The sequence below is a fragment of the Eschrichtius robustus genome, chromosome 1 (genome assembly GCF_028021215.1).
Source record: "Eschrichtius robustus isolate mEscRob2 chromosome 1, mEscRob2.pri, whole genome shotgun sequence".
NCBI lineage: Eukaryota > Metazoa > Chordata > Mammalia > Artiodactyla > Eschrichtiidae > Eschrichtius > Eschrichtius robustus.
The window spans coordinates 9,024,244-9,095,863 of record NC_090824.1 but is presented as its reverse complement, the minus strand read 5'-3'; the positions used below and the strand labels follow the sequence as shown (position 1 = coordinate 9,095,863).

Genomic DNA, 71,620 nt, shown 5'->3' with positions numbered 1-71,620 from the left:
GGACTCTGAATAGCCCAGCTTGCATCAGGTTTCCACCCTACTAATTACCAGAGAGGTTGGAATCAGTAAGAAGATAGCAGTCCCATTCCTACTAACTGAATTAGATAAAATATTTTCCAGAATAAGAGCAAGTGTAGACAGGCAGAACAGTAGCTGTCCACTGCAAAGGCAGAATAATATAAACATGTTATTTTCCCATAACCTAAAGGTAAATGTAGATGAGTTAATAGCCTATGAAAATGCAATAGTTTATGTGCTGCAGCTGAGGAAGTACAGGTCAAAGAGGGACCTTTCACACAGACTTGAGAGTCAGGAAAGAATTTCCAGGGAAAGTGATACCCACGTAGAACCTGAAAACTGAATAGGAGTAATCCAGGTAAGTAAGGGTCAGGTAAGAATGTCTCAGACACAGGGACTATCATGTGAAAAAGCCCAGGAACCAGAGAAGGAATGAAGTGTTTGGTGACTCCAAATATTTTTAATGCAGTCAGATCATAGCACGAAGGTTGTGGGAAAAGGGCCAAGAGGGAGGCTGAAAAAATCTGTCAGGGCTGGAAAATAAAGGCCGTGTATTGGTCAGGGTTCTTATCAGCAAGTCATAGACTCCACTCCCTTCATCATCTCACAGGGTTAAGACACCATGCAGTCAGAAACCAAGTAGCCATGACTACTACCGAGCACACCAGCCAACGCCATGAGTGCAAATACACACCACTCAGCACCAGTCATCCCAGGCTGGATACCAGAAGCTGCCCCAGAGGAATCAGGTTCTGCTCTGTCGTGCCCGATAGACACCATCTCCTGGGTTATGATGGAGCCTGATGCCTTATGTAATACTTCCACATCCAGTTCTCATGGGCAGATGTGATTGGAAGAACCCAGGTCGCATGCCTGCATCCTAGCTGCTGTTGATGTTGTTTTTCATTCATCCATGGGAATGTGGGCCTCATGTGTGGGAACTGTTAAAGTGTAGACAGGTTTTCCAAGAGATATTAGACATCCATGAATGATAGCTGTTCACAGTGGACCTTGTGACCAAACAAAGAGTTTTGCCATTGTCCTGGGGGATGTCACTGAAGGGGTTTAAGCAGGGGAGTGACATGGTTACTATTCTAGTTTAGGAGGTTCCCTCGGCCTACAGCATGGAGGATGAGTTGGAAGCAAAAAGGCCAGGTGGGAACCTGTTGCAGTCATTCAGGTGAGGAAGTCTGAGTGCCTGAAATAATGTTGGTATGACAGTAATGGAGAGAAGGACATTGCTGGGTGGATCCTAGAAGGTATATTAAAAAGTGCTTTCTCTTACATAGATTAAAATAATAAATTACCCTGCCCTTCCTTCCTCCACCTTAGCAACTCTTGAGGATCCTCTACTGTACATAGGATCAAATTTGGATTTTTAAATGTGTTTTCCCAAAGAAACAATATTATAAGTGGTGGTCTATCTGGGAACTTATCATTTGTAACATTACTTCTTTGACAAATGGCTTCCAGATATCTATTTAGCATGGAATCTTTCTTCAAATGAAGTCTAATACAAAATATGGGAAGTGGATTTTTAGTTATACATAGGGCTTTTGGGTCAGAATTTTGCCTTCCATGTATCCCCAAAACATCAGCCCTGAGGAAGTTCTGCAGAATCCTGGGGTTACAAGGTGCATGGTTTAAGGGCATGTTCCCCTTGAAAGTGCGCCTTAGGAGTCCACCAAACAGCTTACATGAAAACTGGTCTGCAACAGAACTAGTTAAAAGTCACTACGTCTGTTGCTATCAATGCTAGAGGAATTCACCAGGAACAAAGAGGAAAAGGAAGGCTGAAGTTTCCAGAGATGGTTTCTTGGAGGAAGGTGTGACTGGAGCAGAGCCTCCAAGGATAAGAAAGATCTGGTGAGGAGAAAGAAACAGCAGGAGAAGAAGCCTGGAGACTAGATGCCAGCAAGGCAACTGGAACTACATGGGTAGGCATAGTGAGCAAACTCAAGGATGTCTCCAACAACCCCACCTCCTGCTATTCACACCCTTGAATAATCCCTCTTCTTGAGTGAGGGCAGGGCTTGTGACTTGCTTTTAACCAACAGAGTACAGCAAAGGGAGTAGGATGTCACCTCTGTGATTAGGTTACAGAAGATCGTGGTTTCCATCTCCCTAGCATACTCTTTCTATTGCCTTCTCCACCTGCAAGTGTTGATGAAGCCAGTTGAAATGTTGGAGGGGCCCATGTGGCAAGGAATGAGGGTGGCCTTTGGCCAACAGGTGGCTAGGAGGTGAGGCCCTCAGTCCAGCTTCCCTCAGGGGCCTAAATTCTGCCAACAACAGAACGTTTTTCACATAAATTGCAGCAATATTTGTTTGGATCCATCTCCTAAAGTAAAGGAAATAAAAGCAAAAATAAACAAATGAGACCTAATTAAATTTAAAAGCTTCTTCACAGCAAAGGAAACCATCAACAAAACAAATGGGAGAAAATATATGCAAATGATATGACCAGTAAAAGGGATTAATATCCAACACATATAAACAGCTCTTACAATTCAACATCAAAAAAACAAACAACCTGGACTTCCCTGGTGGCGTAGTGGTTAAGAATCCGCCTGCCAGTGCAGGGGACACGGGTTCAATCCCTGGTCTGGGAAGGTCCCACAAAAAAAACAATACAAAACAAAACAAACAACCTGTTTAAAAATGGGCAGAAGAACTGAATAGACATTTTTCGAAAAAGAAAATGCAGATGGCTAACAGGCTCAACATCACTAATCGTCAGGGAAATGCAAATCAAAACCACAATGAGATATCACGTATACCAGTCAGAATGGCTATCATCAAAAAGAACACAAATAACAAATGTTGGTGAGGATGTGGAGAAAAGGGAACCCTCCTACATTGTTGGTGGGAATGTAAATTAGTGCAGCCACTGTGAAAAGCAGCATGGAGGTTTCTCAAAAAACTAAGAATAGAACTACCCTTTGACCCAGGGATTCCATTCCTGAGTATTTATCTGAGAAAGCCCAAAACACTAATTCTAAAAGATACGTGGACCACAATGTTTATAGCAGTGTTATTTACAATTGCCAAGATACGGAAGTAACCTGAGTGTCCATCAACAGATGAATGGAGAAAGAAGATGTGGTATATGTATACAATGGAACACTACTCAGCCATAAAAAAGAACAAAATTTTGCCATTTGCAACAACATGGACGGATTTGGAGGGCATTATGCTAAGTGAAATAAGACAGAGAAAGACAAATACTGTATTATATCACTTATATGTGGAATCTAAAAAATACAGCAAACTAGTGAATATAACAAAGAAGCAGACTCATGGAAATAGAGAACAAACTAGTGGTTACCAGTAGGAGTGGGGAGGGGGGTGGAGGAGTGGGAGGCACAAGCTACTGGGTGGAAGACAGGCTCAAGGTTGTACTGTACAACATGGGGAATATAGCCAATATTTTGTAATAACTGTAAATGGAAAGTAACCATAAATAAATAAATAAATAAATAAATAAATAAATAAATAAATAAATAAATAAATAAATAAATAAATAAATTCTGCCACAAACAATATGGAAAAAAGCCTGGAGTGGATATTTCCCCAGTTGAGCCTTCAGATGAGACCCCAGACCTGGCGGATACATTGTTGCAGTTTTGTGAGACACCATGAAGCAGGGGACCCATGTAAGCCATGCCCCTATTTCTGACCTACCATAACTGTTAAATAATAAATGTGTGTTTTAAGTCATGGAGTGCTGTGGTCACTTTTCACACAGCAATGGATAACTAATGCAGTGGCTTTAGGTATGTTCTTCACACCTCCGATCTTTGGCTTTCTTCTCTACGATGGAAGGTAATACATGAACCACCTCTCAGATTTGGTAGAAGGAGTAAATAAAACAAGTGGAGTGTCAGCATCCTGCAAGTCTAGAGGTAGGTGTTCCATCAGTGGTAGTCACGGCTGCCACCTCAACCACCACCAACCACACAAGAAGGAAAATAACCCTCGAGAAATGTTTACAAGCTGTTCATGTTTGTCACTTAGTGAAAGAATCAATGTGGCCCCATGAACGGCTCCCAGAAATTCATCTCCTGAATAAGGGCAAAAAAAAAAAACCCCTCTAGATGCCTTAAGCCTCTCAGTTCCTCGGGTTGGCCCTGACTATGCATGTTTCTCGACAATGCTGCACCAAAGAAATTCCTGGGTCCAGTCCTGTGGTTGGATTTGTGATACATATTAATTAGTTTATCTTATGTCAGGGGGAGGAAGGGCAATATTGTGCTAGTTTTTCAAAGCAGTGTTTTCCCAGGTTACTGTGGAAAAAGAATTTGCATTTTCTTTATCACTCTTCCATCATACTTAACCCCCAGTGCAGATTATAACCTTTGGATATGAGTCACCGTCCCGTCGTAATACTTAAAATTAACAGGGTAAACATATATTCTGTACTGCTTTGCCAGAAAAACTTGGCTGATCCAACAGATTTAAACTCTGTAGGACAGAGTTTGCTGTATTTGTGCTTTCTTTATCTTTTTTCTTTTTTTGTTCCGTCTTCCCCAGAGGAGTATTAACTCAAAGTCATCATGAGAGACCCATCGCTGCCTGCTGCTTTCTGTACCATCATTTGCATCTCTCCTCCTTTATAACTTCTCCAGCCATTTGATGAAGCACATACACACTCGCACACACACACACACACACACAAATAGAGGATGCCATTCACCTCTAAAATGACAGCAATTTGATTGTTGGAGAAATCATACACGCATTCTCATTTTTAGCAATTACACTTTCATCTACCTTTTCCATCCTACTCAAGCCAACCGCAGGACTTGCTTTTTAATGTAAAAGCTGCTATGAAACACAGTTAGTGAGTGATCTTTGAAAGGACCTCAGAAGACTGGAGTGGGTTGGGATCGAACAGAGAGGTACCCTCTGGACTTGTATATTCAATGATTTCTAAAAATGTAATGGATTACAATGATGTTTTAACAAGGTTATTGATACTTAAACCTTAACAGTTTAGAAAACAACAGATAAGAGATGAAAGGACATCTTTTCTTGGTTCAAAAGTAGGTACAGGGATTAAGTGTTTGGAGTGGGTAAGCTCTGAACATAACGGTAGTTTAAAATACTAGCCATTTAGAAGGCAGAGAGGTAAGTCTTTCAGCCACTGCTTGTTTTGTTACTCGGAAAAGGGAGAAATTATTACCTGAAAGTTCTGCATTTATGTTCATTGCTGTGACAGAACACATTGCATTTTATTAGCTATAGGCTTTGGCTGGTCAGATAGAAATATACTTTACTGTTACCATTAAATTAAAGACTTCTAACAATTTGAAATATTCATCAGCTAAGTTTACATTTGTAAAGATTAAAAATCTTGGGACCATTGTTTCTTCATCTGTTAAATGGGGATAATGAGATGTAGTTGCAGCATTTCTGTGAATTTTAGGTTGAAATAATGCATGTGAAGGTGCCTGGCACAGTACAGAGGTTTGGTAAATACTCGCAATGCTGCTGCTGATGGTGGTGGTGGTGGTGGTGGTGGTGGTAGCAGTGATAGTAAACATGATGAAGAAACTTCAGCAGAGATTTGTGTCTCCTGATTATTCCTTTTGAAAGTTTCCTTAAATCAATGAAACATCTTTGGACACTTTCCTAAACGGGTTATTCATGTAATCACCCTAGCAATTCAGCAGGCGTGTGTTTTATGAGATACCTTTTCATAAGCAATCGAAAGCCCCTCCCTCTTTATTCATTTAGAGGTACCCTGTTGCAAGGAAACCAGCTTCCTTGAACAAGACTTGGTTTTATGCAGAGTCTGAAAGAGGCCAAGTCAGCCTCTGGCCGATTTGTTGGAACAAATAAAAAGTCTGAGCAAGGATATTGATAGGAAAGACAAGGTGGGAAACCCTCTGCCTTCTTTGTAGGCAAGAGATTCCTCCCTTGCACATGACTGAGGTGACCTTGTGATGATGTGTTTAACGTTAGCAGATGACATGGTTAACCGGGTGTGTGTGGTGGAGCGGGGCAGGTTCAAGGTCTCTGATCATGGATCAGCTCTGTGGCATGTTACCCCTTAATGACCATGGCTTCCCATGGTCCATCGGAGGATATTTGTAAGCTTTCAGAGCAATTAACATTACGGATAGCTGAGACTAGGGAAGAATGAATGACTTAAACAACCTTCACATTTTTAGTAATTTTATGGAAATGTCTCTTTTATGGGAATATCTGCCCAGCAGAACTAAATTACTACATTAATAGTAATCCTTGGAATAAGGTAATGTGTGCTTGAATGTACACAGAGAGATTAATTTAACAATACTTTCCAATTTTACCTTGGGAGCTGCAACCAAGAATGCTGACACCAGGTAACTATCAGTAAAATATCTAGGAATCATTTTACTTGTAATTAACTGGGGACCAGGCAATTATTACCTCGTCCCCTGCATTGTAAGTTGTCGTAAACACACACACACAGACACACACACACACACACACACCAATCAACCCTCACTCAGGAATTCAATGCCATTCAAACTATGGCTAAGGGAGATGGTAAAAACAGGGTAAAGTTGAGGTTCATGGGCTCTGGGGCCGGGAACAGAGGTGAGGTTGGACATGAGGCCTCAGCATTGAGATTAGACAATCCATGTCGCAGACAACAGATGGGGAAGACAAGGCAAAGGAGTAGCCAGCTTAGGGATGCCCGTGAAGGCATGGAACACTGAGAGCCTTTTCCGTGGCACTTCTTTTGCTTATCGACAGGTGGAAGGCCTCAGCATTCTCTGTGGTCTTTTAAAATTCTCCGTAAACACTAAGATTCCCCCTAGGGGCTTCCCTGGTGGCGCAGTGGTTGAGAGTCTGCCTGCCAATGCAGGAGACATGGGTTCGAGCCCTGGTCTGGGAGGATCCCACATGCCGCGGAGCAACTGGGCCCGTGAGCCACAACTACTGAGCCTGCGCGTCTGGAGCCCGTGAGAGGCCACGATAGTGAGAGGCCTGCGCATCGCGATGAAGAGTAGCCCCCGTCTGCCGCAACTAGAGAAAGCCCTCGCACAGAAATGAAGACCCAACACAGGCAAAAATAAATAAATAAATAAATAAATAAATTAAATTAAAAAAAAACAAAACTAAAAAACCAGGATGCTGGTGTTAGAAGACACATTTAAAAAAAAAAAAAAAAAAAAGATTCCCCCTAGCTGGAGAGCTAGATTCCCCCTAGCTGGAGAGCTAGGAAAACTTCGGTTCAAATGGGTTTTGAGTATGATTAAGTGTCTGAGAATGGATGCGTCAGAGCTTGAATAACATCTGAATTCTTCTCAGGAGAAAGCTCTTAGGGGTGTCTGTCTCTCAGCTGGGAATCCTGCCAAAGGCAACCTACAACTAGGTATCTTGATTATCTAACTGTCACCGGAAAACAAAAGCAGCAGTAAGAAAAATGCGAAATGTAAAAACGTGAAATGAGCTTGTTGCTGCTGCTGTTTTACCTTGAGACTCAGAGGAAGGAAGGCTTTAGGAAAATCAGTGCCTGGAATTCACCGCGGTGTAAACTGGACCTGGCCAGTAAGGATCAGGGAAGCAGTCCTTCATGTGGACACTAGGAACAGTATTTAATCAATTTCGCCTTTGCCAATGCGCTTCATAAGGGGATTGTAATAAAGCGCATTTCTCCTTTTCTGGTTGGAAAATCTTTGCTTCTGCACACAGGCTGTGGATTACTGAATGAGAAAATGTTTTCTTGTGTCCATCACGGTTTTGCAAGACAGCTGAGGTGGGGAAATTGACTCTGTTTATATCCGACCTAGCTGAGGACAAGATAGTGAAATGGCCACAGACGTTTTTTCCCTCTAAAGAGAACATTTTGCTTTTCTTTGCAATTCCACTTGGAAAGAAAACAAATTTCTGTTAATAGTGCTGTGCAGCAATGTTGCTTTGCTGGATAAATGCACCTGGCCGAGTAAGTCTCTCCCTGCCTTTGAGATCTATCAGATACTCATCACATTCTGGCCGAGCTAGCTGGGGCCCAGGCCACCAGCTCTTCAAGGGCAGGTGCTCTGCCCAGTTCAAGGTCTGGCACCAAGTTTGCTGAATGACGTCCCCAGGGACCCCAACAGAAGCCTAACAAAGCTAAATTAGCTTATTCCATAGCGAATCCCTTTGAAACACAGAGGAACGTCTGAGCCTCGTGGGTACATTGGTGGCCCAGAAACGATCCACGCCGTCATTCATCCATGAGTTTACATGTGACCGCGTCTTCCTTGTAAGAGAGGCTTGGGTGTAAAAAGATTTCCTCCAGCTGTTCACCCTTGAGATTGCCTGAATCTGTCCATCATCTACCTTATATTAAACAGGCAGAGGAAGCCATTGCTCTTTTTGATGGACTTCAGGTCCAGTGATGAAACACTGTAGACCTGACCGAGGCTGCTCTGAAGATAGATTTATTTTTCAATAGTTGTGACTATGTGACCAGCAGGCACTGAAGAAATTTGAATAATTGTCATTAACTGCTGGATCCTTATGATCTCAAAGGTCACTCAAACTCTTAGCCACATCACTGCTTAATAGGACTTTAGCTTTTGCTGAATACCCCCAGTGATGGGGAACTCACTCCCTCCCAAAGCACCTCACTTGATATCTGGGTTGCTCTGATTCAGGGGGTTGGCAAACTGTTCTGCAAAGAGCCAGATACTAAATTATTTAGGCTTAGTGGGCCATACAATCTCTGTAGCAAATACTCAAGTCTGCTCTTGTAGCGTGAAAGCACCATAGATGATACATGAATGAATGGGCAGGATATGTTCCAATAAAACTTTATTTACAAAAGTAGTCAGAGGGCCAGGTATTGATCTAAGTGTTATCCTTCCTTGTCCTGAAAACGCCGTCTCCCCGGTGGCCTAGTTCAACGTTTTGGGGCCACACGTAGGAGCTAACGCAACCCTCTCCTATAAGAAAGCCCTTCAGCTCTTTAAGGTGATGATACCCTCTTGCCAAGTTATCTGTTTCCTTTTCTCCCATGATCCCATCTCTCCTCAGTTGTCCTAATTCCAAGTCTCTCACCTCTTCTTAACTGTGGTTGGCTGAGTTATTTTATTTTGATAACCACGTTAATATGGGTGTTGGAAAGGAAAGATTGAGACCTAAAGCCTCTTTTTCTAGGCAAAAACAGTGTTTCATTTTACCTGTCCTTTAAGACACCCTCTCCCCACTCCACAGGCCCTATCCTTTACCTCAGCCGCCCCGTTAGCACCAACGCTGCTTATCCCAGAGGCCGCAATCATCAGGACCAGACCACCCAGGCAGAAGCCCCAGGTTCCAGTCATGAGGTCTGCCAGGTATCAGCTTTGGCAGACCTCAGGTATCAGGTCTCAGGCTGCCAGCTTTGAGGCTGAGGGATCATCCCACCAAGGAAACCTTCCTCAATCCCCTGAATCCAGGGAAGAGCCCCTCTTCTGTGCGACCACATGGCCTGCAGGCACCACAGCACTGAGCCCCCGTCTTGCCACCCCACCCTGCTGACTGGTCTCTCTCCCCACTAGACTGTGAGTAAAATGAGAGCAGGGACCACGGTGTGTTCACTGCTGAATGCCTAGAGCCAACAGAGTGCTGGGCACAGAGTAAATGCTCAATAAACATAATATTAAATGTAATGTCATAATATTCAATGAATGAATGCACAAATGAATGAATGAGTTGTAAAAAAATCCTGAGAATGAGTGAACGGGTTATGCCTCCTGTGCATACAATGTACCCACTACACGTTGCCAAGCCCACTCTCGCACTTAGGGACCCATGCAGTGGGCTCTGACCCTCGCAGTGGCCCTGCAAAGCACTGAGATTGGCAGGGATCATGACCCCATTGCCCCTATGAGTGATGGGAGGTGCCCCCATCAAGTACGGCCAGTAAACCTTTGCCTGGTGGCTGCCTGGAGGCTGGGTCCTCTCTCTGGCTCTCTGCCACATTGTCCCTCCCCACTCACCACCCCATAGCCCTGGCTCAAAAGATGTCCTTGCTTGTGCCTTCAGGGAGGGGACCGGCACTCAGAAACGGTGGTCTCCACAGCTGCTGTCCGTCCTCTTGCTTTCCTGTCTTGGGTCTTAACTCCTGCCCACATGAGCTGCTTATTCATAGCTCTGTGAATTTCCCCTATACATTCCTCTTGATCAGTCCATTCCTGCTCATGTCCTCTCCACATACCCAACATTACTCATGCCTGGAGACCCAACTCAAATGCCACCTCCTCTGTGCAGCCAGCTGCAGTCCTGCAGACAGATGTCTGCACTTTTATCACTTCTGTCTATGCCTCCAAGAATAGTACTTGGTAATCCTGATAAGACAGAGCTTATGAATTCAAAATAAAATTGAGGGTCTAATGATGGTAACAATAGGTAGCTTTTATTGACAGTTGACTCTTCCAGGAACAAATCCTGGTGACTTTATACACACATCTCACTTGTAATCCTAAATGTCAGGTGGGCATTTTCTATATTATTGTTGTCTCCATTTTTCTTTAGCCTGGCAGACAAAATAGGGAAATGGTTAGGAACGTGGCCTTTGGGGTTAGGGAGACCAGGTTGCAACTCCCAAGTCCATTCATTTGCCAGCTATGTGACTTTAGGGAACCTATATAACGTTTCAGAGCATCCCGCAGAGAAGGGCAGTTAAAATTAGCACTTGTAGATAAAGCCCTCAGTACCTAGAGTACCCGGCATGAGTTAAGCCCTCTATAAATGTCTCAAGGAGGATTCAGAGGACAGAGGGTTTATCTAATTCATCTTTGCACCCCTAGTGGCTAGTATTGTGCCTAACTTCCAGTGAACTCTCCTTACAAATTTGGGGGGATGTTCCTCCACTGCCATGCAGATGGACATCCTGGAAAGATGTGGCCCTGGGGATTCACGGGTTTCCTTAATCTCAACGTGCTCACACATTCCCCACCTCTATTAAGAAAAGCATGAGGAATAACAATACGATGCAGAGGAAGTCCCACCTGTTGCCCTCTTGCCCCGCCCCCATACACACACTGTAAAGGATGAACATGCCGGCTTTGGCTTTGACGCAAGCCAATATTTTTCAAATCTTTGTGCACAGTGAATGAAATGTTTGTACTGTCAAATCACATTTCCCCACAGGCTGCCTTGTTTGCTGAAATAGTGGGGCCCAGATACTGGTTGTGCGTGGAATACAAGCTCTGAGATTTTATTTATTGTGAGTACTGGGTTCCCTGACCAAATCACATGTCCACTTATATCTGCATATTGGGAAATCTGGGCTGAAGAAAGAGCCGGCTGCCAACATGGCACCAGGAAACAGTCCTTCTGCAGTTTCTGTGGACCAGCTGCCTGGCTGCCACCACCCGTAAAAACTGGTTGGGCAAAAGTGTTGCTCCCAATTTCACCAGAAAATGTTGGATCTCAACCGGCACATGGCCTGGGATGCAGAGTGGTTTTCTCAGAAAAGTGCTGCCTTTGGGCATCTGTTTCTCAAGATACAGGTTTCTGTTTGGATGGGTTTGCAGGGTTTTTCAACAAGAGCTACTGACATCTGAATAATAATTATGGTAATAATCATCACCATCATCATTATCATCATCATCGGAGGAAGAGTCCTGTCAATGGGCTGACAAAACCCACTCGGGTCTTGGTATTTCCCAAAGCCCCTCAGGGATGGGATCTGCCCTGGTGAGACCCACTGCTAGGATGTGGGCAAAGAGGTTCCCCTTCTCCTTTTTGGGGTCATCTTCTGCCTCTTTCTCCCCATATCCACACCAGAGAGGAAGAGAGGACAGTAGGGTGAGGAAGGGGTGTGGGCTTGGTCCAGGGGGTGAGGTGGCAGGAATGAGCGGTCTTCCCAGGAGTGGGGAAGTGAGGCTCTCTGCACTCAGCTGCTGAAGAGGGTCAGTGGTGGTGTGTGGGAGCTTGGAAATAAGGAGGCCTGGGCTCTGCTTGCTTTGAGGCTCCCAGTGGACCTGGGCAAGTCATCTCCCTCATCCAGACAAGTGGTCCCTGCCTGCAATGAGGACTTCCACAGACCCTTGCCCCACTTTCCTGGGCTTTGGGGTGTATTTTGGGGGAGGTCCTAGAGGATTAGGAGACAGGCTGTAGCTTTACAGCTAATACATGTTCACATTTGTGGGGCACCTTAGGTGCTAGCATTTAGCTACCAGCTTTGGGGATGAACACTCTATTTTACAGAAGATGTGAAGTAACTTAGGGCACATTCTATATACATATTGCGGGAAATTGGAGGGGCCCCAAATCCCAAAATAGAAAGGCATCCCGAGCCAGATTAAAGGGTCCACCCCCAATGTGAGCAACTGGATACGGGGTGGGGTAGGCTGGGGAGGTGCCACACTGGGGTTGGTTTGATCACAACGAAACTGCCCCCGACATCCTGGGCCATCCTTCTGGTTTGGGGAAGGAAGGAGGAGCTCAGAAAAGCGAGCTGAGCGACCTGGGCTTCCATGATGAAGAGACAGCGCAGGAGCAAAATGTCCAGGAAGGAGTGAGAGAGACCAGAGGAAGGAGGCGCCTCTTCCACCCGCGTCCTCGGGTCCCCAACTACGCCACGTGGGTGGGAGCGTGTCACACACACTCACGCGCCCACTGCCACATTCCTCGCGCTCTCGCCCCGGCCGGGCCCATATCCGCGCGCCTGTAGGCTCCCGGCCTCCACGGGCCACGTCGCCGCCACCTGCTGCTGCATCCCTAGTTAAGGGGAAGGCGCATCTCCGCGCCTCCCCCATCAGCCCCCACCCCCAGCTCGGTGCGGGCCTTCCCCCCACCCCCATACTCCAGGGCCGTGCTGTAGGACGTCTTCCCCGGGCCCCCTCCCCAACGCAGAGGCGGAGGCGGAAGGAGGAGCTCCGGCTGCAGCCACCCGCCCTCCCCCCACCTCCGGAGCTCGCCCTCCCCTCCCCTCCCTTCCCCTCGGCTGCCGCAGCCCCGCTGGTCGCGCGCGTCAGCGTGGGCTCCCCAGAGCGAGTCGCTAGGTAACAGGGCGGGCTCCGCAGACCCGGGGCAGGGGAAGCCCAGGCGCGTCGTCAGCAGCGGCGGTGCGGGGCGGGGCGGGGCGGGGCGGGGCGGGGGCGGGGGCGGGGGCGGGGGGCGCACGGACCCTCCTCCGTCCGGGCCTGCGGACCCAGGCTGGCCCGCCGCCTCCTCCCAGGACGCCTTAACCCGCGCGGTTCGCCGCCGCCGAGGTGCCCCTCCCTTGCAGGGACCCCGACGCAGCCAGCCCCTTCCTCCTTCCCAGCCGGTGCGCACAGCTTTGCGCGGGGCAGGGTGGGCGCCCCGCTGTCGCGGCCGCCGTCGCCGCCGGTAAGCTGCTCTCGGGGGCCGGGGCTGGGGCGGGGAGGAGGGAGAGCGGGAAGAGCGGGGCAGCTCCCGCCACCACGGCCGCCGGACCGGCCATGTGCTAAAGTTTCTGGGGCTCTGCGCCCCACCGGGCGGGCGCGCGGCGCGGGGCTCAGCGGCGCGGTGGGTGGGGCGGCGCGGTCCTGCCGGGTGCCTGCCACCCCCGGACCCGCGGGGCGCAGCTCTGCGCGCTCTCACGCTCTCTCTTCCTCTCTTCTCCTCCGCGCTGCCTCCCCGAGGTCCTCCTGCCGAGCCCCGGCGCGGGGCATGAGGAGCCCCGGGGCGCCGCCCGGAGACTACCCGGCTGCGCGCACACCTCGAGAGCGGCGGACCGGGACATGAGCCGCGCGCGCGGGGTCCGGCGCCCGGCGGCCAGCCCCAGCTGGCGGCGGCCAGCGGATCGGCGCTGCCCGGGAGAATGAGGCAGGAGCCGGCGGCAGCCTTCTCTTTCTCCTCTTCCTCCTCTTCGCCTTCCTCCGGCTCAGGCACCGCGGGCCCGGGCCAGGCTGTGGCTCTGCTGCGTGCCCCGCGCGCCCCCCGCCCGCCTCCGGATGCACTGCTCGGTAAGCCAGGCCCTCCGCCGCGGAAACAAAGCCCCTTCGCCCGGCCCCGGAGGCTGCCTCTGAGCCCCCTGCTCGGCCCCCACCCAGAGCCTGCGGCGTTTCTTACTGAACCCCTGGATTCCCCCGTTCCCCAAACCCTGCCTAGAGGCCGAACTGCCCGGGCGCCTTCGAGACCTGGTGCTTTCCTGGGCCATCAGGGAGGCAGATGCGGGCTTGACACGCAGGCAGGAGGAGACCTGTTTGGTCTCCATAATGCTATATGCCACCTGGGTTCAGACTCTTCATTTGTGGAGGGAGTCGACTCATATATAGTGACCTCGAAACTGGTGTCCAGGCTGTGCTGGGTAGTATGTCTCCAAACCACCGGAGGAAGTGCGTTTCCCTTCTTCTCTGGCTCAGATGAGGAAACTGAGGCCCAGGGCGGTTGAATGACTTAATGAAGGTCACAGGGCCAGGAAGCGCAAGCCAGGGAGACCAGGATTGGAAACCAGGGTGCTCATTCCACCTCTCCCTCGAGCTGATCCTTTTGTAACAAACACACCTGTCCCATTTCTTCTACTAACTGCTTCCGTCTGGAGTTACTGCGTGTGTGTGAAAATACTTGTGCTGATGAGTATCTGCTTGGATGAAATAAATTGCTGGTAGCACGTATTTTTTTTTTTTTTTGTCCATCCCTCCATCACATAGTTGCTCACCCTTATGTGATCTGTAAGTGCACGGCCGCTTCTGTTCAGGTAGGAAGAGGATATGTTCCCCTGGGTGCTCTCTTTCCTGGGATTCTGTTTCTCCCAGGCCTCTGAAAGGTGGGAAAGGGCAGAGTTCAGATCCTCCTGTGTGCCTCTTCTATGCTGTGTGTGCCCGGCACATGCTCGGCCTCAGAACCATGTGGTAAACCTTTCTGTAGGGTGAGGACTAATCAAAGCTCCTGCCCCTGGTTGTGTAAGTCTTAGAGATGGTTACTTAACAGGCTGATCCCAGATGGCCACTGTGTAGGAACCAACCCTGCCCGAAATTTTATCTTGGCTCACATTTGCCAACCCTCCATGTCAGCAGAACTTCCCACATCTCAATCCAGAAGAAAAGGAGAGGGGGGTTTATTGTAGACAGGAGGCCTTAGCTTGCCCCCAACTCTCTGGTTTTGTAGCTCTTAACTGTTTGCTTAAGTGCGTTTAGGTCGACCCTGAAAGGGGAAGCCACGCGGAATCATTTGGTCCTGGTCTGAGTGGCTTGTTTACTCGGTTGAGTCACCAAGTGTTGAGCTTGGTGGTCTGCAGGACTCGGATGGTGTTGGTGTCAGCGCAGGGAAAGGCCATCGGTTTCTCTGTCAGTGAAATGACGGGTCACAGTGGATGAACTCTCAGATCCCTTCCAGTGAAATGATTCTTCGAGTGGCAGAAGAGGGGGTTACAGGCCGGAGCTAGGGGGTGCGAGCTGATCAGACCCACACATGCGGACAGATAACTTGGTGGTCGAATAGGTTGTTGATTTCCAAGAGGAGGATATGGTGCCCGAGGGAGCAGCAAAATTCAGGTTCCACCCAAAGGAGGTGAAGCCTGGGCAGTGCTTTAGTGGATTATTTATTAGGCTAAAGCATGGTGGCTATAAAATGTCCCAACGTGCCAGATTGGGTTCATAGGACAGGTTAGGCATTTCATTTGGAGAGATGACATTGACCCCTAAGAACTGATGAAATACAACGCATCAACTAGATGTCCAGCCGGCTCGAAAGTGACCAGCTGGTGAGCCTGCCTGTTCCTTTCAGAAGGAATCTGTCATAGCTGCATAGGTAAAACCTTCTCAGCCTAAACAATTAAAGCAAGTAAATAAAGTGATTTTTAGACTCTCCTCTCTCCATTGTTTGCTGATTATATTAGGGAAGGGTGGAGCCTCTCTCAGCAGTAATAGAGGAACTGTCACAAGGAAGGGGGACCACTAGGATGTTTAGACCCTGACTTAGTCTTTGCCTGTTGATTACAGCTAAATTCGTCCACTTGACCTATGGGCCCTTAAGGGGGTTGTTATAGGTCTTTTAAAGATGTGGATCAATGAACCTTTTAAAGCGTTACTGAATCTCAAATGAAATGGGCATGTCCCACCTTTTTTTCCCAGAAACTAAGCTCCCAGCGGGTTTTATGACTGTTTGATATTTACAGAACCAGAGCAAAGCTTTCATTTTTGACAAGCTCATGGGGTCTGTGAATGGCAAGTAATGCATCTTGTGTGGACATATTAATCTACCAGCATTGTGTGTTTTAGCTCCCCATGACTAACGGGTGAGGTTTTGAATAAAAATGAATGCAGAGAAACAATCTTCATGAAGTTACTTTTGAAAATGATAATGTAATTATGAGAGAACAGTTTTTCTGTCACATATCATACTATTGCTACCCAGAGCCTGATTACACAGAAAAATATTACTCTTGTTCCTCATAGTCAGTGTTTAATTCATCAGTTCTCTCTTATTTTTTGCTCTTTTTTACCCTCCTGGCGTGAAAGTGTGCAATTGAGAAAAAGAGTCTCCCTTTTCTATTCTGTTTTGTCTTAAACCCACTTCTGTTCTGGAAGATCGCTAAAGCTGACCTCTTCCACACCATATATAATGGCGTCATGTTCAGGTATATTCTAGGTGCCTCATGTTTCTCTTGGGAGAGCAGGAGGGGTATGTATCACAAATGAATGACAACAGTGAGACATTTCCCTGGTGGACATCCCATTTCTAACTCAGGAGTCTAGACCAGGAACTCTTTTGATCAGAGCTGACGAGCCCCGCATTGTGAGAACCCACCTCGGATACTGCAGCATTTGTGCAATGTTAAGGATGTACGCAGGTACCTATTGGGCATGTTCCTTTTCTCTAAAATGAACATCCTCCAGAGGCCCAGAGACCTGGGATTTATTCTTGACTCTGCTGTGAATTGGCTTTGTGACCTTGGATAAGCCATCTCCATTCTTGGGGTCTTCATTTACATCTGTGCAATGAGTGTGTATGTTTGTATGTGTCCCTGTGTTCATGTGCATGTGTATATATTAGTGCCAGGAGACCCCCTCCAACTCTAAGCCCGAAGAGTCCTCGGAATCTGGATGTAGCTGGTTATTAATAGCTCCAGAGTGCCCTGTGCTTTAAGGTTACATAACATTTTCAATTAAACATCTGTATAAACAGTAAAGTACTGGTTATTATAAAAAAGTGTATTGATTATCCTAAGTAGGGACTCTACCCTGTGTGATGAAAGAACTTTTCATCTTAAAGGCAATAATGCCAGCTTTCCCATCATGGCACCTTGCGGGTGGCATCTTGGCACACAACGGAGAGGGCTGAGCCAGGACCCTCTCTAGGGTCCATGCGGCAGGAGCCACAGGAGCCACTATGTAATTTGGGTCAACGGGGTAGGAGAAATGTCACATCTAGCTGTATAGCTCGAGGTCCAGGGGACATGGAGGTTTCGCCGTAGTCTTAGGCTGTTCCTGGAAGGTAGGAGGGGAAGTATTTAATTACTGTTTGCAGTTGTTTTGAAAATGGAAAGTACTTTGATTAGAGCCTTGAATTCAGCTGAAGCTGAAAAATGGTGAGAAGTTCGTAGATTTGGCAGTGGTGTTTTTGCCGGGTTCTCTGGGCAGGCTTGCTTGTCACACTTTAAATAGTCTGTGGTCAGAGGTCAGGTTTCCTAGCGAAGCTGCAGTCATCATCAGATAAAGAGAACGGGAGAAAGGAACCACCAGTCCTTAAACATTTTGTCCCCCCGGCTCTGCAAAGTAGATCTTACGAACCCTTGTTCTAGATTCGGAGCCTGATCTTGGAGAGCTGAAGTGTGTCGCTCAAAGTCGCACGGTTATTGAATGGCAGAAACAAGTACGATTTCAAGTGCATTCTGCTGGGGTTGAAAGCATCCTTCCCTTACCTGACACACTTCACGTCCCCTGATGCTGCAGCGTGTCTGGAAACCAAATTGCATCCTTCTTCCCGAATTTTTAAATAACACATGGCACAGAGAGGGCATGCCAAAGATTTGATGTATATAACATATGGGGGTGATTTGGCTCTTGAGAGACTTCTGAATCCAAAATGTTGGATTTCTTTGAACTCTATGTCGAATGTATTAGATTTGAAAGATACTCAGAAATAAGCCAGGTGTTACCCTACAAGGGTTAGTGTTGGTAGTTCTTCGGGGGAAGCTAAAATAACTCCTTAGATGCCATGTCACCCTAAGTTCTACGGGAAGTGACCACAAGCTGGCGCGTGGGATGTTTTGGAAGGCGTTGCCAGCCTGCACCTCGCGAAAAGGGACACAGAATAAAAGTTATGTACCAGAAGCTTTCGGAAAGAGCGTGACTCGTCTTCCAGCATGCCACACGGGTTAATCCTCCCCCAGACAGCAAACTAGAGAAAGAAGTAGGAGGAACATATACAGGAACTTAAAGGTTCACCTACAGCTCTTAAGAATTTCCAGGACTTAGAGGAGGAATGGTCAGTCTCAAGAACTTTTCAAGCCCCCAAATAGAGATGCCGTCACAGCAGATATTTCGTGGAGCCTGCGGAGGTCCACCCACGTTAGTATAGCTGCTGCCGTCTTTGCTGATAGCTCTACAAATCTGGGTGAGTCTCATCCATACCCAGGACAGGAGATTCCAGAATCCTGTCTGCAACACACAATTTGCAGAGTTAGGTAAAGGGAAGTCATTGAAATCACCCTTCCTTACATTCTAGTAATGATACTCAAGCTGGCTGTCTTCGCCAGCAGTTTAAATTCCTTCCAGCACTGATGCTGGCCTTGCCCATGTCATAGGAGTGATGTCTTAACAAAAAGGACCTTCCCTCCACCTCTTCTGGATTCCTGAATGGCTTCTGTGCCAAGAGCTTCGAGTTTCATGAAAGGTGATTAATGAGAAAAAGCAGACAGAATGAGTTGGAAGACTCAATTGTGATTCACCTGTCATCTGTAAAATACCAAAACATCTTAGCAGCCAGCACAATTTTTCGATATGGTGAATGAGAAATTACATTGCATGTCCCTAGTGAGACCCATAGAGTTTGTACCCTTTGCCCCCAAGCCTTGAGAGAGCAGATTCCTGGTAGCTTCAGTTCTGGGCCAGATTTTTAGTACCTTTGGCTAGTCAATGGCAGAGAATGCAAAAGTGGCCGTACAGAGGCATCGGCGGTTAGGCAAGAGGGCAGTGAAGTCCCTGGCCTCTGATTTGTGATTCCTGTGAACACTTATTTGGGGCCTAGTAAGTAGAAATGATTTAACACCCATTTCCAGCATTGGGAAGCACAGAATTTTACTAAATTTACTAAAGAATTTTATATATTTCATGCTGTCTTCATATGTGGCTTGTGACAAGTGTAAATGAGACTCTACATGGGTTTAAAAGCCTACACCTTTAAAAGCCCTTCTGGTAGACTTCGAGGGCTTGCCTTAGTATTTGCTAGGCTGAATGCTTCTGCACTCAACATCATTGAAACCAGACTTACCGGTCAGGTGGGGTGTTTGGGAGGCTCTGTGTATTCTCACTTGGTTCAGTCTCTCAACAAACTGTGATGAGCCACTCTATATGCCTCATTTAACATCCCCAAGCAGAAGCACATGTAAGGAATGCCCAGGGCCTCCTGTTTTTCCATCATCCCAGGTTTTGAGCCTATGTCTGCTAATATAGTCTGGGATCCTGACCAAGACCATTTCGTTCTGCCACAGATAAACCACTCAAGTTACATTGGCCTCTGTGTGACCCGCCCCACCCCCCGAAAGATTCTTGATTCCTTTTCATTCAGAAGATCGATGATAATGGCAATCATCTTTTAATGATCAATATTGACAAGTCTTCTGTTTTTAAATAAAGTGAATGTGTCTTGAGAGCATCATGCATAAGCTGAAAATGATTTATGAGTGCATGTAGTCCCATTAACTTGCTGAGAGGGCTTTATTGAAAACTTCTGAAAAAGTAAGCCCGGCTTTACAGTGTTAAACGTTAAAGGTAGAAATGGAAGCCCGTGTTCTCCACCCAGAAAGCAGGAGTAGAAGAATACACTTGTTCTCTAAAAGGGAGTGTTGAGACTTTTCTCAGTTTTACCAACAAGATCAACATCGGTCCGAAAATTTCCTATGGGTGCTGAGGTTGTCATAAGCCTGCTCCGGGATATCCCTGTGGAGTTGGAGAGCTGCTCTGTCCATCTGTCCAGGCATGGTGCCCTCTCCTCCATTGGGTGTGCCTCCCTGGTCCTGCCCGATCACTTTGGTGATCACTGGGGTCATTCTTCCATCGGACGGGGGTTGACTGTCAACAGCAGAACAAAAATCCATTGAACACCAGCTCTGTTCCAGGCACTGCAGGGCATTGGGGCTGCAGTGGTGGACCACAGACAGCTGCAGTGTATCCACACATGGCTCCTGTTCCTGTAGGCCTGGCACGGCACCACTGCCCTTTAGGGCCCATTCCAAATCTGCAGCGGAGCAAGGAGGCCAGTGAGGAGAGCCCAGCCTGGGAGTGAGGGGGCCTGCTTGTCAGCCCTGTCTCACCTGGGCACCTGGGGACAAGCCTCTGCCCCACTCTGGCCCTCCACTGGCTTCCCTTGGCTGTGAAGTGCAAGGACTGAGCCATGCAGGGTTTTTTCCAAGCGGGATCCAGGTACCACTTCCATGGAAGCATCCGGGGAGCTTGCTAAAATACAGATTCCTGGGCCTTGTGGCAGACCTATTGAGTCAGAACCTCAGAGGGTAGGGGCCCAGAATCTGTATTTTTAGCACCCTCCCAGTAATTCTTATCTCAGGAGCAATAAAAATGCGAGAACCACTGATTCTTATAGGTAGTTAATCACTCATCCCCCTTCTTGCTCCAAAATACTCAGAATATGGCGCCCCCTCCCATGCTGGCCACTCTCCCCACCTCCACCCAAGCCATTCTCTTCTCTCCTGCTCTTTCTGTTTCGCTGCTGCCCTCTACAGTTTGCTTTCCAGTGGCCCCCAGAGGGAGCCTTCTAAAGGACCATGACCTTTTCTGCTCAGAGCTCGCCAGTGTCCTTGAGAGCAATGGCCAACGACTTTGGGAAGGCCTCCAGGGCCCTGCACAATCTGGCCCTGGGTCCGACCTCCACTCCTGCCACCTCCCCTTGCTTCTCCCCTTCTAGCCACAGTGGCTTCGTGCTGTTCCTGAAACCCACACAGCTGCCCGAGAGCCCTGTCACTCTCCGTGAGCCCATGGGACCTGGGGACCGACAAGGAAGGGGGCTTGGCAGGTGGGGAACAGCCCCAAGGAGCTGCTCTTCTCTGTCCCCCCACTGCTTTGAAACCCTGTACAGACGGATGCTCTCACGCTCCCTTGGGGCCAGGCTCAGCTTCCAGGCCCTCCACCAAATACAGGCTGTTTTAGGAGCAGCCCTTTAATTCAGAGCACCATATTATGGGGTGAGTCATCACTGGACGGGATCATTGAACTGGGCCTGGAGATCTCTTTCAGAGGACTCTTCTAGAAAGACCCTGATCCCCTCCCTTAGGCTGGATGTCTCTTCAGCCACAGTTAACCCTGGGGGCCCTGCCATCCCTCCTCTTCCGTCCACAAACATTCCCAGGGCAGCAGCTGTGTCCAGGCATCATTGCAGGCCTGCCGTACACGGGAGACGCAGCGGCTCTGGGGTCTGCTTGGTTTCGTCTCCAACTCCGGCTCTTGCTTTCATAAAGATGGAACAGGGAGGCCTGGACCGTAGTCCTCTGGCCTCTGTCTTCTCCCACCGAGGAAGAGGAGCTCTGGCCTGTTTTTCAGGAGTGGCTCTCCTGGGGCCCGGGTGAAGCAAACCGATCTCAGAAATATTGAGTGTGTGCCGAGTAGGAGGGAGAGATGGACCATCTCATAAGATTCGCCTCCAAGGAGACCTGACCACGTAACCTGGTGTAGAGATTTAAGACATAAAGAGTGTCTTAGACAAGTCAACACATGGCACTAGTTCAGGGTCCCTTGAAGCCAGCCTGCCCGGCAGTGTATCGCATGAAAAAGGCCATGAAAACCTCAGACCCTACTGGGTCCTGCGCATGGTAGGTGCTTCTCCTTGAATCTCGTGGAAGGAACCATTTTCACTCTTAGCATCCATCTCACAGGTTCCTGCAGTGGACACGTGGACCAGGCCGTCACTGAGAGGCCATCAGGTAGGATGGTGTGGGGATACAGGGAAAAAAAGATGCTCTCTGTCTTCAGTGGACTCAGAGACAGTCGGGGAAACGCGTAACTACCCTGTAGCTAATTAGAGTGGTTGACGTGCCCCGAGAAGGCAAAGGTGGGAACGATGGCTTTGGATGGGGGAGGGTGGGGGCATGAGCCTTGAGAGATGAGTAGGAATTTGTCAAGCAGAGATGACGGCGAAAGGCATTCCAGGCAGGAGGGAGAGTGTGAGCAAATGTGCAGAGGCTGGACCATCGGGGGTAGGTGAGCAGGTGGTGTAGGGCTGTAGCGTCGGGCTGCTGGAGCACAGGTGCGTCAGTCCTGTCCCTGTGGGAGTGGGCCTGGAGTGCCAGGTTAAGGAGGGTGCCGTGTCTCACAGGTGATGGGGAGCCATGGGAAGTGCTTGCGTGAGGGTGTGGGCTTTAACAAGACAGCTGGTGGTCCTGCTTCCTGCTCCCCTGTAATGTCTGTATTATGGTGAAGGTGTGTAAAAGGTATAAATGTATTAAAAGGTGTATAAAAAGAAGGCGTCGTCCGTGCAGGATGAGCGTGATTGTCTGGGGCGTGACCTCCAGGCCCTGTTTCTCTGATTGCCCTGTGTCTACTGCTGTGTATCTGTTGAGTGATCCTCCAGGCCCCGCTGCCCAGACCCCAGCTCCACTGACCCTGCCGGACTCGGAGGGGAAGCGAGGTGGCCACTGGCTGTAGCACTTGCTGCCCAGCCGTCGTGGACTCCGGCCAACGGGAAATGGAGCAGGCAGTGTCCCAGCCTGATTCACTGAGCCGTGGGTCTCCCTGCACCTCTGCAAACGCATTCAGGCTGCTCCTGGCCTAAAAACAATGCTCCCAGACCTACAGACACAGCTGAGAGGATCCAGGGCATGTGTTCGCCGGCCAGCTTCCCTGAGCTTCCCCCAGCAACGGGCTCGATGGGCGGGAAAGGGGTCAGTTTCAGGAACCAAAGCCCATGCCATTCTGATCATTAACTCTGAAATCAACATGCTCGGTGGGATGGGTGACTTCTGCAGAGCCAGTGGGGCGGACCCAAGGAAGAGGGTCCCAGGGGTCCTCTACCTTCTCACTGCTAAGAGAAGGAGAGGGAGAGAAAAGGCGTGTTCCATAGTCCGGTGGGCAAATTCTTAGCTGTTTCTGGGGAGTTTGGCCCTGGAAAAGAGACTTCTTTAGGAGAGGTTGACTGCAAAATCATGCCAAGGGCAAAGCATCCCGGGCAGTTTGAAGAGCTGCCGCCTGCTGGAGAGCGCACCACCCCAGAATGTGGGCTCGGGAAAGGCATGCAGCTCCACCCTCTCAATGGCCCCATTGATAGGTCAAAAAATTGAGGCCCAGGGAGGAGAAGCAACTGGCCCAAGGTCACACAGTGGGATTGGAACCCAGCAGGGCATCAAGTCATTCTGGAGTTGGTCATGATCTTTGAAGCTGGCCAGTGCCCAGTGTTGGCGGAAGTCCATGTGGAAATGGACAGTTTGTACTCACACTGCTTTGTCCCCAACCAGTCACAGAGGATGTGGCTTTCTCCTTGTTCCTTTGCCCTTCCTCTTGGAAGCCAGGCCCAGAGCCAGGGTCCTGGGCAACCAGAATTGGAGGGGGCTGGGAATACCCCTAGATCTCTGGCCCTTTCTTCACTTGCTCGTTTCTGAAGCTTGTGTGGATGTTTGATGCAAGGAGAGAACAGTATCAGAGCAAATCAGAATGCTTCTCAGCGTCTGGGCATGGGAAGAACTGACGCTGAGGTCTCTTTGGAGCTCAGGGTATCATGAAAAGCCCCACCAGTTATCCAGGAAAGCCTGCCACCCAGACTCTCCAAGCTCCTTGGATGTACCCGAGTCTAGCCCAAACCGCCATTGGCATCTGCATCCGTGTCTCTGTCTCCTCCCAACTGTCTGTTCCTGCATCCCCAGCACCAGGGACAGAGCTTGCTTAGTGCTAGGAGTGGCTCCAGGCCTCTTAGTGGCTGAGTGAGGGGTGCTATGTGGAAAGGGATCTGTTTGATGAGCTTCTGGAGCAACCCGGCTCTCCTGGCTGTGTTTCGCCTTATCAAGGAGGTTCTCCCAAATGCGTGAGAAGCTGATGTCAGTCCTGCCGGCTGACTTCAGAACAGTAAAACCTTCAAGGCTTTATTAGGCAGATATATAAGTACAGTTCCCGTTCATGAAGTGCGTCCGTCACAGCCCTCAGGAACATGAAGGAATTGTTTGCAGACTTTCCCAGGTTATTACCCCCAAACTTGGTAAATGTATGTTTTAGATAAATAATCTTGGGAGGCCCGTATGTTATGGCAGTTCGGGACAGAGGTAATCTACCTGCTGGCAGGTTTCATAGGTTTCACCACCTTATATACACTTATTTTTAATGGAAGAGTAGAGCAGAGCTAAAAAATATTATCCTCATGTGGAGGGAGGCTAAATGTTTTAGAAAATGTATGGGTGCCACACAGGTAGGTAGGGTGGTTATTCTGAAGACATTTTGAGTGTCTGACCTCAGTCCCTCTGTTTTTCTGGTCAAGGACCTAACCCCTCCCAGATGGGAATGGCAGTTCTTCAACGAGATTTTGATTACTCTCACAGCCTCTTCCGGGGGGCATATGCGTGTTTTAGTTGAACCTGTTTTCAGAGTCAAACCGTGGAGCATCTAACTCACTGTGCGATTCTTGGACAATTTGCTTTCGCGTTTTTGGACCTTGTTTTCTCTTCTGTACAATGGCCGTAATAATAACAATTAGTGATAATCATAGCTTTTTTTTTTTTCTTCAATAGAGCCCTTTAATGTTTATTTATTTATTTTTGGCTGCGTTGGGTCTTCGTTTCTGTGCGACGGCTTTCTCTAGTTGTGGCGAGCGGGGGCCTCTCTTCGTCGCGGTGCGCGGGCCTCTCACCATCGCGGCCTCTCTTGTTGCGGAGCACAGGCTCCAGATGCGCAGGCTCAGTAATTGTGGCTCACGGGCCCAGCCGCTCCGCGGCCATGTGGGATCTTCCCAGACCAGGGCTCGAACCCGTGTCCCCTGCATTAGCAGGCAGATTCTCAACCACTGCGCCACCAGGGAAGCCCCATAGCTTTTATATACTAGGTGCTTACTCTGGGTGGAGACTTTGTGCTGAATAGATACTTTCCATGGACTATTTTATTTAATCTGAGCAAGAGCTCAATAAAGCAGTTACTTTTCTTATTCCCATTTTACAGATGGGGAAACTAAGGCTTAGAGAGTATTTATTGCTGCATATAAAACACCTCCAAATGGTGGCTTCAAACACTAGTCATCCTTTAAGTCCAGGGGCCGCCTGGGCTCAGCTCGATGGTTCTTGCTGAAGGCCTGTGAGATCAGTCAGGTTGTGGCTGTGGCTGGAATCATCCAGAAGCTTCCTCACTTCCATGCCTGGTACCTGGCCCAGGAGGACGCACACAGCCTGGGGGTGTGGGGGCTGTGCAGCTGGGGCTTCTCGGATCTCTTTGCGGCCTTTCCACGTGGTCTCTCCAGCAAGGTGGGCCAGGCCAGCTGGACTTCCTACATCGTGGCTCAGGGCTCCAGTGCGCATGTCCCAAGAGGGAGAGAGGTGTGGGAGGGCCGTCTGTATCGCCTTTTATGGCCAAGCCTTTGGAAATCATACAACATCACTTCCGGCATGTTCTGTCCCTTAGAAACAAATCACTAAGGCTGCCCACAGTGGAGCCCACATTGATGGGAAGGGCATTGCAGAATTTGGGGCACGTTTTAACCCACCATGGCGAGCATAGGTGGCTTGTACAGGGGGTGGACTTTGGTAGGCGGCGCAGTAGGGTGTGACCCAGGCGATAGGATCCTGAGCACATCCGGTCACCCCCCCTGACATTTATAAACACTGACCACCTTGCTCTGCGGAAAACCGGAGCTCCCTAAACCCCGGCACACTCCCGTCCACCTTTCAGGTGTGCTCCCCGAAGAAGCAAACAAAGCTGCTAAGAGCCCCATGTCTGCTTTTCGGTTCAAAGAGGTGCTGGTGCAGACCCTGTGTGTGCCCCACCTCGCCTCCCCTTTCGTGCCCTCGCCTCCCTCCCCTGCACTCTGGTCTCTGCTCACTTTCTTGGGCCCTTTGGCACTTTTGCCTCCGTGAACATTTCTGCATCAACAAGTATTAAAAGTTGTATCTCATGACTGAGTTGATATCAAGATGAATATTTTAATGTTATATATCAAAGCATTTTCTTCTAAGTAAAAGTTCATTTTTTTCTTCTGATTTTTAAAAGAAATGGAAACGTTTCTGTGAGTCCTGAGCCCTGTGCCCCCTGCATCTGATGGAAAAGTCAGGCCTGCCTGCACCTACCCTCCCTGCCCTCCATTCCCTCCCCGTCCTCTCCTTTCCTCTCCTCCCTCCACCGGTACTACTTCTCTTTCTCTCTCTTTTGTTTTTAATGCACATTCTTTTTTAAAAGTTATTTGTTTTATTTATTTATTTTTGGCTGCATTGGGTCTTTGTCGCTGCACGGGGGCTTTCTCTAGTTGTGGCGAGCGGGGGCTACTCTTCCTTGTGGTGCGCGGGCTTCTCATTGCGGTGGCTTCTCTTGTTGCGGAGCACGGGCTCTAGGCGTGTGGGCTTCAGTAGTTATGGCACATGGGCTCAGTAGTTGTGGCGCAGGGGCTTAGTTGCTCCACAGAATGTGGAATCCTCCCAGACCAGCGCTGGAACCCATGTCCCCTGCATTGGCCGGCAGATTCCTAACCACTGCGCCACCAGGGAAGGCCCACATTCTTTTTTTTTTTAATTAGTTATCTATTTTATACGCATCAGTGTATACATGTCAATCCCAATCTCCCAATTCATCCCCCCCACCCCTCCACCCCCGCTTTCCCTCCTTGGTGTCCATACATTTCTTCTCTACATCTGTGTCTCTATTTCTGCCTTGCAAAGCAGTTCTTCTGTACCATTTTTCTAGATTCCACATACATGCGTTAATATACAATATTTGTTTTTCTCTTTCTGACTTACTTCACTCTGTATGACAGTCTCTAGGTCCATCCACGTCTCTACAAATGACCCAATTTCGTTTCTTTTTATGGCTGAGTAATATTCCATTGTATATATGCACCACATCTTCTTTATCCATTCGTCTGTCGATGGGCATTTAGGTTGCTTCTATGCCCTGGCTATTGTAAATAGTGCTGCAGTGAACACTGGGGTGCGCGTGTCTTTTGAATTACGGTTTCCTCTGGGACTCCTTCACTCTTGATTCCAGTCCCCACTTTGCGGGCCGTTCTCCTCTCCTGGACCGTGAACCTCTAGGTTCTCGTCTGTATCCCCTGGGCTAGAACCAGAACTGGGAACGGAATGCTCCCCTGACTCTGCCCCTCTTCTTTCCACTGGCGCTTCACCGGGGATGGGCCTTCCTTGTGAGAAGGGACTTAAGCAGGGGCTTCTTCCCCATAAGCCCACGAGCAGTCACCCCTGTCTGGTTCTGGTTTCTGGCTTTCTCACTTCTTGTTTCCTTGAAAGCTTTAAAGAGGTGGCAGCACAGAGAGATGACTTCTCTCGGGGTTGTTGCCGGAGGTCCTGCATCTTTTTTTTAATAAATTTATTTATTTTTTATTTTTGGCTGCATTGGGTCTTCGTTGCTGTGCATGGGCTTTCTTTAGTTGCGGTGAGCGGGGGCTACTCTTCATTGCGGTGTGCAGGCTTCTCATTGTGGTGGCTTCTCTTATTTCGGAGCACGGGCTCTTGGTGCGCGGGCTTCAGTAGTTGTGGCGCACGGGCTTAGTTGCTCCATGGCATGTGGGATCTTCCCAGACCAGGGCTCGAACCCGTGTCCCCTGCATCGGCAGGTGGATTCTTTTTTTTTTTTTTAACATCTTTATTGGAGTATAATTGCTTTACAATGGTGTGTTAGTTTCTGCTGTGTAACAAAGTGAATCAGCTATACATATACATATATCCACATATCTCCTCCCTCTTGCGTCTCCCTCCCTCCCACCCTCCCTATCCCACGCCTCTAGGTGGTCGCAAAGCACCAAGCTGATCTCCCTGTGCTATGCGGCTGCTTCCCACTAGCTATCTGTTTTACATTTGGTAGTGTATATATGTCCATGCCACTCTCTCACTTGGTCCCAGCTTACCCTTCCCCCTCCCCATGTCCTCAAGTCCATTCTCCACGTCTGCGTTTTTATCCCTGTCCTGCCCCTAGGTTCTTCAGGACCATTTTGTTTGTTTTTTTTTTTTTTTAGATTCCATATATATGTGTTAGCATACGGTATTTGTTTTTCTCTTTCTGACTTACTTCACTCTGTATGACAGACTCTAGGTCCATCCACCTCACTACAAATAACTCAGTTTCATTTCTTTTTATGGCTGAGTAATCTTCAATTGTATATATGTGCTGCACCTTCTTTATCCATTCATCTGTCGATGGACATATAGGTTGCTTCCATGTTCTAGCTATTGTAAATAGTGCTGCAATGAACATTGTGGTACATGACTCTTTTTGAATTATGGTTTTCTCAGGGTATATGCCCAGTAGTGGGATTGCTGGGTCGTATGGTAGTTCTATTTTTAGTTTTTTAAGGAACCTCCATACTGTTCTCCATAGTGGCTGTATCAATTTACATTCCCACCAACAGTGCAGGAGGGTTTCCTTTTCTCCACACCCTCTCCAGTATTTATTGTTTGTAGATTTTTTATGATGGCCATTCTGAGTGGTGTGAGGTGATACCTCATTGTAGTTTTGATTTGCATTTCTCTGATGATTAGTGATGTTGAGCATCCTTTCATGTGTTTGTTGGCAATCTGTATATCTTCTTTGGAGAAATGTCTATTTAGGTCTTCTGGCAGGCAGATTCTTAACCACTGCGCCACCAGGGAAGCGCTGGAGGTCCTGCATCTTGATTGGCACATGGGGTGGCAAGAATCAACACCCCTTCCCCAAGCAGGCTTATAATCATCCTTTCATCCATCCAGAGACTTTTCATTGAGTAGCTGTTGTGTGCCAACAAGTCCTACCTGGTGTCTGTCCTCGTGGAACCCAGAGGGGCAGAAAGACAGAAAAGTCAACACGTGAATTATTATAATCACTAGGAGATCGTGGATAAGGAATCAACATTTCATGAAAACTAAAGCCAGAAGTGAAGTCTGGCTTCACAAAGGAGAAACGGTCACAGAAAAATCATCATCAGCTGTCAGGACGTCTCCCTTCCCCGCTGTCTGGAGCCCCAGGTCTCACCATCTGGTTCCTCCCTTCTCCCCCCGTCTCTCAACTCTGGCTTTCTCTTCCTGCTCTTCTGAGCATACGGCTCAGTAATGGTCACCCCAGAATGACAGCCTCAGCCTTATGTCTGCGTGACCTCACAACTCACTCCATCTCCTTGGGGGCCTAGATTCCCAGGAGAAAAGCTAAGTGGCCTGGCTTGGGTGGGGTCTTCTGTTCTAAGCAGCTGTGGCTGGGTGGGTGGGGTCACGTGGGGAGAGCTGACTCTCCTCACCTGTAATTGGGAAGGTTCCGCCGGATGGGTGTGCAGGGGTGGCATTTCACTACCCCATTTCATGGTTTAGGGTTGCAGTTGCCAGCCTTCTGGTATACACAGGTGGGAAAATTTGTTTAATGGAGGAATTGGCATGAGGTTGCCAAATTCCAATCTGCCCTCTGTTACCACCATCATATGATAAATATTAAGAAAAAATAGGAAAACCCTACTCCTGGAACTTTCAAAGAGTAATTATTTTTCATTAATTCATTTATTTAAGTCTAGTTAATTAGCCAATCACCATGCATTGTTCTTGGTTTGTTTTCATTTTGCCTAAGAGAACTAAGACCTTGGTCATAGACCTGATCTGGTCTGTGGACCCACACTGAGGACCCGAGGGCATTAAGGAGCCCACAGAGGTCACCTAACCATAGTAACAAAACACTGGCATGTGCTGGCACTGGGCTCAGAGCCTGACAGCACTATTTAATCCCGAGCCTCCCATTGCCTCCACCTTGTGAGATGGAGAAAATGAAGCTCAGGGCCTTGTCCAGAGTGGCACAGACAGCAAGAAAAGGAGCGGGATTTGATTCCAGGTTGTTGACTCCTAAAAAAGGGTCCTTTCGGGTGAGGGAGATGGATGGGGTCCCATCTGTAACAGAGGCAAGCCTGTGATATGGGTGAACTAGCAGAAGGAACGAACTGCTCAGAGACTAACAGAGCGACTCTGGAAACTTCCCCAGAGAAGTGTTTACTTAGGCCTTGAAGAGCAAGAAGGAAGCACTGGCCAGAGGAGGGAAGGAGGCACCCCAGGCAGGGGATGGACACAGGAGTGTGGATGCAGGTCTGGGAGACTGTGGAGAGCCCTGGCCAGACTGTGCAGTCAGAGCCAGCCGAGCCTGGGGTGCAGGGAAGCCACGCCAGCCAGTCTGCGATTTAAAAAGACAGCCTGTTGGTAACGTGGAGGTTGAACCAACATTTGCAAATTAGAAATCTGTGCTGCAAAACACTTTTAAATAAAGCAAATGTTTGGCTTTTGCAGAGAGACGCAAATGGGCTGATTACTGAAAATGCATTCTGGTGTAAAAGCTACACCAAGGTTTCGCCTCCCTGGGGGGCAGCCTTGAGAGTGACCTCGACTTTGAATGTTAATTCCCTTCTTGGAGAAAACCGCTGCCTTTTAGAACAACTTCCACCCTCTTCCCTGAGAGTCTCGTTGTAATTCATACAATGATTTTGTTTATAAAGCCAGTCAGGGCACAGTCGAATTTAGCAGCACTGTGGGTGGGCGGGGCTTAATGGCCCGAAATGACAGATGAGGAAAAAGGCTCAGACTACCTCGGGAGCGTGCCTAGGGTCACACGGGTAGAGCGGGAATGTGGACCAGGGTCTCTGTACTGCCAAGTCTCACCCCGATGGATGACTTCTTACCAAGTTCATAGCCCTGTGATTATGCAGTACACCTGCAAGTGGGAGGGTTTTTCTGATCTGGGCTCTCCTTTGTCATGTGTCCTTGCCGAGTGCTTAGTCTCCTGGGCTGCAGTAACAGTAACACAAGCTGGGTGGCTCAAAACAACAGAAATGTAATCTGGAGGCCAGAAGTCCGAAATCAAGGTGTCAGCGTGGCCACGCTCCTTCTGAAGGTTCTAGGGGAAAACCTTGCCTCTTCCAGGCTTTTCGTGGTTGCTGGCAATTCTTGGTGTTCAGTGGCTTATAGCTGCATCATTCCAATCTCTGCCTACATCTTCACGTGACATTCTCCCTGTGTGTCCTGTTTCTCTGTATCCAAACGTCCCTTAGGACCCACCCTGATCCAGTATGGCCTTATCTTAACTTGCTTACATCTGCAGAGACCCAAATAATGTCACGGGTACCAGTGGTTAGGACTTGAACACATCTTTTGGGGGACACGGTTCAACCCATTCCACTGAGAGACTGCCTGGGTGGCGGGGTCTCTAGTGGACCATGTCATGTCCTCAACCAGAAGGTTCTATGAGTAGTCACTTCTCTCCGGCCCGTGGCGGGTCTTACCTGTCCCCTTCTCAGGCTGACTCAGCACATACCCCGAGGGAGCCCCTGGATCCCTCTGGCCCCTGTGCCAGGATGGGGCGAAAACTCAGCTGCTGCCAGCTCGGCGCTCGCGGGGATGGGTTGTGCCGCTTTGGCATCTGTTTGGGATGCTGCCAGAGCCTGGACGCAGTGAGTGGGTGGCAGCACGGGCACATTGCGTGTTTGGGGGTGCAGGGTCGCCCCCGGCTGGCTGTAGCATCCTTCCCTGGGGCTCCAGACAGCACCTGGCGCCTTGCTCGGTCTGGGTATCATTCTGACCTCAGGGCGGCCAAGGGGCAGCTGTGTGTGGGGAGGTGGCACAGAGCTTAGACATTCGAGCTAGTCTGGTTCTTTCCCCTACCAGCTCACAGACATCTCCAGGGCAGGGACGTCTGGCCATCTCTGTTTTCGTTTCAGCACAGCTTTGGATGCGTGGGAGCTGCCATGTATTTACAAATTCAGTCACCCTGTGGCAGGCACTTGGGGCCCCCGAGATACCCCAGGGCGCATCTCTTCACTCCGTGTGCACTGCAGGGCTGCCGCGGGATTCGATGGCCTCGTGTATGTTTATTAAAACCACACGCTCGAAAAATGTCAACTCTGGTTATAATCCAGGGGATGTTTGAGGAGGAAGTGGCAGGACTTGACTGAAGAACAGAGCGTAGTCAAAGATGGCTCCTTGCAGGGATGGGTGGTAACGTGGCCCCGGTGGGAACAGATCATAGGAAAGGACGGTGGGTTTGGTCCCCTGTAGAAACTTGTTGCATTTGCAAGTGGAAACATGCAGATGAGTTATGCTCTAGATCTGTCAAGTCTGCAGCAACTGTGGTCCGTGAGGTGGGAACATTATGTCACTAGAGGAGACCAGAGAGAGGAGCACAGGCCGGGACCCTTTAGAGAATTCTATAAGAGGCCTTCTGCCAAGAGCTAGAGGAGACCCAAGAGGAGAGGGGGGACAGGGGTGAGGGCAGCACGGGGGTCTGGCCAGGAGCAGTCTGTCCTATTGGTAGCACAGAAGGCAGCCTGGGACGTTTAGGTTTGTAGGATGGGAATTCAGGGTCTTAGGAAACGGGAGCCTGGGGCAACCTGGGTGGGCGTGGGGTTGGCAAACCTGAAAATATAGGCTGCCTGGCCGTTTAAGGAAAAAAGTTTGCTGCAGAGAAGAATCCAAGTGGCCCAGGGCCAGCAGGGCAAGGGCCATGCTCTACCAACTCTTACGGCTCTGATGGTTTGGATCTGTCCTCACCCTCCGTGTGGCCTTGAGCCCCCAATTTGCTTGAATGCTCCCTGAGGGCAAGGGATGCTTCTGAAAGACCACAGGCTCTGCCAGCAGCCAGCAGAGTGCCAGATGCCTAGTCCAAGGGCGCAGTTGAGGAGACCTGTTGCCCAAGGCAACGTGCCAAGTGCTGAGTCCCCAACCCCCGCTGCCTTTGAGGATATTTTTCCCAGGGAGCATTTGGAAATGCCTGGGCCCCCTCGCTTTGCATTGGGATTCAGCTAATCTGAGGTGTGGCCTGGGCAGCAGTACGCTTGAAAGCTTCCACGGATCCTGCCTCCAGGGCTGAGATGCGAGATCTGGACTGATCGTGGCTCCACTGCTGGGCCCGGGCCCTGCCCTGCTGGGCCTGACTCATCGTTCAGCCCAAGGCCCAGCCTTGCAGACATGATGCTTGTGGTGGGTCTAGCACAGTTCCTGGTCCACAGACACCCTGGCTCCTGCTGATTGAAAGCAGAGAGCCGATTTTGCCACGCACAGTCTGGGCAAACTCTGCTCAAGGGAAGCAGCAGGTTTCTGGAAGAAGGAAGAGGGGCAGCCAGTGCTGGGTGGTCCCAAGCTGGGTCAGTGGCCGTGGGCACTGGAGAAAGGGCCAGTGGGATGGGAGAGTGTTTCAGGGAAAAGTGCCCATCTCCTTGGACTTGGTGTCCTTTTGGGGTGAAACAAATGCCATTTTGTCAGAGCTCCTCTCCTTGGGGACAAGATGATACAGTTCCCGCTAATGAGCTGTCGTTGAACACCCGCTATGTGTCGCATCTGTGCAAGGGGGTGGGGACCCCTAAATGAATTGGACAAATTAGACAGCCATGCCTGTTGGAGCCCAGCGGACTCTGGGCTCCCCAGACCCCCAGCCCCGTCTAACTCTGGGCAGCCGGAGAGCAGAGGAGGGAGAGAGGCGGTGCCGCTCTGTGACGATCGGGCTGGAGACTGGAGAGGGACGGGGCTTGTGGGGCCTCTGGTGGCCTTTGTGCTCATTAAAACATTTTTCTTTTCTTGGTATAAACTGTTCCCAGTCGACAGAGGAAGGAGGTTTGGAATCAGGCCCGTGACCTTCTGCAGGTGCTGAGCTGTGGGTCTATATAGATGGTTAGGTTTTTACATTTTTAAAAAAATCCCTAAGGCCGTGCTGTGCCTGAAAGAACAAGCTTTTCCACCAGTTGACGTGCTTCTCTCTGCCTGTGGAGCTTCAAGAGGTCTAAAAAGAGGATCCTGCCTGCCGGCCCCCTTAGCAAGCCGCTGATGGGACTGCAAGGATATACAGCCAAGGTCCAGAGGTCGTTAACGGGCAGGATGGGAGGATCCAGGTGCCCGAAGTGTCCTCATTCCAAGGGCTCTGTTGGAGTCGCTGGGGCGCTCTGTGGCATCCCCATTGGGTGGACCATTCATCCACGCGTAACCCCTGCCCAGTAGCTCCTCTCTGCTGGTGCTGGCTTGGAGCCGAGGGCAGAGACTGATCAGGCAGACTCACCGCTCTGGGAGTCAGGTCAGACAGTGGTGTCTCTAGAGGATGTGACAAATGCTGTCGGCCAGGTAAGAGCAGGGAGCGTGGACCAGCATTGAAGCCAGAAGAGGCTCATTAGAGAGGCTTCCTGGGGAGGGGAACCTCTGAGCTGTGTCTTAAAGGAGGAGTAGCAATCAGCCATGTGAAGGAGGGCAGTCCAGGCAGGAAGAACTGGGGAGGGGAGAGCTCTAGGCAAAATGTGCGGGGACCTGGCATGGGCCAGTGGGAGGGGCTGGACGCCAGGCCTGGGGCGGGAAAGACAGATGTGCATGCAGGTCTGACCTGCTGGGAGAAATGCTGGGACCCCAGCCTGGCTCGGGGTCCACAGAGCTGGGTTCCAGCAGAGCACGCGTGTGGACCTGTATTTGGTGCGTGTGTGTTCATGTTGGGGGCGGGGGGGAAGGTCAGGGGAGTGGAGAGTTGCTGCAGGACGAGGCAAGCCAAAATCCAGGCAGTGGGATGGTCAAGTCAACCAGTCAACTGTGCTTTACTGCGTGGCTCCTAATACAGGCTCACACGAGGTCCCAGGGGTCCACCCTCACCCCAGGGTCACAGTTCACTAAACCTCCCAACATTTCCACAAAGTGGGAATTATCATCGCATGTTAGCAATGATCTCGAATCCTTACAAGGCACCATCAGGGACTCAGCCTCTGCTCTTCCTGGCAGAGTTTTCTGGAATCTTCCCTCACCATTACCACTCTGTGCCCTAAACCTTCAGAACTTCTTTCACGTCCATTTTTCCTTCCTTTGAGCCCCCATACCTGCTCTTTTGTCCTCTGGAGCACTTCTTTGCTTTTGCCGCTCCTTGCCATCTTGGCTCAGGTGCCACCTCGGGCAGCCCCTTCTCCCTGACCTTGGCCGCTCCCACCTCAGCCTGTGGTCCCACATCACTGGCTCCTCTAGTGCACAGGGCTTTCCCATCACAGCATCCACCCCCAAGTGTCTTTTACTTGCTAATCCTTGCATGCGTACATCGTGCCTTGTGCACCTAGCGTGGTACCTGGCCCCAGGTAGGTGCTTAGTAAACTATCTGTTAAATAAATTCATGACTCATTGAGAAAGCAAAAGCTCAGTGAGATTAGGAAATGTTCTCAAGGTCATGCTGCCAGGGAGGCATTCACATGCCAGTGATGGCATTCAAAGCCGGTCTTCTCTTTGGCTCCACACGTGTCGGGTCCCCCCTGCACCACCCCAGCCTCTGCTTCCCTAACTCAGAGCCCAGGCTCATGAAAGGAGGGAACTGGCATGAGCCAGGCGGAGTGTCGGGGCCTAAGTATTTGGGTTTCATGGGAGACAGAGGCAGAGCTGAGAAATACAGGTTGGACTGATCCATCTAATTCAGGGAAGTGTGCAGGCCTCACTCTGAGCCCACTGGAGACTGTCTTGGGCAACAAGGTTCATTCCAGCCACATCTTTTGGGACGAGGTACCTCCTGCCCTGTTTGGTTCATAGTAAAGCCGGGACTTTTGAGAAGGGGCTGGGGCAGGCTAGAGTCAAGCCAGGGCTTGCATCACACCCACCTGAACTCCGGAGGCCATTCGAGCCTCCGCTGTCTCTCTTTTCATGAAAACAGAAAGACCTCTGCAGCATTTGCCTAGCTCTGCAGATAATGTAAGCACCAGAGCAGCTGTTTAAATCCCACTTGCAAATAGTTCTTTTAAAGTCCCCAGGCCCCCCGAAAGGTGTACAGACTTGTTTTGCACCTGTATTATTTGAAAAAAAAAATACTACTACTTTATGTCGATCTAATGCAGCAGTAGAGAGCTCTACAGTTTGCAAACAGTTTAGGAGCGTAAAGAACAGAATCTCCTTCCAGGCTTCTCTCTGGGGAGCCTTCCTCACCAAAGCTCCCCTCCCATATTTTCCGGGCCACCCATTAGCTCCCAGCAGGAGCTGCCTTGCCCTGCTTATTAAGCAGCCTCTAAAATAGTACTTTACACTTCATGCCCTGATTCGAGTTCACTTTTGCATTTGTTCCTTCAAATAGCTCTGCTTGGCATATCTTTTAATTTAACATTTGAAAATTTTTAAAATCAATACATGTACATTGTAACAAATCAAATTGTGTAGGCAGGGATACAATAAAATACCTGATATATTTTGCTTGCTTATTTTGTGGCAAGCGCTGTTCTGGGGATGCTACTTATATAAACTCATTTAATCCTCACCTCGACTGTTCCCATTTCTGCGTGAGCCAGGATTCACATCCAGGCAGTGGATTCATCACCTTTAGGCCATAGCTGTGGATGTCAGCTAAAGTGAAAAAGAAGGTTTGACTCCTCCTCCGACCATTCTTAACCTATTTTTATTAAAGTGCTTCAATCAGTTACTTTTTCATCTTTTAAATAAATGTCTTTGCCCATCATCCTTTCACAGTGCTTCTGTCTCTGCATTTTGGAAGATGAGGTTATCAGTGTCTTGCCATTTTTCCTGCCTTCCCTCTCAGATTCAGAATCACACACCTTATAGGGCTGATATTACATTGGGGTGTTTATATTTACCTCCTGTCCTATATTCTCTGCCATATGCTTTGTCTGTAGATTGACTCTAAAAATCAGAAACAGCAGGCAACATTGATACAATTATTGCTCTATCAGAAGTATCTGATGCTGGGTTAAACCATGTGCTGGGATGACATTTCTCCCTCCGGAGATCAGCGTCACAACCCCTGGATCACTCAAGGCAGAATGTCCCGTAACAGATCCAAATGGATTCTCTTTGCTTGTACTCCATCTGTTGCTTAAAATCATGCCATATTTTCGTTTGCTTCATGTTTGGATCATGACCTTATTATGAAAGATTTTGTTTTTTGTTTTTTCTTCCCCCCTGGAATTTCTAGTTGCCTTTCTTTTTTCCTTCTTGCTTTATCTGCCTTTGTCATATCTTCGTTTTTTTCACACTCTCCCTTTTTTCATACCACCTGTTCTGTTGAGCCCCTCCCAGGTTTTGTTTTTGTTTTTATCCTCTCAGGACCCTCTCTGTTCCTGAACCAAACGTTGCTGCTTCCTCTGCACACCACCTGCTCCCTAGAGATCTTTCTGGGCTCGCCTTTGCTGCTTTCCTGGGTTGGAGCCTCCTAAGAAAAGACACATGGAAAGTAAACTGTCTGAAAATGTCTGTATCTTATACTCACACTGAGGGCAGACTTCCAGGTTCAAAATGATTTTCCTAAAGAATCTTGAAGATTTGAGAGCTTTCCATGTTGCCCATGAGAAGTCTGATTCTAGGTTCCTTGTAGTTTTTCTATTTTCCTGTTTTTGTTTCCTGGCAGATTTTAGGACTCTTTCTTCATCCTTGGCATTTATGCATTATATGAGGATACCCTTCATTCATTCATTCTTCTGGACAGTTAACAGATCCCTATAATCTGAAGACTTGGTCCTTTAGCTCTGGGAGATCCTAATATATTTGATTTTTTAAAAATCAATTTGATTCCATTCCGCATTTCTGAACCCCTTATTTGCTGGTTTTTAAACCTTCCAGAATGGGTCTAGGTACTTTTCCCTTTTTTTCTCGTATTTTCTTATTTCTTTGCCTTTCTCCTAGAAATTTGTTCTAGATTTTGTTGGCTTCATTTTCCTGTCCATCTTTTTAAAAAATTATTTCTAAAAAACACTTTGGCCCTGATATTTTTAATTCTTAAGAGCTTTTACTTATTCTCTGATTGCTCCTTTTCCTAGTAGGAAATCGGTTTTTGTTTTACAGCCATTAATATACTGAGTGGTGGGATAGTCATTAGAGCTTTTTGTTTGTTTATTTCCTTTAATCTGTGAGTTATTTCTCTCTCCTCTAAGGTCAGTTTTTTGTGTTTGTTTATCTGGATCTTTCTCTCGTGTTGCTCATTTGCTTATGTGCCTATTTATCCGGAGTTGAGAAAAGTCTAGCGGCTGTTGTGAGTGTCTTCCTTGGCTAATAAGTGATCAGACTCAGAAAGATTGAATAACTGGCCAAGGTCACACAGGGAGGAAGGGCACACAGCTGGTAAATCCCAACGCTCTGATTTCTGATCTGCTCTTCTCTGAAACGCTGCTTCTCAGTAGCTGGGTGTTACTTTCTCTTCATACATGGCTATCCACCCCACCCCGTAAAAAGGCCTAGACCTTTCATGTCTGGATACCGTGCCCTCTGGCTTCCATACGTCTTGGAGGTTCTGGGACTCTCTCAATGTCAGTTATTCTCTTCTGCTGCCTCTGACTGTGCTGATTGAACTTGTGCTTCTCAGATCACGCTGACTGATTTAGGGTTTGGAAAAATAGACAGCAAATTTAGGGCATCCATCCCAGTGCTTTATACCTACTAGGCCTTCAGTACCTGTTTTCCAAAAGACTCGATTGATTTTAGGTAGATTTTAGACCCAGACTCATTCACTTTGCTGACCATTGGAGCACTGGAATTTTCTGCTGATAGTCAGTTGTGGGAGAAGGGTGGCATCGGTGTGTCAGTAAGAGGACAGGAGATTTGATCCTCAAAGCCCTAGAAAGAAAAAATTGCAAAGACATCAGCTTTTCTGTCACCTTCCCCTTTTGCAATTCAACAGTTTTCTTTTCCATTTTTCTTTTTGAATGTCATTTGGTTTTTCTTTTTATTCTTTTTTTTTTTTGGCTGTGTTAGGTCTTCGTTTCTGTGCGAGGGCTTTCTCTAGTTGCGGCAAGCGGGGGCCGCTCTTCATCGCGGTGGTGCGCGGGCCTCTCACTATCTCGGCCTCTCTTGTTGCGGAGCACAGGCTCCAGATGCGCAGGCTCAGTAGTTGTGGCTCACGGACCTAGTTGCTCCGCGGCATGTGGGATCCTCCCAGGCCAGGGCTCGAACCCGTGTCCCCTGCATTGGCAGGCAGATTCTCAACCACTGCGCCACCAGGGAAGCCCCCTCTTTTCCATTTTTAAAAGGGCAAAGATAATGTTAGTTAGGGCAAGCAGAAGGACTGTAACAAATGACCCCAAAATGTACTGGTTCAGACACAATAGAAGTTTATTTCTCGTGCGTAAATAGCCCGGTGGGGTGGGTGTGCCTGGTGGGTGGACAGCTGTCCTCCATGCAGTGACGCAGGGACCCAGCTTCCCTATCTTGGGTCTCCGCCATCCTCTAGGACCTTGTCGCCATCCAGGCTGGAGGAATGACAAAGAGAGCAGCTCGGCTGCTCGGCCTCCCAAAGCCCCGGCATACGTCACTTTGCTCACATCCCTTTGGCAAGACCTCAATCACGTGACCACACCTACCTGCAAGGCAGATGGGAAATGAAGCCTGGCTGTGGGCCAGGGAAAAGTGGAACATGGATTTGGTGAGACAGTTAGCAGTCTCCACCAGAGAGGGTGTTGTGAGCCATCCTGGAGAGATCTGCCAGAGCCCCACCCATCTGTCTGGCAGGCGTTATGGCATGCCCACGGTGTGCCAAGCACTGTGCTAGGTGCTGGCAATCCAGAAAGGAGTAAGACACGTTTCTCATTCTGCAAAGTGTAGCAGAAGAGGCTGAGGGTAGTCAAAGAGCATCAGTGAGAAGCAGCGTGCTGTGTGCAATACCAGGGAAAGCAGTTGGCCCAGCTTCTTTGCAAAGGAGGAAGAGTTATTGCTGCTGGCAGATCCTGGTAGCTTCAGTAGATGCCTGGCTTTCTGATCTCAATCTACTCTCTCATATATTTCTCGACTTAGACTATTGAATAATGGGATGCAGGAGCTGGAAGCAACCCTGGAGATTGTCTGGTATCTGGCCCACCCCACCTAATTTAAAGATGGGGACAGTGAGACCTGCAAAGGGGGAGTGGCCTGCCTGAAGTCACACGGCTGGCCAATGACAGACCCGGTGCACAGTCAACACTCTTCCCACACCCCACACAGGTGTAAACCCTCGTTTTTTTTCTCCTTTTCTCTCATTTCCTTTGACTGGTGTCAGATTTCCCATCCACTTGTCTTTGTTGCCCCAGTAGGAGGCCTGCTTGAGTTCCTTCCAAGTTTCCAAGTTCCGTGGTTGTCAGGGAACATGCAGATCAGTCCTGGGCTGGTTGCTTCTCCCTGGCCCAGTGTCCTTTGCCCAAAGGTGAGGGCTGCAGAATCTACTCCCAGTGTCCCCCAAACCCCCAGAAAATACCCAGGCTCCTCCCTCTCAGGACAGGAGACCCTCCCATTGGGGATGCCACGTAGGGACCCCCCATGTACCAGCCTGTGGAACAGCGCCCCCTAGAGGGACTCCTAGGTCCCCCAGGACTTTCTACCTGCACAGGGAAGAATTCAAAGAGGTTTATGACTCCAGATAAGGTGCAGAATTAGGAAAATGTGGAATAAAATTAACCACATGTATTTTAGTTCATTTACCCTCATCTTCTGCTATTGAGAACTTTCTCCTTTGAATGTTCTGACTTGCAGAAAGGAAACAGTAAAATCACTTAAAGGAAATTCACAACAGTCCATCAGCTTCAGGGAGGTCCTCAAATCACGCGGGATCCGAGATGGAAGCACTTACTGGGAGATTTTCGCTGTTCCTTGGTGGTTTTCATTTATTCAGCAAATGTATATAAAACCTTCTGTAAGCATAAAACTGTGCTAATTACAAGGGGTGAGGAAGGTACAGTCTTTGCCCTCAGCATGAGTCTCAGCCTCTGTGCCCAGTGTGAGTTGAATTTTTTTATTAGGTGAGGACAGCAGGACATGGCTAAGGATAGAGCAAGAGCCGCGGTCCAGAGGTACAGAAGGGCAAGGCCTCTTCCAGGGCCGCCAGGCCCCAGCGGGCACAGCCCAGGGCAGCGGAGGACTTTGCCACTTGGAGGCTTGGGTTTCTTTTCTTTTTTTTTTTCTTTTTTTTTAATTGGAGTATAGTTGATTTACAATTTCGTGTTAGTTTCTGGTGTACAGCAAAGTGATTCAGTTATACACATGTATATATGTTCTTTTTCATATTCTTTTCCATTATGGTTTATTACAGGGTATTGAATCTAGTTCCCTGTGTCATACAGTAGGACCTTGTTGTTTATCTGTTTTATAGATGGTAGTTTGCATCTGCTTATCCCTAACTCCTGGTTTATCCCTCCCCCTCCCCCTCCCCCTTTGGTAGCCGTAAGCTTGTTGGATGAAGGCGCAGTGGCCGCTGCGTGCACGGGGCTGTGCTGGGGAGTGAGTGGGTGGCCCGGACACGATCAGCACTTAATCCATGGTAGCTGTTACCATGCATGACAAGCTGACTAAAGGTCCCAGGCAGTGCTAGTTTCAGAAGGGCGAGTGGTGCTGGATTTCTAAGTACTGTCAGCGTTAACAAATAGCAGCAGCAGAAGGGAAACACATGCCTTTAGAAGGGGCAAACCCACCTGGCCCCCATCCCCACTTTATGGACAAACAGGCTCGTGGAGGGAAGTCTGGCCCATTTATGTGCCATGAGACAGGACTGAGGGCACATGATTTACAAGTACCTTTAATTCCTTTTTTTTCTTTTTTGGCCTTCTTTATCTCTTTTTTTAAGAACGTTTTTTCCCCCAGCCTTTTATCTTCAGTGATCATTTATTGATTCTCTCTTTTATTTTCTAACATAACGTTTGAGATGAGTAGGAAGCGATCCAAGGAATAGCTCCAGAAGGCGTGTGCTTCGCAGAGAAATGAGCACGAGCTGTTGTCTGGCTGGTGGAAGAACTTTCTGACTGGCGCTGACAAGAGCGATTGCTCATGGGAGGCAGTGATTCCTGCAGCCCTGAGATGCTCCAACAGAAATCTGGGCAAATCTGGGCACATGTGGGGAAATTATTAGAGAAGAGGGACTGAGTGTTCAGCCAGTGGTCGGATGGGAAGAACCTTAATGTTCCCATTCCCCCACCCCACGTGAATCCGGGGAAGGGGGTTCTGCTCACGCATTCAGACCTGTTTCCGCAAACGTTTTCTGAGCATCTTCTGGGCGCCAAGCTCCATGTAGATGGTAGTGGAGATGTCAGGGGAGCCGGTGTGCTTGGACTGAGTCAGGAAATAGAAATTATGCAAATGTAGAATGTAGGAATTAATCCAATAGCTTTGGGCTCAAGACAGTGTAAGGGTTGATGCCTCTGGCTCCTGCAGTCATGGACAAATCACTTACCCCCAGTGAGCCACAACTTCCTCTTCTGGAAAATGGGCACTTACGCATTTGTTTAAAACAACTTATTGAGTCTCTTCAGTACACTTGACATTGTTCTTGGCACTGGGGCTCCAGTGGAGGACAAGATTGCCCTCACGTGGCTAATCTTCAAAGTGAGGAGGAGGAGAAATGAAAAGTACTTTACTTTCAAGTAGTGATCATCACCTTGAGGAAAATGAAGTAGGCATGTGAATGAAGAGTAAAGAGTGAGGACGTTTACAGACAGGGTGGCCAGGAAGACTTCTCTGGTGGCACGATATCTGAGCAAAACCTGAATACTATTGAGAGCAAGTCAGCTCAAAAGTTTGGGCAAAGTGTGTTCTGACAGAGGGGAAACAGCAAGTGCAAAGGCCCTGGGGTGGTATTTGCAAAAAAAGGTGGAGGGTGCTAGTGTAGTTGGTACAGGAATGACTGAGAGGGAGAGTGGGAGGAATTTGGACAGGTAAGCAGGAGCTGCATTATGTATATCTTGGAGAGGATGACACCTGATAGCAAAATCCATTTTAAAAAAATTCCCCATTAATTTTGGACAAGTACTGGATCAAAATTGTAACCCTGACTTCTCTCTGCCTATCAGTAGCAGTTTCTTCAAAAAACCTATCATTCAGACAGATGCTATTTCCAGCCAGGACACAAACACCATTGGAGAGATCCATATGCAGAGATGGGATTTTGGTATCTCGGTAGATGGTAAAACCCACCCAGCTGTCTGGTCGTGTCGAAAAAATCACATTAAAATGCAAATGCTCCTAAAAAAAAAAAAATGCAAATGCTCCTGAGAAAGTGAAATGTTGATAGGTACAGCCCTCCAAAGAAAAATATTGATGAAATACAGGCTGTTGATCCACAGCTAGCCGGCAGAGCTGTTTGCTCAGCAAGACCTGAGCACTAAGAAATCTCAATTACAGGCGTTGTTCTATGCTGTGCCCTTCAGAAACCGTGGGATCTCCCCAGGGGCATTTAGAAATGCGGACACCCAAGTGCCGGGGTGGGGAACCCACTTCTTAAAAGGAATTTCTGGCCACATCCCATCATAGTCTAGTTAAACTTCTGAGCTTGGACCGTGGGGCAAAGAATAGAGACTGATGCCTCCGTATCGTCTCCAGGGAGGGGTCCACATTCCTCTGCAACCACTTCAGCTTCTTCTGTTTCTCATCTGATCAAGATCTTCAAGTTGGATTTCCTTAAAAGGATTGTCCTTTCCCTGGTGGGATTTTTGGGGGAGAAAAAGGAACATACATTTTCTCAGTAAATACCCTTTATTTGCAACCTTCACCCATAAAGCGTGGCGGTGTGGAGAGGGAGAGAGGTGTGCTGGGCACCGAGGATGAGTTCTCATTTAATCCATATAACACTTAGCAGGTACGTGTTATCATTGCATTTTGTACACCAGGAAACTGAGGCTCAGAGATGAAAGAAGGGCGGGGGTCTTGTGGCCCTTTGCTAGGAAGCGATAGAACAGGGCACTTGGGAGCGTGGGCTTGGGGCCAGATGTGAGGGTTAAGTCCGGCTCTCTTACACCTGCCAGCCATGAGACCTGCCTGGGGACGGCCCTTCCTCTCACTGGCCCGAATTTGCTCACTGATAAAACATGATGATAGCACCTCGTCCTCTTTGGTTGTTGTGAGGGTTAAAATTGTCAGTGGATGTAAAGTGCCCAGGACACTGCCTAGCCCCTAGGAAGGGCTCCGTCACCCCAGGCTCTGCTGACTGCCCTTAGTGTATCCAAGGTCCCTCAGCTACCAGGAAGTAAGAGATGATGGCTTAGCCAAGCAGGATTGTCCAGGTGAGGGGCAACCAGACTCGATACCTAGAGACCCTGCTGGGTCTCTGGATCTGTTTGAACTGAGGTGCATGGATTCCAGAATGAATGCCCTCCTTACACACGCAATGACACACATTGGACGCAAATCACAGATGCAGTCAGCTTGGTCCATTTTCCTGCTCACACAGGTCTCATCCGAATCCCCAGGGAATTATGACTCCCATTTTACAGATGAGAAAATTGATGTTTATGAGCTTTGCTCTTCCCCCAGAAGGCTCTGTCTGCCTGTTTATCAAATTACGCTGGATTCACTTGCTGTTGCTTGAAGAAGAAAAACCTCCTTTTCCTGAAGGATTGCAAACAAGAGCTTCTTTTAGCCAGTGTTACCTATTGCTGAATAACCAGCCTAAACTTCGTGGCTTGAAACAGAAGTTGTTATTATCTCTCGAGGCTCTGTGGGTGGAGCGGGCTTGGCTGGGCTGTTCCCACGTGGGGACTCTTGTGTTGGCATCACTTGGCTTTGAAGGCTTTGGTACCTGGGCTGGCACAGCTGGGACCATTAGGCCTCTCTCTCCTCATTCCCCTGCACGGGCCAGGCTTGCGCTTCTTCACAGCAGGCGGTCCTCGGGTAGTTGAACTTCTCACAGGGCCCCGGTCTTCCCCCAGAGTGGAGCGTTCCAAAGGCCAGGAGGTGGAACTGTCCATCTCTTAAGGCCGGACCCAGAAACTGGCACAGGGTCACTGCCACTGTGTGCTGTCACCCCAGGGGAGGGGACAAGGACACCTGCCTGTCCAGGGCAGAGAGTCTCAGAGGCTTTGTGGTCATCTGTGACTCACCACAGCTGGCGAAGAGGGCTTTGGCAGACGGCGTGGGGTGTGAACGTGTTTGACAGCTCATTTTCATGTAACGTGGGTTCTGTGAGTTCCCTGAGGATAGATCTGGGGCCCTGCCTGACACACCTGGAGACAGGCCGCTTGGCCTGGGTGCTTGGCTTAGGCCTGGACCTGCCTCTTTGGGGAGCTGGGAAAAGTCAATCTGGCAGATGCACTGAGGCCTGGTAAGCAGTTGACATTGGGGGTCTGTGGGGCACTGGGCAGTGGGGCTCATGCCATAAGATGGGCCGTGCCAAGGGGCAGGTGGGCACAGGCAGGACTCAGGAAGGTGGTAGCCTGACCCCCCGGCCTCAGGAGCAGAGCTCCAGCCACCAGGCGGGTTCTAGAGCAAAACACTCTTTCCCTGGAGGATGGAGACGGACACGAAAGTCAGTGGCCCAGGCCCGGGGTCACCAAGCGGGCTTCTCAGACGGGAACCGGGAGCCTGTGCTCAGGCAGAGGCCTGGCCTTAAGAAGCGCAGCGCAGGGGTGTGCCGACCAGGCCTGGGGTCAGCCCGCAAATGTGGAATCTGAAGTGACCGGGGGAGTTCCCTGGCGGCCCAGTGGTTAGGACTCCAAGCTTATAGCACTTTCACTGCTGACGGCCTGGGTTCAATCCCTGGTCAGGGAACTAAGATCCCACAAGCCGTGTGTGCAGCCAATAAAATAATAATAATAAAAGTAAAAATAAACAGGTAAAATTAATTAATAATTTTCTTAAAAAAAATAAAGTGATCATAACGCAGGGCCCTGAGACTCAGCCCCTGAGAGATGGTAGCCCTGGGTCCTGGTTGCTACTGAGAAGCAGGGCAGGGAGGGTCTGCAGAGGAGTAGGGGAGCCGAGGGGCAGCCCAGTCTGGGAACGCTGCGGGGCCTGAGCCCTTCTCCTCAGGACTCCAGCCCTGGCTGAGGATGTTGGACAGAATGTTCCATAAGTTCCCTTCAATTCTGGAGCTCCTTGTAAACAAGGACGGACCCCTTAGCATCTGTGCCTCTCCCTCCAGCACTGAGTGATTTACACTTCAGCAGACGGCACATGGGCTTAGTTGCTCCGCGGCATGTGGGATGTTCCCTGACCAGGGCTTGAACCTGTGTCCCCTTCATTGGCAGGCGGACTCTTAACCACTGCGCCACCAGGGAAGCCCAAATATTTGTTTCTTGAAAGTCGAGGTTTGTGTCCATCTCGAGTCAATTATAGATGTGGAGTGGAGACAGAGGATGCTGTATTTAAGGTGATACAGCTCCCTGGGGGACCAGCTGCAACTCACATCCAGCTCTCCAGAGTCCCAGCCTCTTTCCCTACATCCTGCTGCTCTTAGGAGTTCGAGGTGGGGTCTGCTGTCAAGTAAGGTACCTGGCCCAGTGGAAGTAGCAGGCAGGCGGATGTGATGTTTCTGGTGGAGCTGTGTCTCGTTTCCACTGCTGGGTTTAAGCAGTCTCACCCCAGAGCTACCTGATGACGTGTTCCTCGGGGCAGTCTAGGCTAATATAATTAATTTTCCCCACAACTAAAAAATGTATTGTCCTCTGAGCAAGAGAAATACTGATTAATTTACCCCGAAGTGTTTGTTAGTGCAGGGAGCTGTTTTTTCTCTTTATATCAGTATTTAAACTTTTCTTACCCCACACAGCCTCCCTTTCATCGAACTTCAAGGTGGAAAAGAAAATAAGCACATCGACCGAGGGCCCCCATATCTTATCATCTGGGCCCACTTCTCCTTGGTCGCTTGGACAGGCTGAGCCCAGGGAGATTTGCCCAGGCTCTTCCCCAGGTAGGAGCAGGTACGAAGCTGGTCCCGGTCTGTCCAGCGCTCACTCTGAGTGCAAATGGTGTCGCCATGTGTAGATGGTGGACAAGAGAAGGAAGATTCCAGGAGCTGCTGGAGCAGGGCTGGTCTCCCTGACCTGGCCTCAGGGCTGATGACCCTTCGCTCTCCCCACCATGCGTTCCCCCCACGCACACATCGACCAGCCCCTGCCTGGAGAGTTGGGAAAGACGGCCTCCTCTTTTAACACAGATTCTCCTCATGGCGTGTCTCTTTATAGTGAGGTCCAACTGGGTGTGCTGGGCTGGACTGTCCCTGTCACCCATTCAGCTGTCTCCCCTGACTTTTCCTCCCCTCACCTGGAAGCTGGAGCTCCCCAGGCTACCTTGAGGTCCATCTTTTCATTCACTCACTTGCTGTCTCAGTACACTGAGCGCCATTGGTATTCCAGGGCAGGCGCGAGGGCTGGGGGACGCGGAGATGAATCAGACCCAGGCCCGTCCCCTGCCTAAGGAGCTCACAGTTTAGTGGGGAAGGACCCAGAAAAAGGGATGGTTACAGAGTAGGGCTGGAGTTTCTCAGACACAGTCTGCAGTGGGCCTCCCGACGTCAGGAAGGGGTCCTTGGAGATGCAGTCAAGTGAGCTGAGCCTGGAAGGATGAGTGGCGGTTGTCCAAGCCAGGAAGAGAGAGAGAGCGGATGCACTGCGGTTAGAGGACACGGCAAGGACATGGGGGGTGGGGACTGCCAGCCCAGAGTGAGGGGCATGAGAGCGAGGCAGCAGGTGAGAAGCACGTCGGCGACTGGGCTTAATCCTGACTCCGTTTTTGATGAGTTCTTTGTTTTATTCACTGCAACATCCCTAGTACCTAGGGCAGTGCCTGGTACAGTTGTAGGTGTTCAGTAACTATTTTTAGTCTCAATTCCTTATCTCTTAAAGGGGACTAGCACTTCTTTTTGTCTGTGCTGCTGCTGCTGTATCCCAATGCTCTAGAATAGGGCCTGGCATATAGTAGGTGCTCAATAAATATTTGTCGAGTGGCTGACAGGCTGGATGACGATATAGAGCTTGGCCCATACCTTGTACTTACTAATTAGCAGCTCTGATTGTTATCACCATGGGTAGCCGGAGAAGTAGTTACTGGTCACATCATGACAGGCCTCATGTGCAAAGCTAGATCCAGCAATATCTTGACAGTAAGGGACAACGCTAAGCTTGTTAATAATAATAATAATAATGTAATAGGGAAGAATCTCTGTATTTTATTACAAGTTAATCACTAAAGGGATGTTGCCTATAAGCTTAAATTATATATAATGGCCCGTCTCTGGGAACCCTGCCTCCCAGATAATGAGCGTTAAGCTAAAATATCTTTGTTTAGCTCACAGGAAACCTCCTGACTAGGCCCACCCGTGAATGACTGCAGGAAGGAATACATTAACACATCTCCTTCGAAGGCTGACCGGAACCAGGAAATTTTTGACTTTACTCCTTCCCCTTTTAGTATAAAAGAAGCCTGAATTCTAACTCAGGCAAGATGGTTCTTTGGGACAGGAGTCTGCCAGCTTTCTCAGTAAAGTCGCTATTCCTTGCCCCAACAACTGGTCTCTCATTTATTAGCCTGTCATGTGGTGAGCAGTACAAGCTTGAACTCGATAATAATAATAATAACAATTGCAAACCTTTGCTGAGCAGGTTAAATGCTTTACAAATGTTCTCTCTTCAGTGGTTCTTTGGAGCTCATGCGGATACATTCACCAGGGATGTCCAGGCTGCCATCTCCCTTGAGTAGCATCTAATGAAACTCAGACCGTTCTGTGGCCACCTAGGCTGGGCATGGGCACATGGGGAAGAGCTGGTCCTTTGGAGAACTCTTGCCCAGCTTCTGCAGAGGACCCTGCCTGGGTGCAAGGTGTCTGTCATTCGGAGAGTGGCTCCCAGCTGATTTCCTGAGGCCTCAGAAGGCAAGGATCGAGGCTTCACTGTGGAATGTTGGCAGAGCTGGCGTCCACCTGGCCCAAACATTTCATCCTGGAGAGCAAGTTACCAACTTTTACTTACTGTGGTCTGCTTTTAGGAGCTAAATGAGTTTTTAAACTTATTATGGAGTATCTCCTATATAAATAGTGTGTATGTATAGTTGAGATAATAAACATGAAATGAGCATCCATGTACCTGTTGCACAGTGTACTGAATAAATTCCAGCACTCTCTGAGTGGTTTACAAGAGCCCCTGTCTGGCCTTTTCTTCCCCCCGTGGCGTCAGCTCTCACCACACTCACCGTGATGCTTCATCGGCCAGACTCTGTGTGCAGCCTTCCGCACATTCACGTTTTTTTTGCACCTGTCCATCTCCTAACACCTAGTTTTCTCCTACTACGGGCCGAGTTAGTCCTGCTAGCCTTTTAGGTCTCAGCTTAGCTCCTTCCCATCTTCCCTCCCAAGTAAATCAGGACTCCCCCATTCTGTGCCCCCTGCCCCGCCCCCCACCATGCCCTGGGCTCACATCACAATAGTGATGTTTGTGTTTTCCCCTCCTTGGGTCATGAGGTGCTTGGGGGCCAAAGGCTTTGTGTCTCACTGGGGCGTGCCCGTTGCTCTATGTGGATGCTCAGGGCATACTCATGGGAAGTCTGGCCTTCAGGTTCCCCAGGGGATGCTGTGGGTTGTTTTTTTTTTTAAAAGGAATTCCTTTATTTTTATTATTTATTTATTTATTTATTTATGGCTGTGTTGGGTCTTCGTTTCTGTGCTAGGGCTTTCTCTAGTTGCGGCGAGCGGGGACCACTCTTCATCGCGGTGCGCGGGCCTCTCACTATCGCGGCCTCTCTTGTTGCGGAGCACGGGCTCCAGACGTGCAGGCTCAGTAGTTGTGGCTCACGGGCCCAGTTGCTCCGCGGCATGTGGGATCTTCCCAGACCAGGGCTCGAACCCGCGTCCCCTGCATTGGCAGGCAGACTCTCAACCACTGCGCCACCAGGGAAGCCCGGGGATGCTGTGATTTAAGTGACCACTGAGGCCTCTTCTCCAGGGAAAAGTCGTTGCTTCCTTAATGCTCAAGCATCATCCAGTGGATTTGTCACCCGGCGTTTCTGAATTTCCAGGCAGAGGCTCATCCTTGTTAAATAGAATTGGAATGAAATTTCCTCACCCCACGATATCTAACTGTCCCAGAGATGCAGAAATTAGGAACTACAGTTGAGCCAGAGCCACTCCTGAGAAGGCAGTCAGCGAGTCATGGAAAGAATTTGGATGAAATAGTCCCTCCACTCCTTATCTTCAATGTGTGGTACCTTTCAGAATGTCAGCGAGCACAGATTTAGTCCCAAGACTGGCATTATTTTGAAAAATGAGTTTCTACTAGAATTAAAGGGTACTGAAGCCAATTCCATTCAGCCTGAATATCTCTGTTGTAATAGCAATGCTGTCAGAACCTTTATCATTTGTCTTCTCACACACACCCACGCCCCTTTCCCAGCTGGAATTCCAGCCCCTTCCCTCCTTCCTTGTCCCCAGCAGAGAGATACTGTCACAGAGGTGGCTGCTTGCCCACCAGCATCAAATGCTTTGTCCTTGTCACCTGGGTGGTAAGGTTCTCTAAGGGTTGTAGAAAGACAGAAGCACTTGGAGTCTTCATGGTTTTATTTACGTATATATGTGTTTTGAATATAAAAGGGTATATAAAAGCAAAATAACATGATCAACTACATTACAGAAAATTTCCAAATATTCTTCCTCATGCATTTTTTCCTGTACTAGTGAGGTTTAAAAACTATTATTTATAATCCTAAGTAGACCTGAATTGTAATATCCTGTGTTTTCCCCTTCTTCTAGCCTGGGCATCTGCCTTTAGGCCACTTGGTCTTTTCATCATCATTTTTAACTGCTGTGCGATGTTTCCGTGGGTCATAATCCTGTGGGTTTTTTCATTTCTTATTGGCTGTTGATCGCCAAGTGGCAGATGAAGGAAGGTCCGTGACTCTTAATAAAATGCTCTGAGAAATTGGTGTAGAGAAGGAGACCCTACAAGTGAGTCGAGGAGACAGAGGGTGCCAGGACCCAGTATGGGTCCCTAGGACTGCATCTCTCAGCCATGTCCTCCTCTGGCAAGGTCACTGGCCTGGTAGACCTAGAAGTCCTAGCTGGACTTCATGGCATCTTATAGAAAAGATGGAGAAATATGGGCAGGAGGAGAAGGCAAACTGCTGGTGATGCTAATGAATGAATTAGCGCTAACCTGGAAACCTGGTCGAAAACTGGGAAGTGAGTCATCTAGGCAATAGCACGGAGGGTGTGCACATCCAGTTTTTGGATGGTCTGAAGCTGGCGGAGAATGACTGGTTGGGGAGAAGAGGTCATCTAGGAGCCAAGATGCTGAAACGTAATGCAGTCCTAATACTCAGTCCTGGCTTGGGTTCAAAACACTCACTTCCCTCTAACAAGAAGTGAGGTCCACGTGGCTTTGCAGCATCACGAATCCACAGCACGGTGCGGTGGCCCCACAGCCAGCGTGGTTCTGGGCAGCATTAATGGGTGTGCTGCCTCAGAATGAGGAAGGAGATAGCCCTGGCCCATCTGGGCTGGGAAAACCTTTCCTGGAGTAATGCTTTTCTTGTAAGTGCTGTGATTTTAGGATGTGCCTTTCCAAGAGAAGGATCATGATTAGGAGGGACTGTGTAAACAGGCGGGGGACGGGGGGTGCTTAGCTGGAGAAAAGGGGGCTCGTTGGGGCATGAGCACGAGCCTCGATCACCATCAACGTCATCATCATTTAACCATAGTCCTTGCCAGTCCTTGAGCTAGGCAGTTCACGACCGTTCTATTTAATCCTACAAGCTAAGTATTACCCCCACTTTACAGATAAGGAAACTGAGTCTGAGAGAGGTGAAGCAGCTTGCCCAAGTCACCCAGCTGGTAAATCACGGAGCCGAGATTGGATGTCAGATGTATTTGAGGCCAGAGTTGTCATTTTTTCCCACTGAATATTAGTTTTTCAAAACCTGAGGTGTTGCCTTGCAAAAGATGACAAGGACTTATTTTTGCTGCTTCCTAGTGATGGAAGTAGTTTCACGGGGTGGGAGCTACAGCGAGAATATTTTATTTTAAAGCAAAGAAGAACTTTCCTGACTGAGCTGTCAGCAGGTAGAATAAGCTGTCCTGACAGGTGGTAAATTCCAGAGTGACAAGAGGGATTCAAGTCGAGGCCCCGTGAACACTTAGTGGAGTTCTTCTAGGGGGAATTCAAAGGTCAAATGAGGAAGCAAACAAAATAAACTTGAATGGCACTTCTGTACGGGTGAAGGGTCTTTGTTTGTAAACAGCAGGTGTTGGTGAGAAACGGGATCTGCCTTAAGCAAAAACACACTATTTTTGCAGGGATTTGAGGTAATTCATGGGATGGAAGGAAATGGTGAACCCAACTTTAAAAAATGAACTTATCTACAAAACAGAAATAGAGTTACAGATGTAGAAAATAAACTTATGGTTACTGGGGGGAAAAGGAGGGGAGGGATAAATTGGGAGATTGGGATTGACGTATACAGTAAGTCCCCTTTATATGAACCTTCAAGTTGCGAACTTTCAAAGATGCGAATGTGCGTCCGTGTGTCCAATACGTTAGTCAGTTCACGTGTCTGGCGTACATTGTCACGTGCGTGCATCCTCTACACGTGGTTGTGCTTTTGTGTAGTTTACTGTACAGTACTGTATAGAGTACAGTAGTACAGTATCTTTATTTCAAGCCCAGGATGTCTGGAAGCAAGTATAAAAGCAGTGGTGATGTAGTTGATACTACTGTACTTTTCAAGGTACTGTACTGTAAGAATGTTTTCTTAATTTTTGTGTTTGTTTTTTATGTATTTGTGTGAAAAGTATTATAAACCTATTACAGTCCAGTACTATATAGCCAATTGTGTTAGTTGGGTACCTAGGCTAACTTTGTTGGACTTAACGAACAAATTGGACTTACAAACGTGCTCTCGGAACGGAACTCGTTCGTATGTAGGAGACTTGCTGTACACACTACTATATGTAAAATAGATGGCTAATAAGGACCTTCTGTATAGCACAGGGAACTCTACTCAATACTCTGTAATGGCCTATATGGGAATAGAGTCTTAAAAAGAGTGGATATATGTATATGTATAACTGATTCACTTTGCTGTACAGCAGAAACTAACACAACACTGTAAATCAACTCTACTCCAGTAAAAATTAAAAAAAGGCCAGAAGTCAGGCTGGCTCCAGGCCCCCAGGCGGCAGCAGCTAGTAGAATCTCATTCGGTGCCGTGGCCGGGATGATCAGCATCTAGGGTTGCCCCACCTTCTATCACCCCACCAAAGACTGAGTTCCAGAGAGAGCCTCAAGTGGGCTTAGCCTGGTTCCAGGCCCATCTCCTTGGTACCTTGATTGACAGCGTCCATTGAGAGGTTAACTTTCCAGAGGGAAAGTGACACACTGATGCTGAAGGAAGGGCACGGGCGCTGGGCGTGTGCATTGCACAGCGACCTGGGTACCTGGCAGCCCTGAGCCGCTGTGTCTCCAGGAACCACACTGAGCCCTGACTTGTGTTCAGGGCTCTCCCTGCCGGCCCTGCAGCCTCTACACCCAGGCCATACCCAGCACCCTAGACGCGTGGGGCTGATTGTCCAAGACATACTAAGTAGGCCAACTACTAAAAACTCTCAAGTGTGTTTATCAGAAGCAGCCCAGCGGAGGACCAGTTTGCTGAGAGCCATGTCCAAAACCGCGTTGTTCATCGCACTCCAGAGATGCTCTGTCTTTGCAGAGAGGGTGGCCCCCTTCCTGCCTACAGAGCACAGGGTTCCTCCTGGCACTTAGCATGACACTCAATACCCCTAGTCTTTAGAACCCTGTGGATCTTTTTTTTAGTCATCTTAATAAATTATAAATTTGTTTTTATTGTAAGCGTTGTTTTATTATTGAGTATTCAGTTGAAATAATTATTTATTCATTAATGTATTAATTATTGGATAGATAACAAAAGCCTATTTAGAAAATATAAGGTATAAAGAACAATCACCCATGTACCCACCACCCCACTTAAGAAATATTACCAGTACCTCAAGGGTTCCTGGAGCACCCCACCCTGATCCCATCCACTTCCCCTCTGCACTTAGTAGTAATTGCTCCCCTGGCTTTTGGGTTTGTTATTCTCTCGCTTTTCTTTGTAATTTTATCACACTTATATCTCTAAACAACACATTGTTAGGTTTTCCCCATTTCTGAACTTCATACAAATGGAAACATCCTTTATGTAGTTTTTGGCGACACGTTTTTTTCATGCAACATTGTATTCGTGATTCATTCTTGCAGGCTGTAGCATTTCATTCCTTTTCATGCCATGTAGAATTCCAGTGTATGGATATATGGCAGGCCACCATGGATGGACATTTGTGTGGTTTCCAGCATGTCACTAACACTGACATTGCTGTTGGTCAACATTCTTGGCTGCATACCCTGGGACAGCGGTGCAGGTGTATCCAGGTGTGTGCCCGCAGGTGGGATGGTGGTCACCAGGGTCTGAGTATGTTCATCTCTGTAAGGTGATAGCATCCTGGTTTCCAAAGTGACAGAGACCAAGCTGTACTCCTGCAGCTGGTGTATAAGAGTTGCTTCTGCTTTACAGCCTTGTGAGTATTGAGTGGTGATCTCGAATTTTTTAGCTCTTGTCGATCTGATGGCTGTTGGATGGTAACTCATTGTGTTTTAGTTTGCGTTTCTCTCCTTACTGAAGTTTAGCTTCTTTGTGGTTATTTATTCTTTTGAGAAGTGCCTGGACATGGTTTTTGCCCAGTTTTCTACTGGAAGTGTATCATTTTCTTGCTGACTTGACACTAACGTGATATGTATGATATATATAGTGTATATAGCATACATATGATAGACACATAGTACATACACACACACACACATATATTCCAGATTGTCGCTTAACTCTATTTTTTATGACATTTTTTGATAAACAGAGGTATTAAATTTAATGTCACTGAATTCATTAATATTTTCCTTTATAGTTTGAGATTTTATCTTTTTTTCCCCTTTTGTTACCATCATTTATTTAACCAATCCTTGTTGTGCATTATGATTGTGTCTTTTTTTTCAATCTGTTATACAAATCAGTATGGCATATATGCATGTGCATAGATCTTTTTTTTTTTTTAACATCTCTATTGGAGTATAATTGCTTTACAATGGTGTGTTAGTTTCTGCTTTACAACAAAGTGAATCAGCTATACGTATACATATATCCTGCTGGCATAATTGAGTATCGGTATGGAAAAATAAAGTCCAACCAGTATTTCACCACTTCCAGTTGGATTATAGACAACCGTGAAAAGGAAAACTTAAGAACTTTTGTAAGACAACTCTTATAAGCTCCGCATGGGGAGCTTTTATGTCTTATTAAGGTATCCTTCTCTACACCAAGGTCATTAAGATATTCATTATATTGTCTTATAGAAGTTCTTAAGTTTTCCTTTTCACGGTTGCCTGTAATCCAACTGGAAGTGGTGAAACACTGGTTTGATTTTATTTACTTTTCCGTATGGATACTCAGTTATTCCAGCGCTGTTTATCCAAAGGCCCATTTTCCCCCACTGATGAGCAGTGTCCATGTATGTGTAGCCCCACTTGCGTTCTTTTGGCTTATTTGTCTAAAGGTTGACTACTAAAGCTGTAGAGTAATTTGTGATGTCTTATAAGGCAAGTTCCCCTACCTTATTCTTTTTTAGTAAATAATTTGGCTATTATTATCTCTTTGCACTTTGATATACATTTTAGAATCAGCCTGCCAAGTAGCACCAAAGACCCTGTAGAAATTTTTTTTAAATGTTTTCATTTTATGCCATATGGTTTGGCTTATATCGGATTTACACATTTGGAGTTTCTTATTTATTTATTTATTTATTTTTATAAATTTATATATTTATTTATGGCTGTGTTGGGTCTTCGTTTCTGTGCGAGGGCTTTCTCTAGCTGCGGCGAGCAGGGGCCACTCTTCATTGCGGTGCGCGGGCCTCACTACCGCGGCCTCTCTTGCGGGGCACAGGCTCCAGACGCGCAGGCTCAGTAGTTGTGGCTCACGGGCCCAGTTGCTCCGCGGCATGTGGGATCTTCCCGGACCAGGGCTCGAACCCGTGTCCCCTGCGTCGGCAGGCAGACTCTCAACCACTGCGCCACCAGGGAAGCCCCCCTGTAGAAATTTTGACTGCAGTAAATCTATATGTATCACCTTAGGAAGAACTCATGTTTTCCGGATATTGAATCTCACACTCCTTGAAGATGTATATCTACCTTTTTATGTAGATGTACCTTTATGTCTGTTTGTAAACTACTTTTAATTTTCTTTATAAAGATTTTACACATTTACACATTGTTGTTAGATTTATTTCTAGATAATTTATATTTCAGCTGTTATTGCAGATGCTCTCTTTTTAAAATAAACATCTTTATTGAGGTATAATCCACAAACCACAAAATTCACCTTTTCAAAGTGTACAATTCAGTGGTTTTAGTATATTCACAGAGTTGGGCAACCATCACCAAAATCTAAGTTTAGAACATTTTTATCACCCCCAAAAGAAACACCTTTCCCGTTAGCAGTTAATTCCCACTACCCCCTCCCTGCAACCCCTGGCAGGAAGGAATGAGTGAGTGAGTGAATGGATGAATTTATACCGGTGTAGCAGGCTTCATGTCAGACATTGCCCGGCCCCAGCCTTTGCTTTCTGTTTTATTTTGGTTTTATTTTCCCCTCCCATCTCTGTTACTGGTCTGGTTTCCAAGCTAATCTCCAGCCTCTTTCATTCTCCTCCACTCCCTGGCCAGATAACTTTTCCCAAAGAAAACAATGTTCCAACCACTTCTTTGCTAGGAAGCCCCCTGTAGCTCCCTTGGGAATCTAGCTGCACTCCCAACACGGTTTCTCTGGGGAAATTCAGGCTGATAACTCAAGCACCTCGGAAGCAAACTCTGGAGATGCAACTCTTGTGAGTCGGAGAAGACCTCTTCTGGGCTCTTGGTTTGCTGCAGAGACCTCAGAAAGTAAACACAGTCGACCTGATTATTCTCTTCCACTTCCTCCTAAGTCAGAGATATTTCGGGTTAACTCAGGGAAGAGGCTAAATTCAGCCTTGAAACCAAGCAGCCTCCATGACGGGCACTTTGTTTTGCTTGAGTGACTGCGATGATGGGTCTTTGGTTTTAAGGGCAGCACTCATTGTGTCTCTTTAGACCGACCTTGGTGATCTTTTCCCTGCCCTGCAAAGATTGGGGGGGGGGGGGATGCCAGATCCCTCTGCAGTACCCACTCATTCATTCAGCATGCTTTACCCAAATGCCTGGTCCCTGCCAAGCCCTGTGCTTAAGAGGTGGAGATCCAAAAGCTTGCTCTCTCAGGGCCTGAAGTCTAGCTAAGGAAACTCCAAGAAACAAGAGACCCATGAAACAGATAACTGGTGCTTGGGTAGATGTCTGTCTGCCCAGGGCAGAGAAAGGAGTGGATGTACCTATGCCTTCCTGTGACTTCATGCAAAGGCTAGGCCATGGAATCACCAAAATAAAAGAAGGGACCAATCTAGCACTCACAAACAAGCAAGCAGATACAAGCACTTTCACATGCATACCCTATATCCCAGCAATTCTTCTCTTGGATGTATGCAGCCAATAGGAAATTGCACACACATAAATTTTACATCGAAAGAAAGCATTGCAGACAAATATTGAACTCTAGTTAATACATGCATGCTGCAGTATCTAAGGGGAAGTGTAATTATATTCGAAGTCTACCTTGAAATATACCCCCCAAAAGATGGACGGATAGATGCATGGATAGGTGTCTGATAAAGCAAGTATAGTTACATGCTAATGGTGAAATTTAGTTGCTGGGTGTATGGGTACTCACTATAAATTGTTTTTAGACTTTGCTGTGTGTTGAAAATTTTCATTTAAAACATTGGGGAAAATGCATACGTGTGTTTGCCAACAGAAATGTACAAGAATGTTCATAGCAGCATAATGGCTTCAAACTGAAAGCAACCCAAATGCCCATCAGCAGTAAAATAAATGCAGAAATATGTGAGTCTGTTTATATAATGGGATACTGTTCACACTGAGAATGAGCCACAGCTACACACAACATGGGTGAATCTCACCAACATAACGTTGGGGGAGAAAAGAGTCAAAAGAGGACATGCTGTGTGGTTCTATTTCTATAAAATTCATAAACAGGCAAAACTAGCCTAGGATGTTAGAAGTCAGGATGATGGCTTTGAGAAGAAGGAAGAAAGAGATTGTGAGTGGAATAGGGGGCCATAGCGCCTCCTGGGGTACTGGAAGGTTCTGTTTCTTGATCTTGGTGACAGCTAACAGACATGAACACTTATCAAGCTGTACACTTAAAGTCTGTGCACTTTTCTTTATGTGTATTATACATCATTAAAAACTGTACTAGGGAGAAAAAGAAAGAAAGACAAATAGTTCCAGTTAGAAGGTTTGCCTAGCCAAAGCTTTTTTTTTTTTCATTTTAAAAGCAATTTTAATTAGAAATTACATCCTACATACAGGAGTTATTCCAAGAAGTTTCATTTCATTGTCTAGGACAGAGTGGATAGCTCTGAAAAGATGAAGTCTGGCTCCTATCACTTCAGGGGGGTAGGAACCCCCTCTGAGCCTACCAAGTAAACCAAAGTTGTGAAGGAAATGAAACTTCCCGTTAAGACATTCATTTGTTCATACATTCCTGTTGCATTAATTCCCCTAGTCTTCACTGATTGTCTGTCTCTCCTCCACACAGACATCTATCCACATACACTGTGTTCCGAATCCAGACTTGATCCACAAGGCATGACCTGGCCCTTTCAGGGGTTCCCATGCCCAGAGGAAGAGACATGCAGACATTTCACCTTGCAGCCACACTCCTCACCTTCCCGGACTCCTTTTTGTGATTCTTCTCACATATTTGTCCTGAGATATCCTCTGACTCCTGAATTGATTAGTCAGGGTTCTCCAGAGAAACAGAACCAATAAGAGATACATAGATACATAGATAGCAGAAAGATGATAGATAGATATATAGATAGATAATAGGGAGGTAGGTAGATAGATAACAGATAGAAGGATGATAGATATATAGCTAGATAATAGATACATAGATAGATAACAGAAGGATGATAGATGGATATATAGATAGTTGATAGATAGGTAGATAATAGATGATAGATAGATAGATAGATAGAGGTTTATTATAAGAAATTGGCTTATGTCATTATGGAGACCAGCAAGTCTCAGGATCTGCAGGGTGAGTCAGCAACCAGGAGACTCAGGAGAACTGATGGTTTCCTTTCAGTCTGAAGGCCTGCAGGCTCAAGACCTGGGAAGAACCTAGGTTTCAGTTTGGATTCGAAAGCGGGAAAAAGCTGATGTCCCACCTCAAAGGCAGTCAGGCAGGAGGAGTTCCCTCTTACTCAGCCCTTTTCTGCTATTCAGGCCTTCAACTGATGAAGTGAGGCCCACCCACACTGGGGAGGGCAATCTGCTTTACTCAGTCTATCAATTCAAATGTTAATCTCATCCAGAAACACCCTCACAGACACACCCAGAATCATGCCTGGCAAATGTCTTGGCACCCTGTGACCCAGTCAGGTTGACATATAAAATTAACTGTCCCAACTCTAGAGCATGAATAGCCTTCCAGCTCTAAAGACACAGCTCTCCATTGGAAGAGACGCAGTCAGGGGCCCTGGCCTGGTCTGTGTCACATCCCATCAAACAGACAAGCTGTCGATACCTCACCTACATTGGTCATTTCTTACATATTGTTTGGATTAGTAATCAGTGGGAAAGAAGGCTTCAGCTGCCCACTAGGCCCCCTGGATGGCCACATTTATTATTTTAAAGAATAAAAAGAAAAGATTTTAGTTATTACAAAATATATCATACCTTCCAGAGAATCTCTGAAACAGTTAAAAGGATAAGGATAAAAATGAACCCCCGTGTACCCCCCCATCCAGCCTAAAAAAATGGAAAATGACCAGTATATTGAAGGCCTTTGATGCTCCTCCCAATGGCTTTCCACTCTGTCCTTACCTATAAGAAGCCACTCTCCTGAATTTTGTGTTAATCATTCTCTTGCTTTTTAAAAACATCAAAGTTGTATGTCTCTAAATATATAGGTTTGGTTTGGCCTGTTTTGAGCCTTTGTGAATTGACATATGCTGTGTGTATCCTGTGCAATATGCTTTTTCACGCTACCTGAAGTGTTGGGGCCTCATCCACGCCGTCACGTGTAGCCTCAGTGCATATAATATTCTTTTTTGTGGACGTGCCCATTGTACGGGCCATGTGTTGGTCTCTTCAACTCTTGGTGCCTGTTTGGGTAACTTCCGGTCCTCTTCTGTCACATATGAAGCTCACAGAAGTGTTCCTGTCCCCGTCTCCAGGTGCACAGGTGCAGGGGTTTCTCTAGGGTGGGCATCTAGGAGATCAGGTGCTCAGCCCAGTTGTAGAATATATGTCTCTTCGCTTCTCTAGGTACTTTCCAGAATGATTATACCAATTTATGCTCCTGCTGGAGGTGATGCAGGTTCCTTATGATGTTCTCCCCACCTCCTTTCCATCCAGTCTGGTCTCAGTTAATCACCTTCCCTAGGTGCAGTCACCCCTGCTCACAGGGCAGCCAGTGCTTAGAGCACGGTGTGACTGTGACGCCCTCCTACACACTTCGTGCATATGCCGGACAGCACTTTTCTAGGGTGGGATCCGATATGTGAACGTGTGTCAAATTGCCGTCGCTGTGGGAGAGCCCACATGTTTCAGTCAGACTACTGTGCAGCTGTCTGCTTCAAGGAAAAGGGCTAAAACAAAACCTCAGTAGAGTGGGTGGTGCCCAGGCTGGACTCCAGGGCTGATCTCTTTATGCCAGTGTCAGGACATTCATCCTTGAAATTGATCAGTCATGCTCTGCCATTTCTCCACGGCCAAGAGCAATGGGTCCCAAGATTGGCTCCATGGGAGATATTTCACCCACACCTGAGATCTAGTCCCCAGACAGGAAATCACTGCCCTGCCCAATCTGCCTGGCTACGGAGAGGATGCTTATAAACCATCATCTTTTGTGCTGCCTCTTTCCAATTACAGGTTAGCCTGGGGAGGAAGATAAAGACATTTGCAACCAAGATGGTAATCACGAGTGGCAATGATGAAGACAGAGGAGGCCAAGAAAAAGAGAGCAAAGAAGAGAGTGTCTTGGCAATGCTGGGGATTATCGGGACCATTCTGAACCTCGTCGTCATCATATTTGTATACATATACACCACTCTGTGAATGGCCCAGAGGGTCCTCAGGCCTTGGCGTGGCCAAAAGACGGGAGTCCTGTGCGTCGGCAGGTCAGTGACGGGACACTGGGCAGACAAGCAGCGTTGACCTACACACACCGTTCAATCAAACGTACCTTCGAACTTGATAAAGGGTCACCAAAATAAACCGATCAGACACTAAAGCACAATGAATCCAACAAAACTCATTCACACAGCAAGGAACTCAACGTCGTCGGCAGGGGACCCGAAAGAACGCTCAACGTCGTTGGCAGGGGACCCGAAAGAACGCTTGGAAGACTCGCCTCTGATGCCGTCTGGGAGCGGATGGGTGCAGAGATTCATTATCCCAGGTCGCTGACAGATGTCACATGTTCAAAAAGAGGAACAGGGCGGACGCAGCTCACAGTGGACGCAGCTCACGGTGTGTCTCCCAGGACACGCAGTTCCTCCTTAACTCGATGAGCTATTTGGTACAAAAAACCACAGGGACAATCCTTTGACAAGCATCCCATTCATCAAAAGTGTCTATTTGATACCGGGGAGATAACTTATTTTTCTTTTTTCATTGGCTCGACGTGTGTATCTGTTCATATCAAGGTTTATAAATATATATTTTTAATAAATGTGCTCTATTTTTCAGCATGAACCAAATATTTGGAGAGGCGCTCCTGGATCCATAGAGCTTTCTTTGGTTTTACCTGCTTAAACCCCTAGACTGCAGATGTTCTGTTGTGTAATCACTCTGGTCCTAATTCTCTCATCTTGTATTGTTTACCTTCTCTCTCCCTCTAGCTCTTCTCGGTCTGGAGGACGTTTTTCCATAATACCAGCCGTGATCTTGGTTGGTGCATGTTTTAAGGTTGTCTGTTGAGCGGCTTTTTGTTGTTATATCGGAGATAAAAAACGATCGTGGGCATGTGGACCTTGGATGCACCATATCCTTACTGAGAATTATGCATGAGCAAGGGCTGAGTGATAGATCAGCTTTAAAAAATTTTTTACGAGGACTACCATGGAGGAAGAGCGCGGCTACATCTGCAGATCAACTCTAGGATGGAGTATTCAGCTTCTCATTGGAAGTATTATTATTTCATTCTCGTGACCATTTGTTGAGCACATTTGATTTTAATGGCCACATACTATGAAAGATGGGAAGGACAAGGGGGAGAGCTCAGCTTTAGGTGCATAATTCCTTCCTTAGTGAGCCGCCTGGGATCCTTTCCAAAGTAGGTGGGGCGTAAATGGCACATGGAATCCCCACTGTAGGAGCTCACCTGGGTGTTTCAGGCTGTGAGGACACCCCTGAGACAGGTGACTTTTTCAAGGGCACTAGAAGGGTATGCAACGATCACCCTAAAAGATTGCTGCATTTCTTAAAGGTCCTGGTTTACACCCACATGAAGCTACTTCCTCCCTGGCAGGAACAGTTGAATAGATGTGAATTTGCCCTGTTCTGCTCCCCGAAATGGGCCTTTCACTGGCTGCAGCGGCACGGCCTTAAAAAAAGAGGGTTAGAATTCCTTCTGCTAGTGTCAGCCTTGCCCGTGGGCAAAAGAAGCAGCAGTCTGCCTAGTTGGATTCGAATGATGCCCAGGAGATCTCCACCGCCAGATCTCTCCATCCCTCTGTTGTGGTGTCTGAAATTCTACCATTAGAGAGTCATTTCTTGGACTCTGCTAGGGACCAGGCCCTTTTATAAAGCAAATGCCCTGAGCACCTGGCTCCCATCAGGTGTCTTCTCTTCCCCACCAGAAGAAACAAAGTTGATGTGCATTCAGGGAATACATGTGCCAGGCGCTGTGCCAGACCCTATATTCCTTTAAGTCACTGAATCTTCCCCGTAAGTGAGCTAGGGAGTCTTTATCCCACATTGTAGAAGAAGAAAGGAGAGCTCAGAGAGATTGGGAAACTTCCCTGAGATCAGGTGGCTTCTAGTGGTGAGTCAGGATGCAAAGCCCCGATCTGTCTGATTCCCTAGCCCAGTGAGGGTCGGTCAAATGCTGGGAAAAGAGGGAATGGAGAGGTGGGGATGGTCCAGGAAAGGGCCCTCGGGGGTCAGATGCAAACCATGGCTTTGCTGAGGGCAGTTCTGCACCCCTCCATCCCTCCCTCATAAAAATAAACAACCCCTGGGAACTCCTTGCACCCTGGCAGAATGTCATACATGTAAGGACGAGGGCCAAGAGGCTGGTTAGAAATATAATGGACTATCAGGGGAGGGAGCCGTCTCACAGGTTCTGTGTGGTTCTAGAAAGGCTGTGTAAGAATTCTTAACAGTGAACGGAGTAAACAATAAAGGTGCAATGGAAAAAAAAAAAAAAAAACAACTACCGACGTCCTTTTTCCCCCTGCAGCGTCCTGGTATTTTTCAAACTCCGTGTCATTCCTTTACCTATACATATTTTTGTTTTATTAAAAAAAAAAAAGCACACAAAACTGAACGTGACTCTGTTCAACTGGAACTGTTTCGTTTGGACTGTAGAAGCCCTAGTGAGTTTTCAAGTGTACTAATTTGAAATTTACTGAGGGGAAGAACTGCCTTTCCAATCATCTCAACAGCTCCCCAGTGGTTCTTCTAGATTGTCCTAATCCACAGCCTGGAAATAAAGCTGCCCGTTCAGTGGCTGCCAACGAAAGTGGCAGCACTGTTCTCTTGCAGAGAGAGGCCTTCATTTCTGTTCTAATTTAGGAAAGCCCGAGAACACGCACTGGGCAAACTCGCAGCTTCCCCCAGGATCCCAAGGCATCTTGAGGGGATGTGACAGGAAAGCAGCCCGTGGCCCTGGATCTTGAGTGTCTAAGCACGCCGAGCCCAGCCTTGGCACCAATAGCAACGACCTAAATGACATGAGGGCTGTACACTTCCCAGCCAGCATACGGGACCCCCACATCAACACCGTGAGGTATGCGCGCCTACCCCCATCTTACAAGATAAAGAGAAAGGCTCAAAACAGCTAATTGATTTTCCAAGGTCGCACAGCTAGAAACCAGTAGAATTAGACCTGGCTCCGCATCTGTGTGCCGTCTGTACCTCGTGTGGTCCAGACTGTGGGTCTGAGCTCTGCTGGAGCCGTCTGGCTAGTCCAGTCCCAGCACACAGCTTCCCACCACGCCTGCCTCTCCTTCGTCACAAGGCAGCTGGCCTGGTCGGTGTGGCTGAATCGTTGCCTTTAACTTCTACCCCAGAAAGCGACTCAGAAAGCCCAGGCTCTGGCAGGGGAGAGCCAGGCACGCATGGCAGTGTGCCCTGGTGGTTTGGGGCTGCAAGGTGCTTGCCGATGGCCAGAAACAGCCTGGGCTTGAATCCCATCTCTGCCTCATATGATCTAGGTGATGGCAGGCAATTCACACCAGCTCTGTGAGCCTCAGTTTTCCTCATCTATCAACGAGGGGTGCTAATAGCCCCCAATCCCATCAGGTAGGTATGTTAACCTCATTTAACTGATGGAAAAAGCGTGGCCTGGAAAGGTGAGTTGACTTAGCAAAGGCCTGGGGACCATGACGTCAGCGGTTCCAGAAGTTGCTGCCTTCACCTTGACAGCCAAAGAATGACACTTAAAGCCCGAAATAAAGATCTCCAGGGGGCCTGAGTTTCAGGGGGCTGGGGACAGGATTCCTCAAAGACTTTGAAGTTCAGTGTGAGGGACCCGGACTGTGGGAAGGCAGAAGAGGGGCTTGAGGCCCCTGTGATTCTATAGGTTGGGGTGAGGACAGGGCAGAGAGACCCTTTTTCTATGTTTTGTTTTGTTTTTTTCTTTTTAGTAACCAATAACCAGCTGAGGCCCAGACAAGATCAAGTCCCAAAATCACATAGCTCTGTAGTCCAGGGGTCTCAAAGGTAGCCGGGGAAAGGAAAATGCACAGAGATTTATTTTCATGCAAAGGGCTGTTGGTTATTGGGTGTTGGACCACAAGACCTTTCCCATTGCTTGTTCTGGGATTTCTGTGCAAAGCAAATGGCCTCTCAGAGAATCCGGGGCTCTGCCCCTGCCTCATCCTCAGAAATGTGACAACCTAACCCCAAAGAGCACAGCTTTGAGGTGCCCTCTCCTGCAAGGGGGCTGGAGAGAGGCCTTTTATGCCAACAACGAAAGGGGGCTGATGGACAAGCAACTCAGAACTACTCTTTCTTTCTTACTTTTTTCATAAATCACACATGCATATTAACAGTTGAAAAAATTGCAGTTAAAAAAATTCTACAGAATTAAAATAATTAATTTCTGTAGAATTAAGAATCCCCAAATACCACCACCTAGAGGCAACCACTGCTAGCGTTTAGCGTAGAAATTATAGACGAGGTGGCCTGCATATCTGTTTGGTGAGACCATTTTCCTTGAAGTTTTAAAATTCCGTTGCCTTTAGGCAGGGCCACTCTTTAGCTCACTGTCCCCACGTTCCCTGTGACAGTGGACAGCTTCCCTCATTTCTGTTACTTGCTAGATCCAAAAGCATTCTAGATGGCCATCCTCAACGGCCATCCAGACATTTCCCTATAAACAGTAGGTTAAATATTACAATTCACACAAATGGTGCCATGCTGTCAACATTGCCCCCATATATTTTTTCATTAACAATTGTGAATATGCGCCTCTATTCATCAATCTATTTGGACAAACCACTTGTAAGGGCCGTTTGGTATTCTGCTGTTTAGATGCACCATCACGTATTTCCCCATTCTCTCACTGTTGGGCCTTTTTAGGTGGTTGTCAGTGTTTCCTACGAACTACTCAGCCTTGCTCTCTAAAATATCCCAAGCATTATATGTGGAATCTAAAAAAATGGTACAAATGCACTTATTTACAAAACAAATAGAGTCACAGATGTAGAAAACAAACTTACCGGGCGGGAGGGATAAATTGGGAGATTGGGATTGACATATATGCGCTACTGTATATAAAATAGATTACTAATAAGGACCTACCGTATAGCACAGGGAACTCGACTCAACACTCTGTAATGACCTATATGGGAAAGTAGTCTAAAAAAGAATGGCTATATGTATATGTATAACTGATTCACTCTGCTGTAGAGCAGAAAGTAACACACCATTGTAAATCAACTATACTTCCAAAAAAAAAAAAAGTCCCAAGCAAGCATTGCCCTTACCTTCCCCAGCACCCCTTAGAGTGGTCTGAGGTGGTATCCCCATAAGTCATTGTTTCCCAAACTAAAATGAAGGTGGGGATCACCTGGATGCCTTTTTAAGAATGCATATTCTCAGGCCTCTCCCCCAGATCTCTGGTTAACAGCTCCGGAGTGGAGCCTGGCCTGGGGTCTTTTTAATGAGTCTCCCAGATGATCAAGCATGTTTGGAGATGTTGATCCAGATGAACCCAGGATGACCCCCTGGGCTCGGACCTGATTCTGAGCCCCTGGGACTCTGGTGGCTGTGCTGGTCTTGTACAGGTCACTTCGTCTTTATTCAACCTGGGTTTCTTTACCTATATAAAGCTGATCGCAACGTCTGCATCACAGGTCATTATGAAAGTCAACTGAGGGAAGGCAGATACAGCTCCCAGCAGAAAGCCATGCACATTGCTGGGTGGCAAAATCACGGACGGATTGGCTGGCACATCTGCTCGCTATTAGAGCTCTGCGCTCAGCGCACGGGAAAGTAGCCTGTAGAAACACTGAAGTTATAGATCTTATCAACAGTTCACTTCATGCATCACACACCGCGTGTGAGTACCATTTACTAAAGAAACACTGGGCCAAAACTTTCTTTCAGGGCTTCCCTGGTGGCGCAGTGGTTGAGAATCTGCCTGCCAATGCAGGGGACACGGGTTCGAGCCCTGGTCTGGGAAGATCCCGCATGCCGCGGAGCAACTGGGCCCATGAGCCACAACTACTGAGCCTGCGCGTCTGGAGCCTGTGCTCCGCAACAAGAGAGGCCGCGATAGTGAGAGGCCCGCGTGCCGCAATGAAGAGTGGCCCCCACTCGCCGCAACTAGAGAAAGCCCTCGCACAGAAACGAAGACCCAACACAGCTAAAAATAAATAAATAAATAAATAAATTTATTTTTAAAAAAACAAAAAACTTTCTTTCATATTCCTTCTAACAAACACCTATGTGTATCTAATATAGGAACAATTCTTGTCTGCCTCTCTATCTGTCTCTTTCTCTCCCACATTTCCCTCTCACCCTCCTTCTCTCTCTCTCTCCCTCTTTCCCTCCCTCCATTCTTTCTTCCCTCTCTCTCTCCTCTAAACCCCAGCTTGCTTCCTTTCCCTCGCTGTTGCCATCACCCATGCTTAGACTTAGGGCTCTCTTTTTCCATCAACGGCCTGAAGAACACCAGAAAGCCCACCCATCTCCATGTTTCACTGTTTTTAATAGAAACAATCTCATTGGCCATCTAAGCCCTTTCCTAATAGCTGCTTTGGGAGCCCAGACTGGCTATTATAATGACACACATTAGGAAGAGAAAGTTCCAGAGGCCAGATTCTTGCTTTTTCTTCTGAGAGACTCTCCTAGAAGACCCTCTGGCCCCCACCCCCTAAAGGAAGGACTTCTATATGAGGCGCCTCCAGAAAGATCCCCTTGGGGGCTGGAATACCCTCTGACATCATTACATAATGATTCTTTCCTCTCATGGGAAGCAGATGGAATGAACAGACGGTTAATATTTTCTGCTATTCATAAACAAGTTATATGAAACTGTGTATACTTTTCACAGAACGGCTACATGCTGCCACGAGAAATAAGATCACATAATATATAATTTTTCACTACAAGATTCTTTGTTAAGAGGTATGCTTATTTACTCTATTTCTATTAGACAATAATGGGGAATGCAGAATGAGGTAAGAGTCATGATCGGATGTCTCTACAGCAAGGTAATAAAGGAGTAACACACCTCTCCCTATCTGGGACAGCAGCCTGCCAGGTATGCAGAGACTTGGCTCCAAAGCCTAGACGTTCAACTCTGTCACCTGCCCCTAATCACTGCAGGATAGCACAACCCAAAGTCCTGTTCAGAGAGTCAAAGCGTCCCACCCCCAGCCAAGGGCAGGAAGCCAAAGAGTGACAGCTGAATAGTTCTAAGCACTGTAGCTAGTAAGCAATAAAAGGACTATGTTTTTAACTAGTACCTGTCTCATTGGGACTAAAAGAATCAAAGTTAGATCAGGCAGAGGTGAGCCAGCCTTAATTCTGCCAAGATCCAAAGGTTGCTCCTCAAATCTCCCTGACCTGTAAGCTGACATCTTTCTCTTAATCACGAAGACGCTTCTATCATGAGAGGCCAAAAGCACAGACTGATGATCCACTGGTGTGGACCAGCCACAAATTAAAGCTGCTGAGATGCCTATAGGTCACTGAACCTCTGGGACCTCCAGCCCAGGAAAGGTGGACTTCAGACACTTCCTCACAAACTTGTATATTCCAGAATAAACTTGTAGGTTCCACTGGAGTGTCCATACATGTTAGCTTAGCTAACCCCTTGATCAGTTCCCAGAGACTCGTATTTATAATTCTGAACAGGAATCGGGCAACACGCCCCAATGCGCTTGTCCTTCCCCTGGTTGTATCACCTTCTTGCCAGCTGAGTCCCTATTGTCCCAGCCTCTGAGGTCATTACCTGACAACGTTGGCCATGTTTTTTCCTTGGTACCTTGTTTTCTGTTCTAAAGAGTCCGCATTAGTGTTTTTGGTTCTGAAGACTCTGCTGCAGAACTTTGGGTTCTAAAGCTCTAAAGATTCTGCCTCTGTATTAAAGAGACATGTGAACTCAGCTTCAGTGCAATATTCTGGCTTGATGTTGGCTTGGCCACCCGAGCTGGGCGATAGTTCTTTCTTCCCACACTTTCCCCCAGAAAAGTCGGTGGGTGGTTCCATGGCCTGTGGGTATTTGAGCAATAAGTGTGTGCACAAAGTCCATCACTCGCTCTCCTCACCAGGGACCACCGTCTCGCTTTTTTTGAGGACCAGGATATCATCCAGAAATGGGAATGGGGCTCAAAACCAGAAAATCTGTGTTCAAGCCCCAACTCTGCCACCGATTGACTATTGATCTTGCACCAGACCCTCAGTATTTCTGAAAGAATATTTCATTTTCATGTCATGAATTTAATAAATCTGGTCTCTCAGTGTAGGTGTGTAGATTACATTTTTACGTAATAGCATTTTGGGAAGTAAGGAATGTAAGCTTCTATTAGCTATTAATAAGAACAATTAAAAGGTGTGCGTTTAAAATCTTTTTTTCCACTAAGGAATAATAATAAGGATAAAAGAATCAGATTCAGTGGTGTTTCAGAATCCTTTCACTGACGAAATTAAGTGTGTAGCTTCACCTGGGATGATGGCAAAGGTCTCTTTAATTGAAAAACTAAATATTAGGGACTTGGAAGTAACTCCATATTAAAATATGGGCACAGTCAGCTCTCCATCAGTAATCTGAAATTTTAGCTCTGTTTTCTACTCACAAAGAAAATGAAAAGAGAAATAATTATTAGGAAGACAAAGGTGTGTATGTGTGTGTGTGTGTTGTGAACAATATGACAGGATGGGAAATTTTTAAAGTCCTCCGTGTCGATAGGACTTGCCCTGTATTTTAACCCCCTGCATGCCAGGTGATCCTCAGAAGAATCTCTGTGGAATGGATGAAGCAGCTGGAGACCAGCCATCAGTCTCAATCAGGAACGAGTACATCCTTCCTGAACCCCCAAGCCAGTGCTCCTGTCCCCTCTGCTGGGTCTTTACTTTTCCAGAAGACAGAGCCGTAGTCATGGCTGCTGAAGAGGTCACCATAAAGTTCTTTGTCTCTGCTACTCTCCTACAGTAGATGGCATTTGTATTTCTGAGGTACATCATTTCTGTGAGCCTCAATTTTCTTATCTATAAAATAGGATGCTACCTTGCAAAAATTTGGTTAGGTTTACAGACCATGCGTGTCCAATGCCCAGCACGGTGCTTGGCATATAGAATGTGCTTACTGAGTGGAAGTTATTTTCCTTATTTCACCAAGACAAAAGAGTAACGGGCTCCACTCAGTTCCTTTGAAGTCAGCCTTAGTAACCACTTCTTCTAACATGACATTCTAGCCCCCTTTTGCGAAGTGATCTGGCATTGGAAAGTGTAAGGAGTTGAAGAGTTCTGTTACTTACTAGTTGTATGGCCTTGAGACAAATTACTTGTCTGAGCACTTTTTTCTTAGAGGCAATGATATCTGAATAGAATCTCCAGGGATGGATAGTAACACACCAAGACTTATTATTCCTCCTTAAATTTAGAATACTTCCATTATACTTCATATAATTCTAACTATGTCTCCAATAATTGGGATGCAAGGTGATTTGGGAGTCTCATTCTAGATCTTCCCTCCTGTTTCCTCTCCTCCTTCCAGAGCTGGTCTTTAGCTGGTAGACACCAGCATGGATGTGCTCGCTGTCAGGGCTGACACCTGTTCTTATTGGTTGGAATCCCATTCTCATTAGCTAGTTCTTATGCCATACAGATGAGTAGATATTTTAAGTAGCACTTTGCCTCCATCTGTTACCTTATGCCCAGCCTTCCTAGAAGGGGTCAATACACTCCTTCCTTTGCTGTATCCTCCACCACTATCCTTCAACCACCATCAGCTCCCACCACGTCTCATGCTTCCTGCCACGTGGAAGGATCTTTGAGGCAAAAACTACTGCAGAAGTTCTTATGAGTTAATTTGAGCTGCTATAACAGAATACCACAGCCTGGGTGTCTTAAACAACAGACCTTTATTCTCACAGTTTTAGAGGTTAGGAAATCAAAAGATCAAGGCACTGGCAGATTCAGTATCTGATGAGGGCCATCTTCCTGGTACATAGATGGCATCTTCCTGCTGTGTCCTCACATGGCAGAAGAGGTGAGGGATCTCTCTGGGGTCTCTTTTATAAGGACACTAAGCCCATTCATGAGGGTTTCAACCTCATGAGCTAATCACATCCCAAAGGCCCCCACCTCCTAACACATTGGGGGTTAGGATTTCAATATGTATATGAATTTTGGGAGGACACATACATTTGGTCTGTAGCAGTAGTGGTGGTGGTGATATGTGAGTCATAGAGAGTACATTGAACTAGTTTTAACTAGTATCAGTTTTAACTAGTACATTTAACTAGTATCAGAGAAGGGAAAGATGACCTCTAGTTCTAGTTATTATAGAGCTAATTCTTGAAAGCTGAGTTGCTCTTGGCATGAAGATGGGACCAAGGGCATCCCAGGTAAAAGGAGCAACAGTAGGAAAGACTCAAAAGTGCGACATGCAGAATTACACAGAGAACAGAGAAATTCAGTTCTCAGAGCATTGGGTGAGTGGAAAAAGTAATGCAAAGTAAGGAAATTTGGAGCCAGATGTCAGCAAGTGTTGACCGCTATCTCAGTGAGCCTGGGCTCAGCTCAGTTGGAAAAGAGGAAACATTGATAGTTTTTTTTTTAAATTTTTTATTTATTTTTATTTATTTATGGCTGTGTTGGGTCTTCGTTTCTG

The 71,620-nt window shown here is 47.7% G+C and overlaps 1 protein-coding gene across 2 annotated transcripts; it reads left to right on the top strand.

Annotated features, from left to right (window-relative positions):
- Positions 1-13,138: 13,138 nt before the first annotated feature.
- TUNAR (TCL1 upstream neural differentiation-associated RNA) lies at positions 13,139-63,534 on the top strand. 2 transcript variants are annotated; one of them, XM_068551099.1, is made up of 2 exons: positions 13,139-13,317; positions 60,979-63,534. In XM_068551099.1, exon 2 carries the CDS (start codon positions 61,018-61,020, stop codon positions 61,162-61,164), a length of 147 nt encoding a protein of 48 aa, XP_068407200.1. In that variant the 5' UTR covers positions 13,139-13,317; positions 60,979-61,017; the 3' UTR covers positions 61,165-63,534. The 2 variants fall into 2 exon arrangements, with proteins under 2 accessions (XP_068407200.1, XP_068407120.1); XM_068551019.1 differs by lacking the exon at positions 13,139-13,317 and adding an exon at positions 13,748-13,916.
- Positions 63,535-71,620: the final 8,086 nt, after the last annotated feature.